We start from the raw sequence: 72,089 nt of genomic DNA on the forward strand, positions 1-72,089 counted from the left end.
TCTTTATTTTCGAATATGGATTACCTATTTTGGAGAATCAGGCCATCAATGGAAGATCATCAATTTGCTTGGATGCTTTGGTATATATGGAAAGCAAGAAATAATAAAGTATTTAGTAATATGGATATGGATCCTAGGGATACTCTTTAACTGGCAACAACAGAGGCTTTACTTTGGAAGGAAGCACAGAAAGAGGTGGATCAGAGCAAGAATGCAGTTATACATACAGCGGATAAGGTTACTCCGGCTCGTTCGGGACGTTGGTGTTTCACGGATGGATCATGGAAAACGGATGATACCTTTTCAGGACAAGGATGGTATAGTACTTTGGAAGGATTCGAAGGACTTTTGGGAGCAAGAAACACAAGGGCTAGTCAGTCACCTTTACACACAGAAGTGGAGGCTCTCATTTGGGCAATGGAATGCATGCGGAATTTGCGGCAATATAATGTTACATTTGCAACGGATTGTTCTAAACTGGTAAAGATGGTTTCGGAACCTGAAGAATGGCCGGCTTTTGAAAGTTATTTAGAAGACATCAGGAGTCTTAAAAGGAGTTTCCATAGCTCGGAGATTATTCATATATCAAGGACGCAAAACATTATGGCGGATCGCTTAGCACGTGGTGTGAGGCAACAATCGTCGTTTACGGTCCATATGGATACAGAGCAACCAGTTTGGTTTACAGAGTCTACTTGAGTCTGTAATGCTGTCGACAAAAAAAAAATGGTGTGGTGAATTTAAAGATTCATCCTAAGGGGTGAACCTAAGTTTTGTTCATTTTTTTATCATTGCAAAAGTTTCATTTTCACTGCAATAGATAATCGAAATAATGAGAATGACATATTTCCTTTCTCTTTTTTCTTTACATCAAATGACCATTGTATTGCTTAAACTTGCGGTGATTTGGACAATCAGACCAAAATAGAATAACCAACAAAAATAAAATTTCCTATGCAAAAATTTTACAGTTCTAACTAGAGAATTTTTTTGTCATCAAACTACCTTTATTGAAACTAGAAAACTACCCCCAAGAGGCTAACTACATGAGTAAGCCAAACAGGAGTGTCGATGCAAATGCAATCGACGAGGTCTTTTCGAGCACGAGCTGCTTTTGCAAGACAGTCTGCATGTTGGTTCATACCACAAGGTATATGAGCAATAGAAAAGCAATCAAAACATAAAGACTCAATGATAACTTCTTCTACCAAAGATGCCAAAGCTGGCCAATCCTCAGACTTGTGGATATCATTAACGAGCTGCGCACAATCTGTCTCGAAACTTCTCAACAGAGGTATAAGAAATAACAACTCTACGAAGGTGATTTGAGGATATCAAGATATCCTACATTCCTCGAGGATATGTAGAGAATTTGAAATTGCATTTAGTCCTCGAGGAATGTAGGATATCTTGATATCCTCAAATCACCTTTGTAGAGTTTTTATTTCTAATATCTCTGTTGAGAAGTTTGGCTATGCATGAGGTTCTTTAATCATGGTGATCAGGTCCATGTAGTTTGTTCTGAAATTCTGGCAAAATGAATGATGTAGCATACTCTCCATCACCCAGATCGGTGCTTCTAATTATGAATGCAAAGCTGACTCATGTTGTCGCCGTTAAATGGATTTGTTGAGAGATGTCCTTTCAAACCCATCCGCATCCATTGAATTGAGAGTTGTTAGCTCGTGATCCATCCACCAAACATTTGTTCTCCAAGCATATGACTTGTGCATTAGTGTTATTTATTGTATGTGATTTTATAGGAACATTCACATTTGCTGAGAAACAAGCTTACCAGTTTTCTTCTTCTTATCAATTCTAGGGGATCCTTATCTATCTCTATGAATAGTGTGTCATTCCGATATTTCCAAAGATACAAAATTATCTAAGGATACTGGTCCATATCCAGCTCAGGGTTTTCAATATCATTCATTCTCCGAAATAGATAATCTAGAATGTCATATACACTCGGTACCGGGAATATGTCTAGGCTTGACGGTATTGTTGATAAGACCATTCGTTTTGAGCCAGTGGGAACTCAAAAATAGCATGAACTACTGACTCATAAAGGTCTCCACAGAAGATGTCGGACAATCCTAGTCCTCACATGGTAAAAACCTAAACCTCTTTTGCAGTTTTAGGATAATAATTATCACTTCGCATATGAAGACGTGTCAGGTTCCTTTTTACGGCTACGTGATCGGTTATCAACTTCCAAATAAGGTGACACATCTCTTCAGAAGCATCTATATTCCAAGCAAAGTCTTAAATTTTGGTGATACTTGACTCTGAATATTACTTATCTTCTTCATGCTTTAGGATATTCCTTGTTGCCCAATATCTAGACTTAACGGTATATTGACCACTTTTTGTGAAACTCTAACAAAACCAACTATATTCTTTCCATATTGTAACCAAATTTTTCTGCCTCATCTTGACAATATGGACAAGCTAAACATCCTTGTGTCATCCAACCAGGCATCATGCCATAAGTTGGAAAGTCGATATTTGTCCAAATTAATGTGGTTGTCATTGTAAAGTTTTTTTCCCCGGAGATATCATATGCTTTAACCCTGTTACTCCATAAAGTTGGTGGCATATATACATATATATCTTTTCTTTGGATGTCTTTGCCCAGGAACTAGTACCGATAAAAAAAAAATCTTTTGTGCAAATCTCGAGAGGTCAATTATACGGAGTTACGATAACAGACCACACAGAGTGTGCTTCACTATTTACTTCAATTGGATTGAATCTATTTTTTGCTAAGCCCATATAAATATTTTTACTTTCTTCAGCGTAGAAATGCCTTGTTAAAATGCTACCACGCTGCTCCATCGGATGGGTGATGCATTTCACATCTTCTGCGTGCTATCACATATGCGATGCAGTCGCCTCTAGTTGGTATAGACGCTTCAAACAATCTATAATTGGCATGTAAAACATCATTTTTAGGGGGATCTTTTCCCTTCCCACGGGTTTGATGATATCAGTATCTTCTTTCCAAAATAGTATGCAATTATCCTTCCAAATATTAATTTTACAACAGGAAGATCAAGCGCACCTGTCAACTTCTTCATCTCATATTAAGAAGTTGGAGATTTATTAGGTTGGGGGAAAATGTCTCGTAAAGTTTGAGATATATTATCCACACACGACTCAGCAAATTATGATCGGTTTTTAACTTTCATCAAATGCAAATCCAAGTATACTTGAGAAATACCTTCAATACATCATCGTATAGTGGTTGATTGGCTGATTCAAAGCTCGAAACACGCTATCTTGATATTGTTGCTCTTCTTGTTACTTCCATCACATTCTTCATCATGTGTGGTGCTCCATTTTTTTTTTTCCTATATGCATATTTATGCTCTCCTGATATGCTTTTTCTTCCGCAGAGTTTGGTGTTGTTACTGTAACTGGAGCAGAGGGATGGTGTGCTCAGCAAGGAAAAGCTAGCTTGGATTCTAGAGCAGATGCAGAGAAGGACGAAGAGTCTGATTCAGTTGACACTAATATGCCAGCACCAAGAGAAGGAACCAGTAGGGCTGGATGTTCAACGTCAAAAAGAAAGCGTAAGGAATTTGATCAAGAGCCTTATGTTGTAAGGAATGCAAATCTGGCTGAAAAAAAATAAGATAGCTGAGAAGATGGTAGAGATAATGGCAGAGGATCGTGTGGTGTTGCAGCAGGATCGAAAATTCCGTATAGACTTAGTGTTGGAGATACTTAATAAGCTGTCTGGAGTGATAATGTGGTCATCGTTTCACATTGATGCACTTAACCATATCAAAGCTGTTGAAGGAAATATAATGGCTTTTATGTTTTTTTCTAGTGATGATGATAAGATTAGCTATCTTGAGAATATGATTGGAGTTAAGATGTATGAAGGATTGTAGTGTCTGTTTTAGTATCACTCTTTTTAGTAAGATTGTTTTAATATGACTCAGATTGTAGTGTTTCTTTTAAGCCTATGACTTTTGTTTCATTTCTTTTGTTATGACTCAGATTGTAGTATTTAAATGTGATAGGAAGTTGCTGTCTGCTGATGAAATAATTGTTGCTAATGGTCACATGTTGGCATGATTTCAGTTGCTTTAATCAGTTTTGAACTTCAGTTGCTTTAATCAATTCTTTTTAAAATTGTAATCAGTTTTTTTTAATCAGTTATATATGATTTTGATGCTTTGCAGATGGTTAGGTGGTACTTGGATGCTGATGATGATGATGATGATGATGATGATGATGATGATGATGATGATGATTATGAGGAAGAGCAGGAAGTTGATATGCTTAAACCAGAAAGATTGCTTCATAGAACAGATCGAGGTGCTGGATGGCATCATGTTCAGCAGCTTATGCACAGGTCAGATCAACAGTGTTATGATATTCTTCGCATGCATCAGAGGACATTCCAAGATTTGTGTAGGATGTTAGCAACAAGATATGGGTTAAAATAGACGAACAATGTCTATATTGAAGAAGGGGTTGCAATGTTCCTTGAAGTGGTGGGTCAAGATAAGACAGTACGGGTTACAGCACAAACATATCAGAGTTCGTTGGATACGGTCAAAAAAAAAACTTGGTGAGGTTTTGAGTGCTCTCTTGAAATTTTCTGCAGATGCACTAAAACCAGAAGATGGTGAGTTCACAAGAGTATGTCCTGCTTTGAGAAATGATGATCGATACTGGCCATTTTTTAAAGATTGTATTGGAGCATTGGATGGAACTCATATCTCAGTTCGCCCTCCTAAGGGAAATGCAGAAGTAGGTCTGGGCGTTCGGGTACCCGTTGGCGTTCGGGTCGGATTTTTCGGATTTTTGGGTTTTCGGGTTTACGTTCCTAGGTCCCACAGTAAAATTTCATTAGTACGGGTCGGGTTCGGATAATAACACTTCGGGTTCGGTTAAAAATTATATTGCATCCTAAAACCCATAAAGTAACCATATATCATTCGGGTTCAGGTTATATCGGTTCGGTTCGGATATAACCAAAATAAAAAAAAACAAAAACTTAAAGAAAAACAACTAAATTAATAAAAATTAATCTATCACACATAAAATTGCTAAAATAACAATAAAATATTAAATCAAGTATAAAAACAAACATTATTTGTAAACAATATACATTATATTATAGAGAGTGGACTTGTTATTCCAATGAACAGATTATAAATTACTTATTTATAACTAATTGTGTACTTAAAATATTTTTAATATTGTTAATATTTATTATTACATATCATATTACTACGAATATTAAATTTAATAACTAAAATACTTATATATATATTTCAAAATATTTATATTAACTATTAGTTTCGGGTTTTTCGGGTTACCCGTTCGGGTTCGGTTAATAACACTTCGGGTTCGGATATTTTTTATACCACCCTACAAGACCCGTTCGGGTATTTTACATTTCGGGTCGGATAATGGGTCGGGTTTTTCGGTTCGGATTCGGTTCGGATTTCGGGTTCCGGATTTTATGCCCAGACCTATGCAGAAGCATACAGGGGTCGAAAACAGGTGCCAACCATGAATGTCCTTGCTATATGTAACTTTGATATGAAGTTCATATATGCTTATGTGGGGGTACCGGGTAGAGCCCATGACACAAAGGTATTGACTTATTGTGCGAGGAATGAGCCATTTTTTCCACATCCGCCAAATGGAAAGTATTATGAGGTTGATGATGGATATCCCAAAAGAACAGGGTATCTTGGTCCGTATCGTAAAGTTTGGTATCATCTTGATCAGTTCAACAGAGGAGGACCACCAACGAACACTCGAGAGGTGTTCAACCGGAGACATTCAAGCTTACGATTAGTGATTGAGCAGACATTTGGAGTGTGGAAAGCAAAATGGAGAATTCTTGACCGTGGGCATCCTAAATATGGTTTGATCAAATGAATGAAGCTAGTAACAGCAACAATGGCTCTACACAACTTCATACGCGATTCACATCGAGAAGATAATGATTTTGTACATTGGGAGAGAAGAAAAGAATATCATACTTATGGTGATAATGAAGTTGAAGATGATGAAGACGAAGAAGAAGATGGTGATGGTTATGATGGACATATTCCATATAATCTGACTGGTGATAGAGCCATGGAAGATTTACGTGATCATATTACTAGTGAGTTGAGTAGAGGATATCGATTACCTTATTAGTTTATTTGATTTGAGTTTCTATTGATGTTTATTATTGGTCTTAAAACATTTGACTTTTGTTTTTAAACATTTATTTATGTTTAGTTTGTTGTATAGTTTTATTTACAAGATATGAATAAGTTAAAAATAAAAATCTTAAAATCATATTTTTGTAAAAGCAATCGCACTTGTAAATATTTGATCGCCAGCGATATCAGAACGAACAATGTAGCGACAACCGCTGCAATCAACCTCGCCACTTACAAACGAACAACGGAGCGACAACCGCTGTGATCAGTCGCGCGACCTTCAAACTAACAACATACTGGGACATCAAGTCACTGACGCTGGTCGCCGACTCTGGTCGCTGACGCTAGCGACTTCGAAGCGAACAGGGCCAAAATGTAATAAATTCTTTACAACTTTCCATAAACTCTTCAGAAACACACTTTTGGATTGGATCAGTGTGTCGATCCATCCATTATCTAAATCTCAAATTATAAGACATCTTTCACTCGTTTTTTTGTAAGAACATATGTTATCTTAAGTTTTAAAGAAAGTGAAACCATTAATTAGTATTTATGTATAGCCAAATCATAGCATGTATCTTTGGTTTTGCCAAGAAACTGGTCGCGAATATTATCGTAACTAAAATTCGAATATATTCCCTGAAACTTGTCCTTCTTACAGACGGATGGAAGAAAAAGTCATGTTTTTGGCCATTAAATGTTTTTGTGGCTTATCTATTTTTTATTTTTAAATCCTAACATTTTTACTCGACTGATTGGTAGGAAGTTTTTGGTGGAATGGTCATGTTTTTTTCACGATTTTAATCGTGACTAAGGGCATAATTGACCTCGGTCTCTTTGCCGGGGTTCTTAACTCATTTGACATTTTTTGTTTTTTTTACAATTTTCGGCTAAGAGATGGCTCTTATATCTCTTATTTAAAATACGGTTTTTAACTTTTCTTAGTAAAAATCTATGAAAAACTAAGAATCATCTCTTACCCGAAGTTAAGAACTCCACTTAAGAGAATAGGGTTAATGATGGTCTAACATATTCTAAAGATTTAATATTAATATCTTGAGCCACAAAATGTTCGTGTCAAGGCGTAGCTGAGATTTGTCATGTTTATCCCCTTTATATTAAAAGAGAAGCATTTTGTGATTTGCCTTAAATGTTATGTCTGACGTGGCTTCACCATAAGTTTTTATTTTGATAAACGCATACGTGTCACGAAGAGAACGTTTCTTACTCAAATTTTGTATTTAATGCAAAGAAAAACATTCCTTGAAATGCTTCTTCATCATAAATTTCTGAGCTCGGTTATTTTTTAACGTAATAAAAGGATTACACCATCACATAAGCTTTACAGTCTCATCACGAAAAGTTGAGAGCCTATGATCCAAGAGTCGGTGAAACGTGCAGGTAGTTAGCGAAATTTCTGGTAGAAGCGCAATGGTTCGAGGAAGCTGAGAACGTTTGTGGCTTCAGCTCTCTCTAAACATACATAGAACGGTTGATCAGCTTCCCTCGCGGAGGCTGCGGATAGAAGGCTCATAGGACTTATATGCGAGACCAAAGGAGATCACGAGAACACCTTGGAGCATTTGGTGTAAGCCAACGTTCAATTGAGATTCAAGAAACTACGCTATCTCCGAATTAATGTGTTGTGCTGAATGCTGTGAGAGACGAGATGAATCTGGTACCCTCACAAGTACACAGTGACTAGGCAAGGGAGCCATGTTTTGGATGAAGCGTTCGGTTTTGGGCCTGATGATGTTAGGAAGAGTGCCATTATCGTTTCTGAGTTTATTGGTTGCTCTCCATCTTTTAGTGGGGCGATACGTGTTAATTCATGGAACATCGATGCAGTCACTGATTCCATGAGCTTTGCCATCACAATGTCGAATATAGATAGAAACTTGCGCCACAAGAAGCATCACAATTACATTAGCTTTCACGACGTGACCTACTGGTCGGGTAGCTACGACCAAGATCTTCAGAGGGCGTGCAAAGATCATTACAACAAGAGGTTCTGGGGAGTTGTACTCGGTCTTGTGTTCAGGGTTGTTGCGTTAGATCCGAACTTCAGGAAACTCGGTGTTGAAACTATAGTCCCAGTTAATATTCAAAAAAAAAACTATAGTCCCTGCGTATAAGAAAACAAGCAGCAGGTTGATCCTTTTGGATTATGATGGAACAACGATGGACCAGGAGACTTTGGATAAGAAGCCAAGTGATGATCTCATCTTGCTTCTCAACCGTTTGTGCAACGAGATTGTAGAAGGTTGGACAGCAGTCAGGATATTCGTTGTTTCTTCGTTGCTCCCTGAGTTTAATAGAATGTTTTTTAAATTTATTACGTGATATTTAAATTAACCAAGAACTCAGAGATATATAATCAAAACTTGGATTGTAGTAACAGGATTTGAAAAGCGCTCCCATTAGAAGATACAAACCAGCCGAAAATGTGAGCTTGATTGAATAATTGTATACCAACTAAGACAGATCTATGTTTTTTTGTATTTAGATTTGTTTCACTGTATTAGATGTATCCAAAGCCGAATCCAGAAAATAATAGTAGTATTTTAATTTGAAGCATATAATACAAAACAAACATTTAACTAAGTTTAATGGCATAATCCTACTATATATTAAAAAAATGTTTTAAGTGTTAGATTATTTGTGATTTAATTAGTTGAGGAGTTTAATCTTATATAAAATACATAATCTTAAAATATCACCAACATTGTTTGTAAAAAAAATACAAATAATATTGGATGTCATTTTTCTTAAACTATTATTTAGATTTTATTTGATTTTGCAAGCATTTAGAAATTAAAAAATAAAACCATTGGTTCAACATAAGAACTCTCAAAAATTCATATAACATAAAACCAAAAAAATATGATAGTTTTTGGTTTATCACCGAAAAATGAAAAACCTCGATCATTTCAGCCGAACAAAACAAAATAAATATGGATTTGAATGGTATTTATATCTGGGGAGGTTAAAAAATAACGTAATACTGAACGAATATCCAGATTAAACAAACATAATTGTATTTTTATCTTAAAAAGTAGGACTCGGAAAAATACCTGGAACTGAAGAACCGACCCGAAACCAACCTGAAAATCAGGATCTCGAACTCGATCAGACCCGGGATAAATAACCGGATGGATCCTAAACTGATGTATCCGTAGAACCGATACTCAACCTGAACCAAACCGAGAATCGAATGAGTATCCGAAGATATCCAAAATGTAAATACGTATAATGTATAAAACCATAGATACTCATTATGTATGTTTAATCAAATATTGTATAAAACCATAGAGAGATATTCCATCTTTTCGAAAAAACTGATATCCGAAAGAACCGATCCGTACCCAACAGATACCCGAATAACCAGACCTATTAAAAAGATAACAAAATCTATTATCTCATCCCGTGCAAGACACGGGTTATTACCTAGTTTTTAGAGTTATTCTTGGGTTCACCCCTAGGTTGAACCAACCAATCATATTGTTTCATATTGTATGCAGATTTTTCTTAAAAGGAAACAAGATATTTAGCATTTACTTTTAAAAATAAAAAAATAAAATAAACAAAAAAGTAATATTAGTTTGAAAAGAAAAATATTAATATTATTAACACTGTCTACCCTTGGGTAAATCTAAAAATTTAGGATTTACTGTTTATAGTTTAGTGCTTAGGACTTGGGGTTAAGATTTATTCAAGAGTTTAGAGTTTACCCAAAGGTTTAGTGGTTATCTAAGAATTTAGGATTTAGTGTTTAGAGTTTAGACTTTAGTTTGTGATTTAGAGTTTAGTGCAGACGCCCGTTAATAATATTAATTTTCTTTTTTTCGAACTATCTTTTGTTTATTTTATATTTTTTATTTTTAAAAGTAAATACTAAATATCTTCTTTCCTTTTTAAGAAAAATATGCATAAAAAATGAAACAATATGATTGGTTGGTGAACCTTTAATTTGGGAACGAAATTAAAACTTCTCCTTTAAAGCTTTGATGGTGTTCATTGGTGGTGTTGATGATAAAGACGGTGAAGATGATCCGGACGAGGAGGTTGACTCATGTTAAGTCCACGTGATTTGTGCTTAACATAAGTTTTTAGGGTTTGTTTTTTTATTATTATTGTTATGTTAAAAAAAAAGCGTTAGTGGTTGGGTACATCCAATTTCATTAGACGTGAGATTTTGTTTTTCTATCAATGGTTTGTTTTTAATATGTGAGGAATAGTGTTGGTTAGTGCAAGAGAATTATGAGGGTGTTTTAGTAGTGTTATGGGTTTGTGGTTTTATATGTGTTAATTTTTTCTGAGATTTATTGTATAGCTTAGAATATCTCAAAGTATCTGTTTCCCATAGCTTTGAGATTTGTCGGTTATAGTTTAACCATTACGGGGGAGTTCTAGTAGAGCGCTCAAGTTTTTAGGTCAGTTTGTTTAGTCTAAGTTACGGACTATCCGAGATAAGGATAACATTTTTTTGGATTTGCAGTTGCGTCCACAGGATGTATTCCCATTTTCAAGGCCAAAGAAGAGCTGAAGTTTTCATCTCCCTTGTCTAAGTTGAAGTCTATTTTCGGAGAAACCTACTGATTTGTTTCCCTCGACATAGTGTCCACGACATAGGTGGTCTGCTTTGCGATTCCAGATCGTTCATTGTGCATCCCACGTTTTTTGTGCGGAGGAATATTAGAGATATGTTGGACCAAAAGATGTGTATCTTACGAGCCAAGATTATGAAGCTCGTGAAACCTATGTAGACCCTCAAAACTAAAAGGAAAGACTTGAAAAACAAGTTAATCTCAAGATATTCTTAGTATATTAACATTAATTATTTAGGAAAGTTAATATTATCTAGTGTCAACATTACGTTGATGTTAGCATTATATATATGCATCTTATATTCTCATATAAACACAACACAATAATATTTATATTCTATTATATTCTTAAGAATACCGGGAAGAAAACGAGTACATTCACAATCATGCAGAAGTATGTATACGAACAAGGGTTAACACAGCTTTATCGTTCGGCAACGTGCCGAGTTCATCATATCTTTATGGTTTCATCATTTTTTTCTCTATAATCATCTTTGATTAATCAGTAATTTTTTATTAAAATAATACACGGTAGAATTCGTGCATTGATCTCCTACATACTGAATTCAAATGAAACATCTCCCGCAGTAACTACATTATCAACTTCAACAAAAAGGTGAAACATGTTTGCAATTTGATCTATATATAGTCGATGATCATGCTCTTGCGTCCTTGGTAGAAAAATTACAGTAAATTTTGAAATCGCAAAAAAAATTTTTTTTCTGAATTCGTGAAAAGATTTGCTTTTTTGTCTCTGTTTCCTCTTGTTATTTGGAGATTAAAATTAATTTCAGTTCATTGCATCGAAGTAATTTATGTGTACTGATTATTTTTTATCTATATATATAATAACTGTGTAATCAATACTCTTACAACAGAATACCCTTCTTTTAGGTGCCCTTCTGTTTCAACAGTATTTACCATTCTATGCCACTGACTTTATTTAAACACTAGGTGCTTTCCCGTGCTCATGCACGGAAATAAACATTTATAAGGTAAATATATAATAATTTATTGCTATTTAATTTTGATTTTAAATTAATTTATAATTTTTATGCATAATATATATTAATAATATTATATTATTTTAGTAAGATATATGATTTTAGATGATTTACCTATCATTTGGGTATATTGGATTACATCTATTTATCTGAATTCAACTATAATATTTTTTATTCTAAATCTATTAAAATTTTAATTAATTTTCTTATTTTCATTTAGGTTGGTTGTTTTCTTAGATATATATTTATATATTAGGAAGACTATGTATAAATTAAGATATATTATACTTAGAATGAAATAAAAAATAAACTAAAATGTTTGATTCAAAGTTATGTAAATTGGTATAATGATATTATTCTGAAGTCTCATGCATATATATAATTTTACAAAAGAACTAAATTGTAGCAGTTAGTTAATATTTTATTTTCATTTGTTAATGTGTTTTGAGTCTTCCTATAATTTATATTTATAAAATAAATTATTAGTACAAAAATTTATTTTCGTATTGTAGTTAAATCTATGATTTTAGATCTAAGTTGGATTAGTCGAGTCACTCATATTATGAGTATATTGAGTTACATATATTCTTTTATATTCAAAATGGAAGTATGATTATTTTTATTATAATTAATCCAAGTCAATTAATTTTATTTATCATTATGTATTTTCATAATATATATCAAATTAAATGTTATTTTAAAAATAAATATTAGAAAATAAATTGATGGTCTATAGAAAATTACATACATAAGTAACTGATACTTTTTTGGAAGCTCATGAAGACATATCAATATTTACAATAATTAAAATATTTTTATAATTTCTAAATAATTAAATGAATATTTATTAAATTATATTTTTTTGCTGTAAATGAAAGATATTACAATCAACTAAATATAAGAAAAAATAACATTTCAATAATACTAATTATGAACTATTTTTAGTCAACTAAACTATTCTTAATTATTTTATGTAATCATCTAAAACAATAGATAGATATGTAAAAAATATTTCTATTACTTTGAAAATATATTGTTGTACTTATTAAAATTGAGTTTTATAAGAAATATCATTTCTTTTTATAATATCAAGATTATCTGTGAAAATATAATTATAAAAAAAGTATTTTATTAGTATATTTTATGTTATCAAGTTTTTTTTTTTTAGAAAAATGGAATATTACTATTTTGTGAACTTTCCTTTTTAATGAAATCTTATTATTTATACATATAATTTCGTTTTTAAATTCATTTTAACTTTATAAACGTTTTCTTTTTATTATATAGTTATTTGGAAAATTTTATAAAGGAAACTAAATAAAAATTCAATAATAATATTTAAATATAATATTTTTAATTCATTAAGGGTATGAATGTAAACAACCACCGTGAAAGTTAACGTGAACGCGACACATAGGAAACTGACTTCTCAAATAATATTATAGAGATATGGTTTTAACTATCAACTAGAGTTTGACCCGCACACCCATGCGGGTTATATTATAACTTGTAAAATCATTGTAAACTTATACACCATTAGTAATTATTGTGTTTTATAAACTGTGGTCAATGTTATTATATTTTTGTTTGATTATAATTGTGCTGGATGTATGTTTAACACAAATAAATGATTCTGGAGTAATACATTAAGCTATTAATTATTTTTGTTTTTGTGTCTCTTTGTTAATCTCATATCCTAATATTAGAAAATTTGAAATTATTTATTATATTACAAATGGACTACATATTTTTGGACAACAAAAATCTATGTTTAAAACGAAACTGACGTAAGTTCTTATGAAAAAGAAAAAAACAACAAATAAAGTCAAGAAAGAGTGGGAGATAAGCTACTGTATACCACGGAAGGAAGTAGCTTTAGTATAAGCCAAGAAGAGTGAACAGGTAAGTGTAATAGTAATTTTGATTTATATTTATACGAATGAGATATATCTCTAAAGAAAATCTCCGGGTCATTTTTTCTTGATTCTATCTTTTATTATGATATCATTTTATGTAAGTACGATTAATAATAAACAGAAACTAAACCCTTGAGCAAAATAATTAAGGTATTTTAACTCTTAGAAACTCAATAAACAAAATTATCAAGCTTTTAGATTTTTGTACGTTGAGTACAATAGTTTTTCTTTAATATTATATATACACACACATATAGATATAGTGAACTACACATAAGATGTGACTTGTGTATTACTATATACGTTAGATATATGTGTAGCTATAACAGTATTTTTTTAGTGTCCGCTTAAACTGCTCATGAATTTTTTCTTTCTACATAGGTGTTAATCTTATTAAAATATTAGAGGAAATCTGCAATGTACTAAATTAATTTTATTGTTTGATTACAGGTTCTATATGAGACACACAGCTAAGAAAAATGAGACTGAAATAGACCAAGGGAGAGAGAAAAAAAACTTTGATTGCATATCAGGTAGGCTAGGTATCTTCTTCACCTTTGTTGGTCGATACTGCCCACCAGTTTGATACAATGAGAAGTTTTTCGAGAAATCTCCATTCTCCTATAGAAGATAGACAAAGATTATATATATATATGCTTAGTAAAATTGGTATGCACGTTATTATCATTATCGAATCTCATTAGTTAGATATTGCTTGATTGTAGGATTGATTTAACTGATTATATTCTTTTTTTGTAGAACAATAAATAGCAATATTAAAAATTGTAATTTATATTGAATCTTAGATTTTAAGAGAATCAAGCTTGATTAGTTAGTTCCATTTGATCTATTTGCACTTAAACTCATTAACCATTGGTGATTATATTCTGCAAGATTAGATTTCAAATTAATTATTCTTGATTTTAGGGAAGATAATTAGGAAAGTTAGAATAGAAGTAAATCACGTTTATTATAACAAAATCCACATTTTGTTTAATAGAAACGTAAATTTAAGTTTTTGGTAAGTGAACTATGTGGCCAAATCGGTTATATAACAATTGTAATTTAGATTGATTATTAGTTCTAAATACAGTGGCATTAAAATGTAATTATTGAGGAAAACTAAGGGTCAAATTTTATTTGGTACTTCACTTTTAATATATTAAGATATATTCATCCTGATTTTTTTCTCTGGTATTAAATGATGGGACCCATCACCTTTTGAAAACAAACCGACTTTTTTATTGTTCTCTTCGACTCTTCTTTTCTTCGACTAGGGGTGGGCGTTCGGGTACCCGTTCGGGTTCGGATCGGGTATTTCGGATTTTCGGGTATTTCGGTATAGGAGTATAATACCCGTTCGGGTATTTCTGAACTTCGGATCGGGTTCGGGTATTTTTAGTTCGGGTTCGGTTATTTCAGATCGGGTTCGGATATTTAGATTTTAAAAGAAATAAAAATAAAAAAAAATTTTAAAATTTTTTTTTTATAATTAAAAATATAGATTTTACTTAACTGATTTTTTTTCTTTTTATAGATTGAATGATTAATAGATTTGGAGATAACATTTCCAAAATAAAAATATTAATTTGGCTATTGTTTTTAAACTTTGGATGTAACTTTGGTTAATACATGAAATAAAAATATTAACATGCATTTTAAATGAATATCAAATTATTTTCTCCATAATTATATATATATACTATATGATTTTAAAGTATGTCTAACATCAATATAAATATTTTAAATAAAATGAGAAATGTAAACTAGAAATATAAGGGTAAGTATACACATGTTCGGTTATTTTCGGATATCCATTCGGGTTCGGGTATTATCCGTTCGGGTTCGGATATCCAATCTCTCCTAACTTAATACCCGTTCGGGTATTTTACTACTTCGGTTCGGATTTCGGTTCGGGTTTTTCGGGTCGGATTCGGATGCCACTTCGGATATCGGATAAAGTGCCCACCCCTATCTTCGACTCTTCTTCGTCCAAGCCGTCTAAAAATATGATACATTTTCAGAGAAAATTATTCCCAAACATGTATCATTTTTTTTTGCACATTTCTAGACATCGAATATCAATCATATTATATTATTATATTATCTTTTCATATGTCAACAATTTCAAACTTTTATAACTTTTATCATCTTCTAATATGAAAATAATATATTTGGATTAACCTAAATATACTAATAAACAATAATCATTGACCAATATCTCACATATATCGTTCAATGTGTATGAAAAATACCTAAAAATATATTCTCATATTTCATATTTCCATGTCAAATCTTGACCATTGTTTAAAAATTGTTTTTTGTTCATTATTTAATATTTTAATGAATATCCTATAATCAGATTTAGAAAGTATCCAACATATAATCAATCTACCGATTTAATTGAATTTGAGAGGAAGAATTTTCGGGAAACTAACAAAATAAATGTTTTAACAATATATTTAGTTTAGGAAAATAAATAAGAATATCCTATAATTGAATCAGTATATACCAAACCTGAAAGATTTCGACTTGATCATCAAGATACTTTTGAATTCTCTTCTTATCTAACCTACCCAACCTAACTAGCTGACTACTTGCTCTATAAATAGTCATTGAACCATTTTTTGAGTCAACCATCTTCGTTCTCTGTCTGTTTTTCTTTTTTGTTTAGTTCTTAATTTTTTTTTTGTTTCTTTGTATTCTAATTATTTGTTCATCAACAAATAAGCTAATAATTAGTGTTTGTTTGTTTTTTTTGTGCAGGGACTAAACTAACGTGAATGATAGATGCCTAACCAAAACAAAATGAAGAGGAAAAGTATAAGAATGATATTTCGAAGAAAATGTTCTGGGTTGGGACTAAACTAAAGTGGATAAATATATTAAGTGGATAAATATATTAAGTTTAGTCCCAACCCAGAACATTTTCTTCCAAATATCATTATTATACTTTTCCTCTTCATCTTCTTTTGGTTAGGCATCTATCATTCACGTTAGTTTAGTCCCTGCACAAACAAAAAAAACAAACAAACACTAATTATTAGCTTATTTGTTGATGAACAAATAATTAGAATACAAGAAACAAATAAGAAAATTAAGAACTAAACAAAAAAAAACAGACAGAGAACGAAGATGGTTGACTCAAAAAAATGGTTCAATGACTATTTATAGAGTAACTAGTCGGCTAGTTAGGTTTGGTAGGTTAGATAAGAAGAGAATTCAAAAGTATCTTGATGATCAAGTTTAATCGAAATCTTTTAGGTTTGGTATATACTGATTCGATTATAGGATATTCTGATTTTTTTTTTTTTTGTCAACAAACACAGACTCATATAGACTCTGTGAACCAAACTCATATATGACTCATATAGACTCATATAGGATATTCTGATTTATTTTCCTAAACTAAATATATTGTTAAAACATTTATTTATTAGTTTTCCGAAATTCCTCTTCTCAAAATTCAATTAAATCGGTAGATTGATTATATGTTGGATACTCTCTAAATCTGATTATAGGATATTCATTAAAATATTAAATAATGAACAAAAATACAATTTTAAAATAATTGTCAAGATTTGACATGGAAATATGAATTATGAGAATATATTCTTAGGTATTTTTCATACACATTGATCGATATATGTGAGATATTGGTCAATGATTATTGCTTATTAGTATATTTAGGTTAATCCAAATATATTATTTTCATATTAGAAAAAGATAAAAGTTATATAACTTTGAAATTGTTGACATATGAAAACATAATCTAATAATATAATGTGACTGATGTTCGATGTCTAGAAATGTGCAAAAAAAAAAAATGATTCATGTTTGTTGGGAATAATTTTCTCAGAAAATGTATCATATTTTTAGACGGCTGGGACGAAGAAGAGTCGAAGAAAAGAAGAGTCGAAGAGAAAAATAAAAAAGCCGGTTTGTTTTTAAAAGGTGGTCGATCCCATCACTTAATACCAGAGAAAAAAAATCACAATGAATATATTTATAGTTAAAACCATATGTTTAAATAAAGTGTTTAAATAAAGTCAGTAGCATAGAATGGTAAATACTGCGGAAAAAGAAGGGCACCTAAAAAATGGCATTATGTTTTAAGAGTATTGATTTATTTTTATATTACAATAGTCACAAAACATATAAAATATTTAAATATCTAATATATAATCGAAAAAATATTCCTAATACATTCCTTCCAAATTTTAATTCATTAAAAACTGCAAAAGTTATTTCTAATTTATAAATTTTATATAATATTTTTTGGGGGTTTTAATATTTACTTAGAGTAACTAATTAAAATAGTGATCTTTACGGGTTATAAATCAAACATTCAAAATATTTATAAAATATGAGACACTATAAAAAAAATATTAACATCAATTTCATTTGAAAAACTAAAAATTGATCACTATTTGACAATTAAAATGAATTATCTTATTTTAGTTTAGATCATTAAAAAAATTTACAGAATAAATTAAACAGGTTAAACAATAGATTATCTATAACACAAATGGAAGTGATTCGAAAAGTATCCCTATCTAATTCTAACTCAACAATGTTATTCTTCTTCCAGAAATATATATATATATATATATATATTAAAAATTAACAGTATATATTAAAAATTATTTTTTCACATTAAAATTAAATTTATATACTAACAATAAATATATATATATTTAAGAAAATTCACATTTTTCAAAAAAATTGTTCGGTCTTCGGGGCAGGTTGGAGCGGGTTGGATTTAATATATGTTTTCGAATATAATAATTTATTAACCGTTCGAGTATATAGGTCAGGTCTAATCGAGCACGAGACTTTGATTTTTGGGTTTATTCCAAATATTTTTTTTGTACGAATATTATTTACTAATTATGTTAGGCAACTGCTAAGAAAATATAATATATATGTTGTAAATTTTAAGCATAAATTTTAAAAATAATTTATGAAATGCATATAGCACAAATGTATAGTTATGTAATTTGATATATTTAATATAATAGACAAAAATGATATTAAATTAAATTAATATTAAACATAAATATGATTATAAAAAAGACAAATATAACAATAAAATTTCTTTAAAAAAATAAAACAAAAAATATACCCGCATTTTGAAAAGACGGATCAGAATCTAGTGATTCTTTAAAACCGAGAAAACAAATAGTTGATTATTAAAATAAAACGAGATTAACTAAATGGTAATCTCACAAAATGGGACAATAGAAAATTATTTATTTGTACGGTGTAGACAATGAGAACATTTACTAAAATATTTAATCCGTAATTGATCAAGCTAATAACACAGACGTGCCAACAACTAACTGTATTTATTTATTTGTTTATCGTGATGAGTCATCTTCTATTCATGCAAACCATTGGAACACACGCTCGTGGTTAATGTACTCATTTCTTGGATTGTTGGCTTCCGAAGTAGGAAGAATTTTCTGCCAACCTCCACTCCATTTTCGCCTTATTGTAACGTTTTATCAATACATATCAATGCACGCAAACTAAACATCAACCCACCCACATAATCATGTATATTGCTTATAAAATAACACATGTACTAGATTTTGATCCGCGCTTTTAAAGCGCGAGTTTATTTTCCTTTATTTTTTTTTAAATTGACAAATATTTAATAAATGTCATATTTTCATATATTTGTTTTTTTTTATAAAAGACTTAAGCTTTTTATCTTTTTTTTATCGTGTTTCATTTTAAATGAGTATAGGCCTGATCACAATATCCGGACCCGAAGAAGCAACCCAAAAATCAGGGTCCCGAACCCGATCAGACCCGGGGTAAATATCCGAATGAATTCTAAATTGCTATATCCGAAGAACCGATCCGAACCCTATCCAAACCGAGAATCAAATGAGTACCCGAAGATACCTGAAATGTGAATATATATCTAAAAATATATGTTATAATTATATTTATAATTATTTTAATATTTTAAATTAATATCATAAGTTAACTATAGTAGTCTTTTTTAGTACTTTTGAGTATTTTTGGATAAAATATGATAGTTTGGATAAAAGTTTATCCAAAAAACTGTATAGAATTGATATTTTTGGTTACTTTTGGTTACTTTTGAGTAATTTGGATACAAAAAATTGAACTAAATCGGATACTTTGGTTACTCTGAGTATAAATAACCGAACCCGTTTTAGATATTTTGGTTATTTGGTTATTTTTCAGGTTTTTATGCATGAGAACCGAACCCACCCGGACCCGGAAAGATCCAACTCGAACCCAATCCGAAAAAAATAAAAATTGAATCTGATTTGTTAATCGGCCCAAATGGCCCAAAAGAGATGATGTGGGCAATAGGCTGGATTTTTAAAAAAATGACTCACTATAGATTTGTTATTAATATTACTTGATTACCCTTAATGAAATATGCAATGTTATTAAAGAAAGGGGTATTTTTAGTAAAAAAGCCAATAGGATCCTGCTTTAATAGTATAGATAATAGTTTAGGTTATCACTTATTTTGGTATGTACGTTCTTAGATTAATAAATTAATAATAATGAAGACTGAGTATCTATACACCTTGTCATTCCTGGAACGTGATCGCAGACTTCTTTTGTTTCTTATATTTTCCAATTTTCAAATCCGATCCCAACTTCTGAATATTTTCTCACCAGTTTTGTTTAATCTCCGGCTACAACAATGGCGCAGCAGCAACAACGCCCAATTTCAAACCGTCCCATTTCATTTATAAACCGCAACGGTCTCTTCCTCCTCCTTCTAGCTCTCTTGGTTCTCCTCGGCGTATACTTACCTTTGTCAGAGTCTCCGTTATTCATTTTTCAAAACAGAACCTCTTCTTCTTCTCCTCCTTCTCCTTCTTTTGTGGTCTCTGACTGGCGCGACTATTCCCTTGCTCAAGCAGCCAAGTTTGTGGCTAAGAACGGGACGGTGATCGTTTGCTCAGTTAGTTATCCTTTCTTGCCTTTTCTTAACAACTGGTTGATTAGCATTTCCAGGCAGAAGCATCAAGAAAAAGTTCTAGTGATCGCTGAAGATTACGCTCTTCTGTACAAAGTCAACGAGAAGTGGCCCGGTCATGCCGTTCTCATTCCTCCAGCGTTGGATCCTAAAGCCGCACACCATTATGGTTCGCAGGTACGCGGAGATGTTTCACCTTTTCGTATGCAATGTCTATCTCTAGCTTGAAACTCAGGATCATAAGTTTGAGAAATGATTTTGCATCCCCTTTTTTATTGAATTTTTAATGATATTTGCATACTTATTATCACAATGACACTACCCATATATGATACTTTTACTACCCATATATAGATGGAATTGTGACTGGTTAGATTGAAGAAAAAATGAATTGGGTTTGAATCATATTAATTACCTGAGTGGATCATAACCTTCAGAACCTAAAAATTGAAACCAAACAGAAACCGAATGAAAACATGAATGGGTACCCGATTTTATATAATATAGTTTATATAATTATAAAGATTAAGTATGTTTAGTTTTAAAATAATCAAGATATTTAGAACTATTAATTATAAACTGAAATACCAAAAAACCTGAATTTCCAGAATACTTTACTTTTTATTCAAAATATTAAAATTATCTCAATTATCTAAATTTTTATTTGAAAACTAAAAAAGCGATATTAAATCTCATAAAAATCAAAATTTCTGACTTTATAACTCGGAAATGTAAGAATCAAATCAGAAATCGAATGGGATCCGAGGTTACCTTGGATATTGATACAGTTTCTAATTTTGTTACTTGAACTGAACCAAAAATCGTAATAACCAAACCAGAAAAAAATTGTTTAAATATCTGAATGGATCCTAAACTTCAAAAACTTTTGAACTAAACTGGAACTGAACCAACAATCCAATGCTCAAGGCTAATTATTATATATATAGATCCAAGAAACAGTTGATCCACTTAAAGTGCCGGTCCTAAAATCTTTCTGGTCAGAAGAGATTATAAAATATTTTGGGCCTCTAAATCTTTTTCTTAAAAAATCCAATATATTTCTTAAAATATAAATATTTAGTAATACTAAAAAATAAATGTTGATATATTATTTTAAATAATTTTTATTACGTCCAGACTTATCCATCAAACTTTTATGATTAATTTAAAAAAAAAATTAATCTTGTAAACTGAGACAATCAACAATCCATTCGACACTTCTTATAACATATTTAATCATCTATATACATTTTCCTAAAAGAATATAAAACCTCAAAAAACTTTTTATTTCTTCCGCTAGAACCATTTTTTGTTGAAATGTAATATGTATTACTCAACAAAAGAAAAACAATTGTTTATTTACAATAATTCAGATGATCAACTGTATGAAAGAAATAAAAACAGAGCAAGCTGGGAAAAAACTTATACAAGAAACAATTTGAAAGGGTTAAAAAAAAATATTTGCACCAAACCAACTGAACTTTTTCTTATATTTAAGAAAAAACGATTGCTACATAGACGGACAATACTCCAATACATTACCATAAATCTGGACAAAAATGATGTATTAAAAAATATACGAACTATATGAATTACATGACAATATTCATAAACTGTTGTGTATCTAACACCGTTAACATATTTTCGATAGCTATTAAAGTGTATTGGACTTGTAAGCTGGCACAATATCTCATATTGCTTAACATGTTTTAATATTTTTAACATGTTATATCTCATGTCTTTGATGTATAGAATTTTGAATGTTTAGTTTACGTGTGATTATTTGTTTATGATCATTTGGAAATGTATTATTATCCGTTTCTCAAAGAAAATTTTATTGGCTGATGCCAAATTTCAAACTTGACATACTTTCCAATATCAAGATTATATATACAATATTAACAACATAATATATATTACGGATGTTATCTTGAAATTTATATAGTTCGTGTGGTTTTTCATACATTACTTTTGTACAGATGTATATTTGTGTGGTGGTGTATTATTCTTAATTTATATAGGTATCAATTATTTTTCCTAAATTTAAACGTAGTCCACTGGTCAACGTAACATATTTGATGGGTAGACTTGTGCACGGATCGGATATCCGGGTTTTTGAAAGTATTTGTGATTTGTTTCGAATATTACGGATATCTAATTTCCGATTTGCTTTGCTTCGGAAAAATACGGATATTCGGAAAAACGGATATCCGGAAAATAAATAGATATTTGCGGATACTTACGAATATCTCATTTGTTTTGATTAATACAAATAATCTTAAAAATTCGATACAAACTTGTTTGTAAAATATTTTTTTTTTGCATGATATAAAAGATAAAAATTAAAAGATATAGTAAATCTACATATTTTGTAAATTTTTAAACTTAAGTTGACAATTATAATAACACAAAACTTAAGAAAAAATTATAATTGTCATAAATTTTGTCTTTTCTTTTTATGTAATACTTTTATATAACTAAGAATGTGAATAGAATCTGTCAAATCATATGTTAGAATAATAATTATATAATTTTATACATTTAAAAATTAAATATAATCAAAACATACATGTATTTATATATTGACGGATCGGATCGGATATTCGCTTTCCAAAATTTTTAATATTTGTGATTTGCTTCGATTATAACGGATATTGAATTTTAGTATTTGTTTTGGTTCAGAAGCTTACGGATATTCAGAATTTTCGGATCGAATAACAACAAATAACGAATCGAATCAAATTTCACGGATAAAATGCCCAGCTGGGCTTATACCAAACCAGCTCATCCCCTCTGATAATCTACACATATAATTTGTACTAGGTTTTTTTTTTTTGAACTAACAAAAGGGTTAAACCCGGGTCAATGATGACACAAGCCTAACCCCGGGTGGAGGTACAGTCCACGGATAGACTCTCTCCTGGGCATTCAAATGAGTCGAAAGCAATAACTCATATCCGTGTGGCCGGTGGGGTTTGAACCCGGGTTCGCCTTATTGGGTTTCTTAATTCCCTCAAGCGCCACTAGGCCACCACCACCGGTTAATTTTTGTACTAGGTTAATCAGCGCCTTTAGCGGAATGAATATTATTTTTTACATATTATCAAATAATAAATATATATTAAATAATTAAAATTTCAATAACTGTTAAGTATATAATTAAATTGGTGTAAACACATAAATAAATTTTAATAATCCAATCAAACATGTTTTTTTATTTTTGATCATTTGTATTTTTTTTATAACAAAAATTTAAAATTACTGATAACAAAATAATTTTTGTGGGATGTTCAATAGTTTTAGTAATTTATAATTTTAAAAATATTCAATGCAAAGTTTAAAATATAAATATTAAGTTGTCAATATGTATGTACCAAGATTTATTGAAAATTCTCTTCATGAGGATTATGTAAACTCTTCATAATTTCAATAAAATGACGTTATAAAAAATAAAAAATATTAAGTTGTCAATATTTGTTCAAGAAGTTTCTCAAGAAAATCAAAGCAAATTTCGAAAGTAAAATAGTTATGTATTCTTATAAGGTATATCATTTATTTTACACAATACTAATATATATATATATATATATATATATATATTAATAGTTATTAAATAAGGATTCCTATTTATATAATTTTGTAATCATTTGTTAAAACAGAAATTTTAAACCATGGATCACAAAAACTTCAAAGTGAGATTACTAACAACTTTAGTTTTTTATAATCATTTTTAAAATTTGAATTATAACATATACCGAAAAATCTAAATTTTGTATTATATAGTTTATGTGGTTTTTTAATTTATTTTATAAGTTATAATTTTAAGAAATGATAAGAGTATAGACTAATTTTTATCAAATCTTTACTATTTAAAATAATTAATATTCATATATACTTAAGCCATATTAGGTAATTATATTATTTTTATATAAGGAAACAATGAAGAACATTAATAATTAATTTATAATTAGTTTAATAAAAAAATTATTATATATTTAGATGGAACAACATATTTTTTAAAGATTCTTATAATGATTATGGTGATGACACGTGGCTATAAAAAAATGTTGCATATGATTCTCTTTTAATATATAAAGGATGTGAATAATCCCACCTTTTAACCAGTTCATTATCTCTGATTAGGGTTTCTACAATCTTACTTCTCGGAGACCACAACATCTCTTGGACATTTTGGAGCTAGGTTACAATGTTATGTACAATGATGTTGATATGGTCTGGCTACAAGATCCATTTAAGTATTTACAGGGAGGCCACGACGTTTACTTCATGGATGACATGACAGCAGTACGTAATTCCAGATTTTGCATGTTAGAGTATTTATTTATCTTTACTATTGGTTGATTTTGGTGCTCCAGATTAAGCCTTTGAATCACTCTCACGGTTTACCACCGAGTTGGAACGGAGTGACTTATGTATGTAGCTGCATGATTTTCTTGCGTTGCACTAGTGGTGCAAAGCTTCTATTGAAGAAATGGGTTGAAGAAATTCGAGCTCAGCCCTGGTCTAACACCGAAGCAAAGAAACCACATGACCAACCTGCTTTTAATCGAGCACTTCGCAAAACAACTCATCAGGTATGGAATTGCTTCCTTTAAGATCTACATTTGCTTTTTATAAATTTGCAAAGATTCGTTTACCCAATTAATGATATTAAAGCTTTAAATCTCAAAAGAATGTGTTATGACTATTGGAAGTTAGAAGAAACAAAGTGTGGTAAGTGAACAAATTCACAATTCCATGAATTTAAAATAATATCACAATCTAGTTTGTTAAATCAAATCAAATTTTCTAAGTAAGATATATTGTTGATCTTAGATGTGATTCAGTTCAAGATTGCCGATGAAATCCATCATTCTGATGAAACACATTAGGATCAGTCATTAAAGTTAGACTATTTTTTGGTACTTCGAGATTCCTATTTTTATCAACTCATGAATGTTGACTCTGTTGGTTTCAATCTCAGAGTTAGTTTTTCAGTATTTGTCCACTTTCAGCTCTTTTGTGATTGTATATTCTCCAGGTAGATGTCTACTTGCTTCCACAATCAGCTTTCCCGTCAGGAGGATTGTACTTTAAGAACAAGAAATGGGTAAATGAGACAAAGGGGAAACATGTAATAGTTCACAATAACTACATTGTCGGTTACAACCAGAAGTTGAAACGCTTCCAAGATTTTGGTCTATGGCTAGTGGATGATTTTTCTCATGAGTCACCACTGGGAAAATTAGAGTAAAAAGCAATTGCACCAAATCTATCTTTTGGTTGTTATCCTGAGGCTAACATGCAATATCAATTTTTGTTACACAGGTTAGTCCACGAGCAGAATACTGAAGAGAAAAAACAGAAGAAGAGAGGGAGAAAACAAACAGAAAACGGGGGTCAAAACCAGAACATCCTCTAGAGGATGTTTTATATACAACAAATATATTGGATCTTAAAATACGAGTTATTCTTGGGTTCAAATAGAAATTAACAAAATAATTACTTAGTTATATTATGTTTTTATAAAATAACTAGATATTTGTCCGCGTAACAGCGCGGAAGGCTAATTCCTATCTATATATGTTGCAAAATAAAATAAAATGGTTTTTATTAGAAGGAAAAACAATTACATTTACATAAGTCAAGACTTAAGAGTTACATGTACTAAATTAATTAAAGTTAAGCGTTATTTTGGAATTATTTAATTGATACTACTAAATAATATGGTGTTTTACTCAGTTCCCAGATTCACTAGTGGCAAGGATATTAAGAGGCAGATATTATCGATTGAGTTCGCATTTGCGAATATGCTCAGTAGACTCCCCATCATATGTGTGGACACGTATCATCGCAGCTAGGAGACTACTGCTGTTGGGAATCAGGAACAAAGTTCACTCAGGGTATGAGATTAAAGTATGGCAGGATCCATGGATTCCATCAGTGCCAGCAAGACCGGCTCGAGCTAGTGTTCCAGTGGTACACCCGGGATTGACAGTTAGTAGCCTTATAAACCATCAGACCAAAGAGTGGGATCTACAAATGCTTGAACAGTATGTCCATCATGAGGACATACCAAGTATACTGAGTATGGCCATAAGCCCGACTCATCGACCATATACGTTTTGCTGGAACTATACCAAAAATGGGCAATATACAGTAAAATCTGGATACTGGGTAGCTACAAACGTTATGAAGGAACTAAACTCCAAGCCTTGCTTGGAAGGTGAGTGCTCCACAAAAGATTCGCCATCTCTTATGGCAACGAATCACAGAACAGGTAGCAGTAACAAGGAATCTAGTACGAAGAAATATGAGATGTGATAACTACTGTCCAGGATGTGGTGAGCCAGAAGAGACTGCTATTCTTGCAATATTTGAATGCCCACCAGCTCTTCAAACATGGGCGTTATCATCAACACCATCCAGCCCACAAATTTTTCCTTCAACGAGTATATACAGTAGTATGGATTATTTGTTTTGGAAGAAAAATAGCATATTGGAGCCAGAAAATGACAAGGATCCATATCCATGGATTATCTGGTACATATGGAAAGCACGTAATGATAAGTTATTTAGGGGAATAGACAGGGAGCCAGGAGAGCTAGTTAGGCACGCAGAGAGTGAATGCCAAGCTTGGCATAATGCTAGAGAGAATATGAATGTGCCTCAAGTTATTCAGGAGCCTCAAGTCTTAAGCTAAGGTGATATATGCATGATAGATGGTTCATGGACCTCTACGGATCAGTTTAGTGGACTTGGATGGGTATGGAAAGATGGCAGGGGGATGATCCAGCTAATGGGGACTAGGAACTTGAGGAGAAGGGAGTCAGCTCTGCACTCAGAACTCGAAGTTTTGAAATGGGCGATGGAAACAATGCTACAACACTCGGATTGTCAGAGATTTGACACAGACTGCAAAGACCTGATTGCAATGCTGACGGAGCCACAAGCATGGCCAAGTTTCTCTACTGAATTGGAGATGATTCAAACAATCAAGATGTGCTACTCAGACTTCAAAATCTGCTATGTACCGAGAAATGAAAATGTGATTGCTGATTCATTAGTTAGGACTGCTCGTACCTTTCATAGATCGATTTGCTACTTTGGTTGTTCTATTCCGGTCTGGTTACCCAGACCACCTCAAGTCTGAGTAATAGAATAGTCTTTTTATGCCAAAAAAAACAACAAAAATACACAAAATTAAAGAAACAAAAGACTAAAGTCAAATATCTTTAAAATCTGATCAGTTATACAATTTACACATTTTATTTGCGTTGGTATATAATCTAATTGATTAAATTCAAAGATCTTTAAAATCTTATTAGTTATACAATTCAATACACGGGCAGCTTTTGATAATAAAAGTGAAACTAAAACAAATTAGAAAAAACATTAAACTGTATTGAAAATATTTATACTTACGTTTGATATCCATAACCAGTTTTTTTTCTTTTTTTTTTTGACATCAGATATCAAAACCAGTAGAAAGATGAATGCTCAATCAACAAAGAAAAAAACACATTTTAAGTTTCTTTTTTTGAATTTGCATTTTAAGATTATTTTCAATCTTCTTTATATTCCCCTACGACCTCTACATCCAAAATTAACCTAGAACTTCAAAGATAAAACAATAAAATATGAATAAGATAGTCAATTTGTATATAATCTAAACTCATAAACAGATTTTTAAAATAGCTGAATATGTTATGTTATAAGAAAACATATCTGTAAAATAGCAAGACCATAACAAACAGATTTGTCAATGCTCAGTTTATAAATAGTAGATTCAGATATACTTACAGTTTTCGAAGTGCTGACAAAACTACAAGTTTCTTTTTTGTTAAGAATGAAGTTTTGAAACATTAAATACCATCTTCAACCTGAATCATGCACAAAAATTAAGAAAATTAGAGAGTTTTAAAATTGAAGAGTAGAGAATAATGAACGTGAATAAAGGTGAGACATAACTTGTGTGGATTTTCTTGCTGCACTCAAAATTAAGTTAAACACACAAAAAGAAAGATGAAGAAGAAACGATGAAGAAGAGAGATGGAGATTAGTATTTAGTTGCTTGAAAGGTAATATAAAAGTTGAAACTGTTTGAAAATCCTTGAAAAAAAAGAGAAACTGTTTGAAAAAGGTGATAGAGAAATTTAAGGAAAAGAAACATGTTTAACTTTAGGATAAAGATTTATTTTCTTTGAAGAACAGTCTGGCAATGATTTGAGAAAAAGACATTTTGTTGGCATTATTTTCTTAACAAATCCATGTGTCATTTTTAATTGGTTAAGCGACTTGCGCTTTAGTATATAGCTTTAGTATATATGGGATAAATAAATAAAAATCATAGTTAAAAATAAAACGAGTGTTAAAAAATTAATTTTGACACCGTCAGTAAAACACTAAATCCTAAACTCTAAATGTAAAACTCTAAACTCTTGGATAAACACTAAACCCTTAAAAAAATCTTAAACCCTCGGATAAATCATAAATCATAAACCATAAAATCTGAACCCTAAAACCTATACTCTAAATCTTTAATCCTATACCTTAAACCCTTGCATAAACCATAAACCCTAGGAATTAGGGTTTATCCAAGGGTTTAGAGTTTAGTTTTTAAGATTTAGGGTTTGGAGTTTAGGAATTATGGTATATGTTTAGTGTTTTGCTGAAGGTGTTAGAAATATTTTTTAAATAAAATTCTTTATTTTTGACAACTATTATTTTTCTTTACTTTTACCTTTTTTATTTTTAAAAAGTACTATAACTTGGTAATTAATTTTTTTCCTTTTCTAAAAAATACTAATATAGAATAACAAATTTATATTGATTGGTGAACCTATATGTTCATCCCAAAGGGTGAATCTACATGTTCATCAAAAGGGACACTACAAGAAAGCAGAAGATTAACGACGGCCGTTTTCCTCGTGAATTCGTCGTAAAAGACCGTTTACGAGGAATTAGCGAGGAAAACGGTTTCGTCGTTTATCGTTCGTCGTAACACAGGTTTCCTCGTCATTTCCTCGTAAAGTAGCGAGTCTTTATTTTCCTCGTAAAGAATTCGTCGTAAGTACCATGTAGGTGTTCCACGTAAGTCACTCGCTGCTTTTCCTCGTTAAGAACATGCAAAACTTTCCTCGTAAATATCACGTAAAGCCCTTGAAAACAATTTCTCGTAAATACCACGTAAATACGTTGAAAACATTTCCTCGTAAATACCACGTAAACAACACGAAAAGTTTTCCTTGCAATATACTCGTAAATGAAACCTCGTCATTTCCTCTTAAAATTTCCACGTAAAGAACTCGTAGCTTAGCTTCAAATTTACTTCGTTTTGTATTTTACATAATTTTTAAATTTAATTAAAAAAATATTTAAATATTTATTTTATGAATCAAAATTAAATTTTAAATAAAAATCAAATGCAAAAATATTTTATATACAAATAAGTTTTGGATTTATAATACAACAACCGAAAAAAACTAAGGGTCGTTCATCGCCTGGTAGAATTCCTCGCTCCTCCTAGTAACATCAGCCTCGTCATGTGTGCCGGATGACTCGCCTGGAACGAGATTTTGTCGTTTCATGTTCCTCAACATGGACTCCCATTCTGGAATTGTGGCCGCTATAACATCCATGAAGGCCTCGAGTCCACTCACACGAGCTGCAAAAGCATTTTTTTGTCACGGCCAACTCAGTACGCAGCTCAGTGACTTCTTCAGCCCGTCTCTCACTATAAGACAATGTCGCTCTCGGAACATCGTTGACGGAACCAATCCCCATCGTACGTCCCTTTTTCTTAGGGACAACTTTAAAAACAAAAATATATATTGTTAGTTAAATTTAAAAGTTAAATTTACTAAATAATAAAAAATTAAAATTTAAAAGATTTACCTCCTCGTAAATCCTATCCACATCAGCTGTGGATAAAGTAACGGGTAATCCGTCGGTGGACTGCTGGGTCAGCTTAGTCTGGTGCTCGTCAATCCGAGCAACTACGTCGTTGTAGATTTGCTCGGACTTGCCATCTAGAAATTGGCCTGCCTTGTTTTTGTGGGTCCGCTCGTAAAGTTCCGTAAGAGTCGGGAGACGTCCCAACTCTTTGGCCTATAAACATTTAAGAAAGTTGTTAGAATATATATATATATATAATATATATATATATATATATTAAAAAAATAATTAAAATAATTAAATATTTAATTACCATTTCCAAACGGACACCGGCGTGGGGTTTTTGGTCCGGAGAGTGTTGCATCGGCCCGTGGCCTGCTCATCTACCATGTTACGGGAGTTAGAGCAAGCCGCTGCGACTCTCATGGAGTCATGATCCTTCCAGTAACGGATGAGGCCATCCCAAACATCCGTGGTAAGCTCAGCGGGTTTGCCACGCACATACCCCTTCACGATCCAGTCACCCTTCCAGTTGGAGATCGTGTCCAACAAGCGAACTTTTGCCTTCGCGTAAAACGCCTTCCTCACCCTCTCACTGACCCCCAGAGACCAATGATACTTTTGCTGCAGGAAAAAAAATAAATTAATAATCTGTTATTAAAAAAATATATGTAAAAATAATTAATTAATAGTAATAACTTACAGCGTAAATCTTGAACCATGTCTTTCTGATATAGATCGGCGTCTTTTTCCAGTTTGGATGCGGCATGGAGAAGTAACATTTAATCGTCTCGGTTACGTCCGTTGCAAGGCAGTTGTCAACCCCAAACCTGAAAAAAAAAATTTAAAGTTTAAATTATTTATTAAAGTTATAAAATAATTTTTTAAAAATATAACATACCACATAGTTTCGTCGGGTATGTCGGGGTTTATGATTGGTAAACCACATCTGCCTGGCATACCGAGAATATCCTCAACAGTGTACTGCGAGGAGAGGATCACTAGGCGGCACCATCAGATCGGAATAAACATCGGCGGGGAACAGTCTCGGGACTGTACTGAGTCTCGGGAAAGTACTGAGTCTCGGGAACAGTCTCCTGACCCGAAGAACCGGCATCTGAAGAAGAACCGGGAGCTGAAGAAGAAGCTGGCGGGTCTAACTAACTACCAGGCTCACCGAACATCTTTCTGTAATGAGGAGTAATCCTGTTCTTGCGAACCTGCAAAAAAATAATTTTCAAAATTAAAATCAACAATAATTAAAAATCTATAATTAAATTCCTATATTAACCATCTAATCAATACTAACGAACATAAAATCCGTAAACCTATCTAAATACCCTAAACTAACCACCTAATCTATCTTAAACTAATTAGGGAGGAATTAGAGAGACTTACCATTGCTACGAAGTGGAGAGGAATTGGAGAGGAAATGGAGAGGAAGTTGGGACGAAATGAGAGTGTGCGCTTGCGCATATATATAAGAATTCGGAATCCTCACAATTTCCTCGTAAACTTACGAGGAATTACAGAGGCCCGTGTTTATATTCCTCGTAAAGTCCACGTTAACTTACGAGAAAATAGCGAGGCCCGTTTTTAGTTTTACGAGGAAATAGCAAGGCCCGGTTTTTCTATCTACGTGGTCTTTACGACGTTTTGTGATTACGTGGAATTAACGAGACCCTCGTTATTTATTTTTCATTTTCGTCGTTATTTCCTAGTAAATTTACGAGGTTTTAATGAGTTATTTGTCTAAACCCTAAACCCCATCTCCCTTATCTTCTACTTCATATATTCCAAACCCATCTTCCTTTTATAATCTCTTCTTTCCATTCCAAACCTCAAAATTTAAAACCACAATTCCTTATCTTCTAATATCAATCTCTTCTTTTTAATACAAACTTACACAAAATCAAATTATTAATTTAATTTTTTTATCTTGCAACAAAAATATCATCTTTTGAAGATTATATAAAATAACAAACCCCAAATGTGATTTGATGGAGATTATAAGTTAAGGAATTGTGGTTATAGATTTGGGGTTTAGAATAAAAAAATAGATTGAGGTTAAAGGGAAGATGGGTTTGGGGTTTGGAGTATATGAGGTTGAAGATAAGGAAGATGGGGTTTGGGATTTAGAATAAAAAAATAGATTGAGGTTAAAGGAAAGATGGGTTTGAGGTTTGGAGTATATGAGGTAGAAGATAAGGAAGACGGAGTTCGGGGTTTGGGGTTTAGGATTTTAGGGGTTTAGACAAAGAACTCGTTTAAACCGCGTAAATCTACGAGGAAATAACGAGGAAAATAAAAAAAGTAAGTTGGACTCCGCAATTCCACGTAAGCTAACGTGGTCTTTACGACGATTTCTGCTTACGTGGAATTAACGAGCCCCGAGTTATTTATTTTTAATATTCGTCGTTATTTCCTCGGTAATTTACAATGATTTATGGAGATATTTGTCTAAACCCCTAAAATCAGAAACCCCAAACCCCATCTTTCTTATCTTCTACTTCATATATTCCAAATCCCAAAGCCATCTTCCCTTTAACCTCAATCTATTTTTTTCATTCTAAACCCCAAATTCTTATAATCTCGATACACTAAATAGTTTTTCATGATTAAATCCATCAAATCACATGCATTAAGTCTGAAAATCAATCATATTAAAAACAAATACATCAATCGGATACATCTACATTTTCGTCATCATTAGAAACATCATCATCTTCATTAAACTCGTATTCAACAGCTTCGTCTGTGCCATCATCGGTAAGATCTTCGTACTCATGATTATGCGGATCAATGAGAAGAATGTCATCAATTTCTTGTTCAGGTTCCTCGACTTCATTTATCTGTTCTTCTTGCAATGGTAGTTCTTCTCCACTAATGATTCGTCCTCGAGGTGTAACTTTGATCACGGATAACCAAATTATTCCTGATTCTCTCATCTGAGGGTATGGAAGGTAGCTAACTTGATCTGCTTGTGAAGCTAAGATTAAAGGCTCGAATTTGTTGTACCTGCAAAAATAAATAAAACGTAGAAGTTAGTTTATTCTGCTCATGTATGCCAAATAAAGAATTTGTTGTACCTTCGTCCACCACTGACATCAACTACACCGAATTTGTTAAACCGAACACCTCTGTTGACGATGGGGTCGAACCATTCACATTTTAAGAAGATGCATTTCAGCTTCAATATCTCTGGTAATTCCACTTCAATAATCTCCGTCAAGATCCCGTAGAAATCGGTTTCCCCTTTCACACATATTCCATAGTTACTGGTCGCCCGCTTTCTACCATACTCATATGTGTGAAAAGTATAGCCTCGTATGAAATACATCTGTGAAGTGGTGACCTTTACATGTGGAGATTGAATTACTTCGTGTAACCACTTAGGATAATCTGCATCGTCATCATAATTAACCTGCAAAAATAAAATGAATGTTGAAATACGGATCATGTATGAATAAGAGTTTGAGTTAATACCTGATTCTTCAACCACTTAATAAAGTGTTTATCTTTCCTTTTGTCAACGTCACTTGTGGATATACCTATGAATGTTTCTTCGACTTGAGAAACAAATAGTCTGTAAAATCATATTTCATATTAATTAGTCTTTGGCAATTATATAATTAATACTTATATATATGTGTTAATTTAGAAGTGTCCATATATGTTACATTTCAAAATAACGCATCAATGGATCCTCACAATTGAGTAGAATATAGGTATGTGTACTGTGAGCGTCTTCTTCACTCGACCACCAAACCTTTTTTAATTTTCCATCCAGTCGCCAAATCTGGCTAAAGATGTCTGAAACACCAGCAACTGCATATGTTGACGCGACACCACCATCATTATATCTCCTTGTAGTTTTTTTCCGGGTACGTATTTTTGATGCAAAATAGTACGATGTGAAGTGAGAAGTTTCTTCCGTCAAACATCCAGCAATTATAGAACCTTCAACTTTTGCGAGGTTCTTTGCTTTTCCCTTCAAATATTTTATGGCTCGCTCATACTGATACATACGTCCGTAATGTACACGTCCACGAAGCAATGCCTCATATGGGAGGTGGACAGCTAGATGCTCCATGACGTCAAAAAATCCAGGAGGAAATATATTCTCCAAGTTGCACAATAAGATGGGAATGTTCTCTTGAAGCTGTTCCACGACTTCTTCTTTAAGAGTGCGCGTGCTCAGATCCCTGAAAAATGCTCCAATGCCTTGTATATTCTAAAAACAATTATACACAATATTAGTCATATATTATTTCAAACTAAATCATTATAAAATTACTGCTATAATATAGTACCTGCAAGTGCTTCATGTACGTTTGTTGGAAGTAGTTCCGCAAATGCAAAGGGAAGTAGTCGTTGCATAAAGACATGACAATCATGACTCTTCATCCCAGAAAATTTTTGACCCTTTTCAACGCATTTAGAGAGATTTGAAAAATACCCATCGGGGAACTTCACTTCTGATGCTACCCAGTTGAACAACACCGACTTTTTGTGAAGAAAATTTGAATATCGGAACGGGAACTTGTCCATTGCTTTTTATATGTAACTCACTTCTTGAGCAAATATATGGCAAGTCTATAACCTCGATTTTATGTTGTCTTTTTTCTTCCCCGGGACATTCAATATTGTATTCATGATGTTCTCAAATAAATTCTTCTCTATATGCATCACATCGAGGTTGTGGCGCAGAAGAAGATCCTTCCAATATGGCAACTCCCAAAATATACTCTTCTTGTTCCAGTTGTGATGAACACCGTAAGAATCATGCATATTACTGGGGACATGCCAATTACCACCACAAGGAACTGTTTTCAAAGCTCCAATTTAGTAATCGAGTTGCTTTTCAGTTTGTTCTCCAATTAAATATGGAGGAGGAGTGTCTCTCACAACCCTTTTGTGCCTAAACAATGTCTTGTTTCTTCGGTACGGTGATATCACTCAAATTACCCTAACAAGTGATCTTACTCTCTCAAATAAGAGGTTCGATTGTAGTACTTAGTGATCGAATCCACAAGGAGCTAAGGCACACACTAGATCTAATAGTTATGAGATTAAGCTAGGCTAATAATTTATAAAGCAGTAAATAAATATAGAAAAACAGTAAATAAAATAAAACAGTAAACAAGATGAACAATATAATTGTTCAGCTTGGTAAGGAGTTGTTTGATGGAAAGATGGTAGCTAGATCTAGGGCTTCTATTCAGGTGTTAGAGATTATAATGATATAGAGACTAAGGCATAATATTATAGAACTCAACACGCTTAACATCAATGATCTCTCACTGGTTAATAACTAGATCTTGGATCTCAACTGTCGTATGTTGACCACAAGAAAGTGTCGATCGATAATCCTATAGGGATATCGACTGATACACCTTTCTCTACGTCGATCGATTCTCCAGTCGGGATATCGATCGACGGCTTCTAGCTAAGCCTTGGCGCGAGTTGATAATGTTCACTAGGGTTTCTAAACCAGCTCTCGCTGTTATCTAGCAATCCTAACTCAGAGAAGACAAGTCAGATAAGAGACCAAGCTCTCGCTTGTGCCTAATGATTCTATGATCAAGTTCAGGTTAATTACTCAAGAACAAGTATTAAGAACAGTCTCAATGATGAATATCACAACTTAGCAATTCTATATTTGAGGCTAATCCCTTTAACCTATCTGAACCCTAAACATAACAGGTGGATCTATTCAAACATGATAGTTGTCACAGAAATCATAGATGAATAGATGAAATTGCAATAGATAAATAAACCAAAAGCAAAGGAGTTCCAAGAGGACTCTGAAGGAGTTCCTTTCTTGTCTCCTCCTAAGAACAATGAATAAAAGAAAGCGTAGAAAGCGTAGCCGTCAACAATGGCTTAGAAATAACATAAATAGGGTTTCTGGCCGTCAAGGATTTTTGGTAACTTTGTGGTGACTCCTGGGCTTCAGTCGGTCATGAAATACACTAGGCCCACATTCTGATGTCCCTGTCGATCGACATGCAGTGTGCCGCATCGATCGACATTTAATCCTCTTCTCGACAGCTTTCTCTCGCGAGGCAGACTGAACCACTCTTCAGTAAAACGGGCATAACGTCTGATACAGGATGCGGATTGACCTTGGACCGGTGGCATTGGAAAGTTAACTCAAAGCTTTATCTTGTCTCAAAAGATGGGCTAAATCCAACGGTGGGAAGGTCTCCATCGAGAACTAAACATCTGAAGCGTCTGTGCAGTTTGCACTGCGAAAGACTTTAAAAGGCACCAAAATCACCTTATATCTCCAAATCGTCTATGAATCTGTAAATACTCTAAATAGACTCCAATACATAATAAATAGTATCTATAACACTTATATACCATGGGTAAAATTAGGTAAAATCCATGGTATATCAACTCCCCCAGACTTATCCTTTTGCTTGTCCTCAAGCAAAACCAACGGACAGTCTCTCTGAAAGAGGTTTGAAAACAGCAGGGAATCAAAAGATTTTAAAATAACTCAGTTCATCATCTCTTTAGTAGTGCAAACCAAATCATTAAACATCCTAACCTCAGAAGCACATTATGCAATATCCTAGTATAACAACCAAATTCACCTAGTCAACAACCTAACAGATCATGTCTGACAATCCCCTCTACTAACCTCATTTCTTGCATAAAATAAATGTGTAGGCTTTACCTTGGGAGTATCGATCACATGACAAATCGATTCAACTCAAACAAGTTTCTGAACACACATGTAGTCTTCTCTGGTCTCTTTCTCCCCTCTTCTCTCTTCTCTGAATCTCTTATTAGTTTTAGTTTCAATTTCAATGAACTTCGATGCTGATTCAGACCATCTATTTCATTTCATTGACATTGTTTCATTTGTAACTCATACATTCTGACAAAGTGTAGCGAATAATGGGGTCACATGTAATTTACCTATCCCTCGTTTCCACAATGTGTGATCATCCTTGAGATTTAGAATAATGGGGTCGCAGGTAATTTACCTATCCCTCTGCCTCTCAAGAAATCATATCAATATTTTCTTTATAAACTTAGATCTTGAGATGCCGAAGAGAGAGAAGGAAGGAAACGAGAAGCACACCGACTTTTTACCTTCCAGACTTGTAGGAGGATTCCGATCCTATGTATACCAAGCCACAAGACAAGCAAATCATGTCAAATTAGGTTGGAGATCAGCTTTGGTTCCTTAAAACAATCTCAGCAAGTGCAAACATAGTTGACAGGTTGATCCACTTTAGTATCTCTAGTACTTTCTGCAGTTAGTAAATCTAAGACTAGTCTAAAGAGTAGTTAGATGACAAGTAATAAATCGAAACAGATCATCATCTCCTTCTTGACTCAATAATTTTTTTTTTTTTGAAAACATTTTAAATAAGACTCATAAAGTAGATAATCATTAGTAATCCCCCTAGACTTAAATTACACTGTCCCCAGTGTAAAACAGTCGGTGGTAGGGCGAAAATCATAAAGCATAAGTACATAATTTAACAAGTTAGAACGTTATACCTGACCGAAACCGTATCGATCGATGTAGGTAAGTGCATGTCGATCGTTGATGTTAGGAGTTTTTGAGGCTCATAAGTCAAATGATAGTAAAATGGAAGTAATATGTCGAACCAGCTCTGAGGGATTTCAAGCACTAAGAATGCAAGCACTTACTTAATCTAAATGCAACAATGATTTAAGATGATTTCAGTAACAATGACTAATTATGATGACAAGATAGAACTAAGGTGCAGTAAATGAATGACTTGCTTAAATATGATAAAAGAGAACTCATGGGCATAGGAATATGATTTCGGGTGATCAAGTATCAAACAAGGATGACAAATGATGAATCAAACAAATGACCTTAAGCCTAAACACGATCCTAAGCAAGCTCTATATCTAGATGAATGCTCATTTGCTAACACATCTCAAACATCAAATCTCTTTGGCTGAATGATATGAAAGCAATCAGTAAGAACAGATTTATTAGCTATCCTAACACTCTTAACAACAAATATCTTTGGCAAGATGCATTAAGAGCCTAGCAGAGTTGTCTCAGACATTTCAACAAACACCTTTTGGGTGGGAAATGTCTAGAGAACAACTTTCGAATGATCAGATCGAAAGAGGCTATAAGAACACTCTACTAGCAAGGCTTGAGATTGATCTACACTAAAAACATCCTTGATCTAACCTAATCACCCTAGTCTCCCTAACCCATGAATTCAAAAGAGAACTACTCACTAATCTTCATGTTAAACCTTAAACCCATACTGGATTTCAGATTAAACATGTAGATGAACACATGAAATCAATAAGAAATCAATAACAATAGAACAATGAATCCAAAAGATGAACTTTCCAAGAGTATTTTGTGGTTTTCTCTTCAACAAAAGATAATATGCCCAAAAGTCGCTACAATCAGTCTTAAACTTAGGTTTTTCAGAGTGCCAAAACGACATAAGTAATTGCAAATAGGTCCTTGAATTAAAAAGAAATCGAAAATAAGAAACACGCAGCGACCTCCGCAGGTCGCTCCAGCACGTCGCTCTGGCCTTGGGAGCGACCTCGGATGGTCGCTGCGAGGGGTCGCTCCGGAGCATTTTCTTCGTCTTCGAGCCGTGTAAAGCCGAGCGACTTGGAGTGGTCGCTCTAGCTTGGGTCGTCAAGGTCGCTCCGGCTGGAGCGAGGTCTCACAGCGACCTCTGCAGGTCGCTCCAGCCTCTTCTCGTCCAATCATCCTCCTTTTCACATCTTTTGAGCTCCAAATGCATCCCAATGTCTCCAAAAGCTCCATAAGATGCTCAAATACCTGATAAGGACTCATGTATGCAAAATGCAACCTAAACATGGCTAAAATCTAACCTACATGATGAAAATGCATGAAAAGGAATGGGTGAAACAATGCAATTATGCAAGACATCAACTCCCCCAAACTTGTTCTTTTACTTGTCCACAAGTGAACTTTCTAGAACTCATTGAGAAAGAGGATGTGATGGTGGGAGCTCATAGCCAAAAGAAACACACATAGGACTAGATTTTACTCAAAGTCCAAAAATAGCACACTCTCTTATTGCACTCTAGCTTCTCAAGGCCTATCCATACACCTATGCCTCTACACAACTTACAATGCTCATCCATCAACAAGCTCTTTAGACCAACTCTCACATTCATTTATACAACACAAAAGGTGAATACTTGCAAATGGGGACTTGATCTCAATCATTTGGCTTGGTAAGAGTGAAAATGGTCTAATGTGAAGCAAGAGGGGTTTCAAATGCATCTTTCATGGTCACTAACTCTCAAGAAAATGAGCAAGAACATTATGCAAAATTTAACTAAGAAAAGGAGCAATTCATGGCTACAATGACTTGTTCTTATCATTCTACCATTTTCCTAAATGATTACAAGTTCTACCCTTCTTCTTTTCATCATCCCAAAACCCAAAGATACCACTTTCATCACTCACCCAATGAACACTCTTCTTTTTCTTATCTTAACCAACTAGGGATATTTTTATTTTTTTTTACTAAACTCTTTTTCTTTTTCTTTCCCCCATTCTTTTCATGTTTCTTTTCTTTTGACTCTTAAGGGGATTCTATTTATACACTCTAGAGTTTTTCTCTTTCTTTTTTATCCCTAGTGGTTTTCTTTTCTTTACTCACTTTTTTGGTTCACTTCCTTCACTTTTCTCTCACACCCCAATCCCAAGATCAAAATCAAGCTTACAAACCCAACAACCATCCTAAGTGCTAGCTCAAATGAGGTCCTAATGCTAGCCAAAGATAAGAACAAACCATTGTCGCTCCTAATACTCTCAAGATTTTGCACATGACAAGCTTTCACAAAAAGGCCTCACTCAAGCAAATCAATGATGGCTTCAATGAATGGTAAGGGTTAAAGGGTATGGGAGTGCCATTTGGATTAACAAGAGGATAATGAATGAAATAAGATAACCCAAATGTGTATGAGATCCATGACTAAGTATGCAAGTGCCCATATGCAAGAGAGATTAAGTTCATTACATTCAAGTTCAGTTTGGAGTTGGTTTTCAAGAACAATATCAATATCAAGCAAGCAACACGTTTCAAGAAGAGCTTTCAAGGCTCGAAACATACAAGGCTTTTTCAAGAGGTGCATTATCAATTCAAACGCGAAGTGGTGTTCTTTCCAAGGCATTTTAAATCATTGCTCCCAATGCAAGTGAAATGCAACCTATATGCTCTAGACTCTCCTAAAAGGTGCAAGTGAATGCAGTCTAAATGATTTGCGCTTTTTTTTTTTTATCACAATGCCAATCATTGATGCTTTCATTGAGGGACCAGCATGAAAGCATCAATGATTGGCATTGTGATCTGAACCTCACTCATCTGCTTCTCAAACAGAGCTTTGTACTTCTCCAGCAACTGCTTCTTGAACCTACCAGGAAATGGAAGTTTGGGTTCATAAGGAGGAGGGACAAAAGCATTCTCCTTTGCTGGAGGAACAACTTCACCATCTTTTACAGTCTTCTTCTCCTCTCCAACCTTTCCTTTACCCTTAGCTTCCACAATCTTCTCCAAGACCTCATCATTAGTCTTCTCATCAACAATAACCACTTCATCATCTATGTTGATGGCCACCCCCTCACCTAGTTTCTCAGCATCCTTGGTGAGAGTTCTAGGAGGTAACTCCTTACCACTCCTAAGTGTGATAGCTTTTGCATCCTTGGGATTCTGCTCAGGTTTTCCAGGTAGAGAGCCTTGTTGGCGATTTTGCTGAGTGTTCATGGAAGCAAATTGGTTCTCCAAAGCTCTGAACTTGTTGTTGAGATCATTGTAGCTCCCATCAATCTTGTTGTGAAGGTTTTTCAGCTCATAACTAACATGCTTCTCACTTCTAGTCTGTGACTCCAAGATTTTTTTCAGAAGTGTATCAGTGCTGTTCTCTTGGGGTGTAGAGCTAGATGGAGCAGGCTGCTGTTGAGAAGAGTTCTGACCTTGGTTGGGAAAACCAGGAGGAGGGTTTTGCTTTTGCTGATAGCCACCTTGCTGGTTGTTCCTAGGCTGATATCCATTCTGCTGGTTGTTAGAATAAGGTCTCTGCTGATAGTTGTTGTACTGAAAGTTTGGCTCCTTCTTGTACCAAGTACCATTGTTGTTGATAAAACACAACTCTTCCTGACCTTCCAGACCTTCAACCTCATTGACAGCAGCTGGTATCTCGTGCTGTGGGTTGCCAACAAAGTTCATCTGAGCTTGAGAAGCTTTATCAGCAATGAGGATGTCAATCTTATCCTGCAAAGCCTTTATCTCTTTTCTTGTCGGCTTGTCTGCTGACCTATCGGCTCTGTCATGATCCCCACTGTAGACAGCATCACTTTTGACCATGTTTTAAACAAGTTTCCCTGCCTCTTCTTCTGTTCTGTCCAAGAAGTTCCCATTACTTGCAGTATCCAATCTTGCTCTGTACTCAGGTAAGGCACCTCTGTAGAATGTGCTAAGCAAGCTTCTCTTGTTGAAACCATGGTGTGGGCATTGAGCTAGGTAGCCATTGAACCTTTCCCATGCTTCACTGAATCCTTCCAAGTTCTTCTGCTTGAATCCGGATATCTCATTCCTGTAGTCAGCTGTCTTGGAAGTAGAGAAGAATTTCTCTAGGAAAGCTTTCTTGCAGTCATCCCAAGTGGTGATGGAGTTGCTTGGCAGAGACTTCTCCCACTGACGTGCCTTATCCCCCAAAGAGAAAGGGAAAAGCTTGAGCTTGAAAGCATCCTCTGATACACCATTGGTTTTGGAGAGACCACAATATCTATCAAAACTGTCCAAGTGGTCGAATGGATTCTCTGCAGCCAGACCATGAAACTTGTTGTTCTCAATCCGGTTCAGCAACCCTGACTTGATCTCAAAGTTGTTTGCTGCCACAGCTGGTGCTCTGATTCCTAACAGGTGGCCATGGTTAGTTGGGCGGTCATAGGCACCAATAGGTCGAGCTGGTGGGGCGTTGCCATCGCCATTCGCTTGTGGGTCAGCCATTTCAATGTTCGGATCCTGTATGTGAGCCTGTTGCTCCTCTTCTCTCCTTTTTCTAACACACTCCCTCTCTAAAGCTCGGATGTCTGCTGCTCTTGGAACTAGGTTTGTTGGACCCCTGCTCCTCAAGTTCATACACCTGCAGATCAAAAGGGAATTGAAGAAGGAGAGTCAGTAATCAGCAAAATAAAAAAAAATGATTTAGTCTCAAGCAAGCTACTAAATCTCAATGGTCAAATCTACTCAGAATTTGGCAACGTCGCCAATTTGATGTTAGGAGTTTTTGAGGCTCCTAAGTCAAATGATAGTAAAATGGAAGTAATATGTCAAACCAGCTCTGAGGGATTTCAAGCACTAAGAATGCAAGCACTTACTTAATCTAAATGCAACAATGATTTAAGATGATTTCAGTAACAATGACTAATTATGATGACAAGATAGAACTAAGGTACAGTAAATGAATGACTTGCTTAAATATGATAAAAGAGAACTCATGGGCATAGGAATATGATTTCGGGTGATCAAGTATCAAACAAGGATGACAAATGATGAATCAAACAAATGACCTTAAGCCTAAACACGATCCTAAGCAAGCTCTATATCTAGATGAATGCTCATTTGCTAACACATCTCAAACATCAAATCTTTTTGGCTGAATGATATGAAAGCAATCAGTAAGAACATATTTATTAGCTATCCTAACACTCTTAACAACAAATATCTTTGGCAAGATGCATTAAGAGCCTAGCAGAGTTGTCTCAGACATTTCAACAAACACCTTTTGGGTGGGAAATGTCTAGAGAACAACTTTCGAATGATCAGATCGAAAGAGGTTATAAGAACACTCTACTAGCAAGGCTTGAGATTGATCTACACTAAAAACATCCTTGATCTAACCTAATCACCCTAGTCTCCCTAACCCATGAATTCAAAAGAGAACTACTCACTAATCTTCATGTTAAACCTTAAACCCATACTGGATTTCAGATTAAACATGTAGATGAACACAGGAAATCAATAAGAAATCAATAACAATAGAACAATGAATCCAAAAGATGAACTTTCCAAGAGTATTTTGTGGTTTTCTCTTCAACAAAAGATAATATGCCCAAAAGTCGCTACAATCAGTCTTAAACTTAGGTTTTTCAGAGTGCCAAAACGACATAAGTAATTGCAAATAGGTCCTTGAATTAAAAAGAAATCGAAAATAAGAAACACGCAGCGACCTCCGCAGGTCGCTCCAGCACGTCGCTCTGGCCTTGGGAGCGACCTCGGATGGTCGCTGCGAGGGGTCGCTCCGGAGCATTTTCTTCGTCTTCGAGCCGTGTAAAGCCGAGCGACTTGGAGTGGTCGCTCTAGCTTGGGTCGTCAAGGTCGCTCCGGCTGGAGCGAGGTCTCACAGCGACCTCTGCAGGTCGCTCCAGCCTCTTCTCGTCCAATCATCCTCCTTTTCACATCTTTTGAGCTCCAAATGCATCCCAATGTCTCCAAAAGCTCCATAAGATGCTCCAATACCTGATAAGGACTCATGTATGCAAAATGCAACCTAAACATGGCTAAAATCTAACCTACATGATGAAAATGCATGAAAAGGAATGGGTGAAACAATGCAATTATGCAAGACATCAACTCCCCCAAACTTGTTCTTTTACTTGTCCACAAGTGAACTTTCTAGAACTCATTGAGAAAGAGGATGTGATGGTGGGAGCTCATAGCCAAAAGAAACACACATAGGACTAGATTTTACTCAAAGTCCAAAAATAGCACACTCTCTTATTGCACTCTAGCTTCTCAAGGCCTATCCATACTCCTATGCCTCTACACAACTTACAATGCTCATCCATCAACAAGCTCTTTAGACCAACTCTCACATTCATTTATACAACACAAAAGGTGAATACTTGCAAATGGGGACTTGATCTCAATCATTTGGCTTGGTAAGAGTGAAAATGGTCTAATGTGAAGCAAGAGGGGTTTCAAATGCATCTTTCATGGTCACTAACTCTCAAGAAAATGAGCAAGAACATTATGCAAAATTTAACTAAGAAAAGGAGCAATTCATGGCTACAATGACTTGTTCTTATCATTCTACCATTTTCCTAAATGATTACAAGTTCTACCCTTCTTCTTTTCATCATCCCAAAACCCAAAGATACCACTTTCATCACTCACCCAATGAACACTCTTCTTTTTCTTATCTTAACCAACTAGGGATATTTTTTTTTTTTTTTACTAAACTCTTTTTCTTTTTCTTTCCCCCATTCTTTTCATGTTTCTTTTCTTTTGACTCTTAAGGGGATTCTATTTATACACTCTAGAGTTTTTCTCTTTCTTTTTTATCCCTAGTGGTTTTCTTTTCTTTACTCACTTTTTTGGTTCACTTCCTTCACTTTTCTCTCACACCCCAATCCCAAGATCAAAATCAAGCTTACAAACCCAACAACCATCCTAAGTGCTAGCTCAAATGAGGTCCTAATGCTAGCCAAAGATAAGAACAAACCATTGTCGCTCCTAATACTCTCAAGATTTTGCACATGACAAGCTTTCACAAAAAGGCCTCACTCAAGCAAATCAATGATGGCTTCAATGAATGGTAAGGGTTAAAGGGTATGGGAGTGCCATTTGGATTAACAAGAGGATAATGAATGAAATAAGATAACCCAAATGTGTATGAGATCCATGACTAAGTATGCAAGTGCCCATATGCAAGAGAGATTAAGTTCATTACATTCAAGTTCAGTTTGGAGTTGGTTTTCAAGAACAATATCAATATCAAGCAAGCAACACGTTTCAAGAAGAGCTTTCAAGGCTCGAAACATACAAGGCTTTTTCAAGAGGTGCATTATCAATTCAAACGCGAAGTGGTGTTCTTTCCAAGGCATTTTAAATCATTGCTCCCAATGCAAGTGAAATGCAACCTATATGCTCTAGACTCTCCTAAAAGGTGCAAGTGAATGCAGTCTAAATGATTTGCGCTTTTTTTTTTTATCACAATGCCAATCATTGATGCTTTCATTGAGGGACCAGCATGAAAGCATCAATGATTGGCATTGTGATCTGAACCTCACTCATCTGCTTCTCAAACAGAGCTTTGTACTTCTCCAGCAACTGCTTCTTGAACCTACCAGGGAATGGAAGTTTGGGTTCATAAGGAGGAGGGACAAAAGCATTCTCCTTTGCTGGAGGAACAACTTCACCATCTTTTACAGTCTTCTTCTCCTCTCCAACCTTTCCTTTACCCTTAGCTTCCACAATCTTCTCCAAGACCTCATCATTAGTCTTCTCATCAACAATAACCACTTCATCATCTATGTTGATGGCCACCCCCTCACCTAGTTTCTCAGCATCCTTGGTGAGAGTTCTAGGAGGTAACTCCTTACCACTCCTAAGTGTGATAGCTTTTGCATCCTTGGGATTCTGCTCAGGTTTTCCAGGTAGAGAGCCTTGTTGGCGATTTTGCTGAGTGTTCATGGAAGGAAATTGGTTCTCCAAAGCTCTGAACTTGTTGTTGAGATCATTGTAGCTCCCATCAATCTTGTTGTGAAGGTTTTTCAGCTCATAACTAACATGCTTCTCACTTCTAGTCTGTGACTCCAAGAGTATTTTGTGGTTTTCTCTTCAACAAAAGATAATATGCCCAAAAGTCGCTACAATCTGTCTTAAACTTAGGTTTTTCAGAGTGCCAAAACGACATAAGTAATTGCAAATAGGTCTTTGAATTAAAAAGAAATTGAAAATAAGAAACACGCAGCGACCTCCGCAGGTCGCTCCAGCACGTCGCTCTGGCCTTGGGAGCGACCTCGGATGGTCGCTGCGAGGGGTCGCTCCGGAGCATTTTCTTCGTCTTCGAGCCGTGTAAAGCCGAGCGACTTGGAGTGGTCGCTCTAGCTTGGGTCGTCAAGGTCGCTCCGGCTGGAGCGAGGTCTCACAGCGACCTCTGCAGGTCGCTCCAGCCTCTTCTCGTCCAATCATCCTCCTTTTCACATCTTTTGAGCTCCAAATGCATCCCAATGTCTCCAAAAGCTCCATAAGATGCTCCAATACCTGATAAGGACTCATGTATGCAAAATGCAACCTAAACATGGCTAGAATCTAACCTACATGATGAAAATGCATGAAAAGGAATGGGTGAAACAATGCAATTATGCAAGACATCAATCGTGGCTGATGTAATGATGTCGATCGATATCGACTTGGTCACGTCGGTTGTTAGAGATGGCAAACTTCCACTCGGATCCTTTTTTATACTAACTAAAACACAATATTAGTAGAAACTCCCCCAGACTTAAACAACACTATCTCCAATGTTATACAGTCCAAGATCGGTGGGAGAATAAATCATAAGGAAAAAATTTAACAAGGAAAAATGGTAACCTGAATTTGATGTGAATATCAATCAACACAGCTAAGTGTAGGGATGTCAACTGGACACTCTGTCCATGGACATCCATGTCCAAATTAATATGGACTAATATGGACATATGCCCAAATCCGTCCAAAATATTTTGTTGTCCAACTGGACAACGCCCAAATACGCGCAAGGAGCAATGGACAAGACCAGATGGACATGGGCCATCCAAATCATTAAAATGTCTAGGGTTTTTAATTGGGAAAAAATCATTTTTTTCATTTGGCCGTCACTCTTATCTCTCGATCTCATATCTCTCGATCTCAAGCTCTCCATGATTCAATCTCTCTCGATCTCGAGCTCAAACATGGAGTTTTAATCTAAGTATCTGTTGTTAGAGGTGTCAATTGGGATGTCCAAGTCCATTTGGGCTGTCCAAATGGACACACCAGTCCAAATGGACATTATTTTTTTTAATCTCAGATTGTACCAGACCAAATTGTCCAGACCAAATTGGCCCATTTCAAATAGGCATTCCGCAAAGCCCAAATACAACCTCTACTTTAACATCCAAAAAATTCATTTTTAACAAAAAAACATAATTTCATTGTTTTTTAATTCAAAAGCATAGATACGATTTTGGCGAGAAAACTTGATTTTACGGTTTTGATGGGAAAACTCGATTTTACGATTTTGGCGGAAAAACTCGATTTTACGGTTTTGACGGGAAAACTAAAAATTCGATTTTATGATTTTGGTGAGAAATCTCAATTTTACGGTTTTGGAAAAAAAACTTGATTTCACTGTTTTGGTGGAAAAACTCGATTTTACGATTTTGGCGGGAAATCTCAATTTAACGGTTTTGGCGGAAAACCTCGATTTACAGTTTTGACGGAAAAACTCAATTTACAGTTTTGACGGGAAAACTCGATTTTACGGTTTTGACGGGAAAACTCGATTTTACGGTTTTGGCGGGAAAACTCGACTTTACGGTTTTGGCGGGAAAACTCGACTTTACGGTTTTGGCGGGAAAAACTCGATTTGCAGTTTTGACGGAAAAATTAGATTTACAGTTTTGACGGGAAAACTCGAAAACTCGATTTTAAGATTTTGGCGGGAAATCTTCATTTTACAGTTTTGACGGGAAAACTCAACTTACGGTTCTGTCAAGAAATCTCGATTACGGTTTTGGAGGGAAAACTTGATTTTTTCCTCAAAATAAAATCCTATGATTTTTGTATCATTTGGCCGCCCATGTCCATTTGGGTTAAGACCATTGGATTTGGGTCTAATTGGTTAAACCCAATTGGACATCTTTATTTGTTGGTCTAATTTGGTTTAGTCCAAATGGGTTTGGACATGGGTGACCAATGACATGATGTCCAAATTGACATCCCTATCTGTTGTTATATATAAAATTTAGAATCTGTATACTTTTTACATCAAGTGGACAAACTGGACTCCATGGACAGTCCAACTGGACATGGTCCTATTTGGACATGGACTATTTGGACATGGTCCTATTTGGACATAGACTATTTGGACATGGTCCTATTTGGACATCAAGACCAAAAACGCCCAAAAAAAAGTCCATCTGGACATGTCCACTTCCGTCCGGACATTCCAATTGACATCCCTAGTTAAGTGGTGATCAATACCCTTGATGTTCTGTCGATCGACACAGTTAAGTGGTGATCAATCGATGCTATTGAGGATTTGTCGACCGATGCTGGCCGGCCATGGTCGATTCTTGTGCAAACTCATCTTCCTTGACTATATCCCTTGTACTTTTACTTAACATAAAACACTAAAAGTTAGTAGTAGATAAATATAAAACCAATAATTTTTTTTTTCCGAATAAACAATGATTCTGCTACAGTAGTGTTGCTACAGTGATTCTGCTACAGTAACTCTGCTACAGTGTCGATCGATTTGCTTGCTACAGTGTCGCTCGATTTCCTAGCTATAGTGTCGCTCGATGATCTTGCTAGAATGTCGCTCGGCATTGTTGTTACAGTGCGTGCACACTGTTCATCTTTTTTTTTGAACCTGCAATAATTAAAAACAAAATCAGTAGTATATGTAAATAAAACAAAATTTAAAACAAACCTAACAGTGGGTTACCTCCCACTCAGCGCTTATTTTTAGTCATTAGCTTGACTTTTGGAGATCTGATTTAGTTCGGATGAGAATGAGAACATGCTCCAAAACAAGTCTCAATGTCCACTCTTTGAAGCTTTATCATTCTTGTGTGAAAGCCTCCTCCATAAACTCTTCTCCTTTGTCTATCATCTCAGTAATAAGGAGTGCTCGAAGCTTTGCAAACGGCTGTGAGAAGTTTCTGCCTGGCACTCTCGATTTCCTAACAATATCTGGGAAGTGAAGAATCAATGGTAACTAAGAACCTCTCTTTGTTCGTTTCCTCTTCTTCCAATTCCTCCTCTTCCTTCCCCCAGACTTATCTGATCGCGTGGTGGTATCTCCATCAAAAATATTTCCACACACATCAAACTCCTTCTGCTCTGATACACGTTCGATGTCACTCGATACTGCTTCTCTGGGGCCTTTGTCGACTTCATCCCTGAATGGCAGCCCTCTCTGAGAAGCTTCTTCGTGCTGATGATCATCCAATACCTCACTGAAATGACCCATATGCGCACCTTTATCTGGTGGTATAGGAGATTCAGATTCAACCACAGTACATGGAACCACAATCTTCACAGGGTCATGTATTCTCTTTATTCTTTTGCAAATTCCAGCAGCTTCTTCTGCGCAAAAGGGTCTTAGGTGTTTAGGGACAGCAAGGTATGAGGTCTCAGACTTATGCATTCTCTCCTCAATCGGTTTCAGCTTAACTGTGCATCCTGGTAGCTCGTCCAACAATGAGTATCGATCGATGCAGTTTGATGTGTGTCGATCGATGATGTAGGGTGGGTGTAGATCGATGATGTAGGGTGGGTGTAGATCGATGATGAATGGCGTGTGTCGATCGATGGTGAATGGCGGGTATCGAGCGATCTCATCATGTTGGTGTTGAACGATGCTAACCTTTAGTGAAGTTTCTGGATCCTTAAGCTTCATCTCTGAGTCATGTGCTTCATCCTCTAGCTCCAAGAAATCTTCTGTAGAAACTTCTCTACTCGAATCCAAATCTCCAAGTTGTTTTCTATCCGCTGGCTCCAATAAATCATCCATGGTAATCTTTATGTACATATCTAAGGCAGGATAACAACTTGGTACATCAATGCTCTTCTGTGTCGAGTCTGCAATGTCCCGAGGACTACTCGTTTTTTTCAGGGATTTCTAGTGGTATCGGTCGATGACAAAAGTGTGTATCGGTCGATTCTGGGGTCCTGGTGTCGATCGATGTGGAGGTCATTGGGTTGATCGATGTGGAGGTCATGGGGTTGATCGATGTTGAGCTTGTGTCACTAATATCGGCTTCTTCTACGCTGGTCAGCTCTTCAGGGCCAGTCTGTTCGTCATCCTCTACCATATATTCCAGCATAGATCTCATCTCAATCTCTAGATTTGCTGCAGCATCATAGAGAAATTTGTTGAGGAAGGCGTTCACAATGTCATCCCAGTTGGTTAGAGATACTGGCTGAAGTTGACTGAACCAGCTAAATGCATCTCCAGAAACAGAATATGGGAAGATCTTACATAGCATATGGTATTCACACACTTCATTCTGCTCGCTCCTTGATACTAGATCCTCAAGCTCTTCTATGTGGTTTCTGGAATCTTGGTGAGGAAGACCTCGGAAAGGGTTCACACTTACCCAATCATACCATTGCTTGTCGGATTAAAGTCTTTTGTCTCAGCAACATCAATCACATTAGGGATTACAGCACCCTCTGCATTAATCAATTGTCCTGAGGTGTTGCAAGGATGACACTCTTCGTCTCGCCAGATACCTTTCTTATCGATCTTAAGTATTAGCGCTTTGACCTCCTTTGTTTCCCTGCGGGTGGTGTCGGTCGAGTCTTGATGAACAAAAATTTTCGGCGTCGGATGAACAGTACCCGGATGAATAGTGTCGCAGTGAACAGTGTTTTGATGAACAGTGTCGCGGTGAACAGCACCGCGATGAACATTATCGTGATGAACAGTGTCACGATGAACAGTACCGTGATAAACAGTATCGTGATGAAAAGTGTCACGATGAACAGTACCGCGATGAACAGTATCGGCTGACGCGGGATGAACAGTATCGATCGATTTCGGACGAACAGTGTCGATCAATACATGATGAACAGTGTTTGGATGAACAGTGTTTTTGTGAACAATGCTGAGATGAACAGTGTCGATCGATACTGGATGAACAGTGTCGATCACGTCCGATGAACAGTGTCGATCGACGCGGGATGAACAGTGTCGATCGACGTTGGATGAACAGTGTCGATCGATGCGGGGTAAACAATACCTCGATGAACAATACCGGGATGAACAGTACTTCGGTGAACAGTACCAGAGTGAAAAGTACCTCGATAAACATTACCCGCATGAACAGTACCGAGATGAACAGTACACAGATGAACAGTATCCGCGTGAACAGTACTTCAGTGAACAGTACCCGTGTGAATAGTGTCTTTCGACACAGGATGAATCGTGTCGTTCGATGTTTGATCCACGCTGTCAATCGCTTCGGCTTGGGGGGTGTTGATCGATACTTGATGGTCAGCGTCGATCGATAATTGGATTTCTACAATGTTGATCGCTGCTTGGAGGGTGTCGACTGCCCTCTTAGATTTATGGATCACACGTTCCAAATCCAGTGGCTCTGCTAATAAGAGCCATATTACCTTGTTGCTTCTGGTATTCATATCAATGTACCTAAAACACAAGAAAAAAAATTTATGAGTTTTTTGAATAATAGTAAAACCTAGACTAAATCTAACTAGACAAGATCTAATGGCGATCAAAGCTCCCCGGCAACGGCACCAAATTTGATATCACTCAAATTACCCTAACAAGTGATCTTACTCTCTCAAATAAGAAGTTCGATTGTAGTACTTAGTGATCGAATCCACAAGGAGCTAAGGCACACACTAGATCTAATAGTTATGAGATTAAACTAGGCTAATAATTTATAAAGCAGTAAATAAATATAGTAAAGTAGTAAATAAAATAAAACAGTAAACAAGATGAACAATATAATTGTTCAGTTTGGCAAGGAGTTGTTTGATGGAAGGATGGTAGCTAGATCTAGGGCTTCTACTCATGTGTTAGAGATTATAATGATATAGAGACTAAAGCATGATATTATAGAACTCAACACGCTTAACATCAGTGATCTCTCACTGGTTAACTAACTAGATCTTGGATCTCAACTGTCGTATGTTGACCACAAGAAAGTGTCGATGGATAATCCTATAGGGATATCGACCGATACACCTTTCGCTACATCGATCGATTCTCCAGTCGGGATATCGATCGACGGCTTCTAGCTAAGGTTATACAGATAAATATTTGGAATATTTCCAAATATATTAATATTTATTTAATTAAGTTTTTAGATAATTATCTTAATGTTTTAGGGTTTTATGGCTTTCTTATATATAGTCTTTTAAACTCTATGGTTGTATTCAGTTTATGATGATGATTTAATAAAATGAGTTTTCCAGAAGAGGTTTTGATAAACCACTGAGAAGAATATTCTCAAACCCTAAAGAGTTTTGTATAAACCATTGTGAAGAGTATTCACAACCCCTAAGAGCTTTTAATTAAGCACTGTGAAGAGTATTCACAAATCCTAGATTCGTGTATTCTTGGAATAAACGGATCTAGTTCTATCCTTAGAAGCTTCCGCTACATCAGTTGGTATCAGAGCCAAACGGTTCTATTATCTTGATCGCAGATGTATCTACAACAACAACAACTAGTTGAGATAGTTGAGATCTTGGAAAAGTTTAAACAAGATATCAACAAGTTTCAACAAGATCTCAATAAGAAGTTACAACAAGATTTCTGTACGGCATTAAATAAGTTCGATGAGGCATTAAAGAAAAGAGAAGCAGCACGAGCTCAAGATGTGCAGTTGGATGATGATGAAGACGAGGAGAGATTTATCGAAGAAGATATTTGTGTTGTCGACTCTGTCTATAAAGATGAAGTTTGTGTAAAACTCGGACGGGATGAGATCTGTGTAAAGTCTCTGCAGAACGATTTTCGTCCAAAAATAAGGCGAAATTGTATTGATGAAGATTTTGGGCAGAATCTTAATTATCTGTTATGTGCAAATTTTGTGCAAAAACGGATTTTGGAGGATTCAAGTTACAATCAGTTCGTGCAAAAATCGTGCGATACAAGTTATTGAAGATTCGAGGAAGAGTTACTCTTGGAAAACATTTTGTATTTGGAGACTACGATCAAGATTCGAGGACGAATCTTCTCCAACCCGGAGAGAATGATACAGATAAATATTTGGAATATTTCCAAATTATTAATATTTATTTAATTAAGTTTTTAGATAATTATCTTAATATTTTAGGGTTTTATGGCTTTCTTATATATAGTCTTTTAGACTCTATGGTTGTATTCAGTTTATGATGATGATTTAATAAAAGGAGTTTTCCAGAAGAGGTTTTGATAAACCACTGAGAAGAGTATTCTCAAACCCTAAAGAGGTTTTTATAAACCACTGTGAAGAGTATTCACAACCCCTAAGACCTTTTAATTAAGCACTGTGAAGAGTATTCACAAACCCTAGATTCGTGTATTCTTGGAATAAACGGATCTAGTTATATCCCTAGAAGCTTCCGTTACATCATAAGGCTTGGCGCGAGTTGATAATATTCACTAGGGTTTCTAAACCAGCTCTCGCTGTTATCTAGCAATCCTAGCTCAGAGAAGACAAGTTAGATAAGAGACCAAGCTCTTGCTAGTCGCCCAATCTGGCTAAAGATGTCTGAAACACCAACAACTGCATATGTTGACGCGACATCACCATCATCATATCTCCTTGGAGCTTTTTCCGGATACATATTTTTGACGCAAAATAGTACGATGTGAAGTGAGAAGTTTCTTCCGTCAAACATCCAGCAATTATAGAACCTTCAACTTTTCCGAGGTTCTTTGCTTTTCCCTTCAAATATTTCGTGGATCGCTCATACTGATACATACGTTCGTAATGTACACGTCCACGAAGCAATGCCTCATATGGGAGGTGGACTGCTAGATGCTCCATGACGTCAAAAATCCAGGAGGAAATATATTCTCCAAGTTGCACAATAAGATGAGAATGTTCTCTTGAAGCTGTTCCACGACTTTTTCTTTTAGAGTGTGCGTGCTCAGATCCCTGAAAAATGCTCCAATGCCTTGTATATTCTAAAAACAATTATACACATTATTAGTCATATATTATTGCAAACTAAATCATTATAAAATTACTGCTATAATATAGTACCTGCAAGTGCTTCATGTACGTTTGTTGGAAGTAGTTCCGCAAATGCAAAGGGAAGTAGTCGTTGCATAAAGACATGACAATCATGACTCTTCATCCCGGAAATTTTTTGACCCTTTTCAACGCATCTAGAGAGATTTGAAATATACCCATCGGGGAACTCCACTTCTGATGCTACCCAGTTGAACAACACCGACTTTTTTCTGAAGACAATCTGAATATCGGAATGGGAACTTGTCCATTGCTTTTTATATGTAACTCACTTCTTGAGCAAATATCCGGCAAGTCTAACCTCGATTTTATGTTGTCTTTTGTCTTCCCCGGGACATTTAATATTGTATTCATGTGTTCTCAAAGAAATTCTTCTCTATATGCATCACATCGAGGTTGTGGCGCAGAAGAAGATCCTTCCAATATGGCAACTCCCAAAATATACTCTTCTTGTTCCAGTTGTGATGAACACCGTAAGAATCATGCATATTACTGGGGACATGCCAATTACCACCACGAGGAATTGTTTCCAAAGCTCCATAGTAATCGAGTTGCTTTTCAGTTTGTTCTCCAATTAAATATGGAGAAGGAGTGTCTCTCACAATCCTTTTGTGCCTAAACAATGTCTTGTTTCTTCGGTACGGTGATATCACTCAAATTATCCTAACAACTGATCTTATTCTCTCAAATAAGAGGTTCAATTGTAGTACTTAGTGATCGAATCCACAAGGAGCTAAGGCACACACTAGATCTAATAGTTATGAGATTAAGCTAGGCTAATAATTTATAAAGCAGTAAATAAATATAGGAAAGCAGTAAATAAAATAAAACAGTAAACAAGATGAACAATATAATTGTTCAGCTTGGCAAGGAGTTGTTTGATGGAAAAATGGTAGCTAGATCTAGGGCTTCTATTCAGGTGTTAGAGATTATAATGATATAGAGACTAAGGCATGATATTATATAACTCAACAGGCTTAACATCAGTGATCTCTCATTGGTTAACTAACTAGATCTTGGATCTCAACTGTCGTATGTTGACCACAAGAAAGTGTCGATCGATAATCCTATAGGGATATCGACCGATACACCTTTCGCTACGTCGATCGATTCTCCAGTCGGGATATCGATCGACGGCTTCTAGCTAAGCCTTGGGGCGAGTTGATAATGTTCACTAGGGTTTCTAAACCAGCTCTCACTGTTATCTAGCAATCCTAGCTCAGAGAAGACAAGTCAGATAAGAGACCAAGCTTTTGCTTGTGCCTAATGATTCTATGATCAAGTTCAGGTTAATTACTCAAGAACAAGTATTAAGAACAGTCTCAATGATGAATATCACAACTTAGCAATTCTATATTTGGGGCTAATCCCTTTACCTATCTGAACCCTAAACCTAACAGGTGAATCTATTCAAACATGATAGTTGTCACATAAATCATAGATGAATAGATGAAATTGCAATAGATAAATAAACCAAAAGCAAAGGAGTTCCAAGAAGACTCTGAAGGAGTTCCTCTCTTCTCTCCTCCTAAGAACAATGAATAAAAGAAAGCGTAGAAAGCGTAGCCGTCAACAATGGCTTAGAAATAACATAAATAGGGTTTCTGGTCGTCAATGGTAAATCCAACGGTGGGAAGGTCTCCATCGAGAGCTAAACATCTGAAGCGCCTGTGCAGTTCTGCACTGCGAAAGACTCCAAAAGGCACCAAAATCACCTTATATCTCCAAATCGTCCATGAACCTGTAAATACTCTAAATATACTCATATACATAATAATTAGTATCTATAACACTTATATACTATGGGTAAAAATAGGTAAAATCCATGGTATATTATACGGATGGCCAATGGGAAGAAATTGACGATGACAATCGAACCAACTTGTCTTCTTACCATTCTTCAGTTGAAACGCATATGTCGCTCTCATGTGTAGTCTATCCCGCCAACATCCCATAGGCAGGGAAGTCACTTATGGTCCACAAAATCATCGCTCGCATCGTGAAATTCGTCTTCGTTGAGCAGTCATACGTCATCTCCCCTGTTGACCACAAATCCTTCAACTCTTTTATCAGTGGTTGTAGGAAAACATCCAATGACCTTTTTGGATGGTTCGGACCAGGTAATATGGTCAAGAATAGCAACTCCCGTTGCATGCACATCTCCGGTGGCAGGTTATATGGCGTAAGAAAGACTGGCCACAATGAATATTGTCTCTCTGACATTCCGAATAGAATAAATCCATATGTGCATAATCCGAGATACACATTCCGGATATTGCTAGCGAATTCTGGATGTACTTTGTTAAAATATTTCCAGGCTCTTGCATCCGATGGATGAGTCATCTCACCATCCGTCTGAGTATGCTCGGCATGCCATCTCATCTTTCCAGCAGTCTGCTCTAATTGTTACAATCTTTTCAATATGTCTGTAATTGGTAGGTACCACATCCTTTGGTACGGTACCCTATTACGTCCCCGTTCTTGCGGCTTGAATTGTGGCTTCTTGCAGAATCAACATTCTTCTAACTTCTCATCATCTCCACAGTAGATCATGCAATTGTTGATGCAAACATCTATAATCTCCGAAGGCAACCCAAGACTATAAACCAGTTTCTGAATCTCATAATAAGAATCAGAAGACACATTGTCTTCCGGCAAATACTCTTTAAACAAGTTTGCCCATTCATTCATGCAACTTTCAGGTAGATTGTGATCATTTTTAATATTCATCATTCTAGCAGCCAACAACAATTTAGAGAGACCTTCTCTACAACCACTGTAAAGTGGCTGATTCGCCACATTTAACATTTCATAGAAATTTTTTGCATCTATGTTAGGTTCTTCATCTTCATCATGAGCTAAAAATGCATCAGTTACCATATCATGAACCCTATCATAATCTACCATCTGCTCCTCCTGATGGTAACTATGTTCATTATGCAAATGATGATTAACCGGTTCTTCCTGAAAAGTACTATTACTACTACTAGCTTCATTCTTATCATAATTTTAACATTCTCCATTTTGAAACCAGATATAGTAATTTGGCGTGAAACCTCTATTTATTAAATGCTTCCAAACATTTTCACGATTTGCCAATTTAGAATTGTTGCATTTCGGATATGGACAGAACATCTTACCGCTTTCTTGGGCGAGCGGTGTGGAATCTGCTTGATGCATAAATGTCTCCAGCCCCGCAAGGTATTCTTTCGTTACTCTCCCGTTAGCATCTCTATGCATATACATCCACCTCCGCAACTCGAGAACATTCCCGGAGCCTGACATTTTTTCGTTCACGTTTTTATTTTTTTTCTTGTTGGTGTGTTTCAAATGATGTTCAAACTTCCATATTTATAGAAAAATTTCGAATCTGGTAGTTGAAGTTTTGCTAGGAATTTACGATGAAATTTAGGTAGGTAGCCGAAAAAACATGCTTCATAATTTCGTCGTTAAAGCCACGTAAATAATTTCCTCGTAAAGTAGACGCGACACTTACGTTGAGTTTACGAGGAAATTAACTTTCCTCGTTAAAACCACCTAATCTTACGTTTCTTTTACGAGGAAAATCTTTCCTCGTTAATTTACGACGAAATAACATTTATTTTATATTTCCTCGTAAGTTCCACGTAACTGAGATGTAATATTACGAGGTTCCGTTTTCTTCGTTAATTTTCCTCGCCAAATTGCTGTTTTCTTGTAGAGGGATAAACCCAAGAAAAAATCTAAAAATATTGTACAGAGATGTATTCAGATACAGTTTTTTTTCTAAAACAATAAATCAACACCACAATGTCACAATTATCTATAGATAATGACACTATAACATTTTCAAGCTTTTGGAGGTTAACACATAAGTCAATGAAAAATAACACTGAAAACCAATCAAAACAGTCTGTTTTATACAATTCAGCATTAGGTGAAGACACATAGACAAAAAGTTCTTTAACAAAATGTCACTTCTAAATTTCAAAGCAAAAACCAATAAATTCAACCTTTCCAACTTTATCTTCCATGTTAGAGATATGTACCAGTACGAACGTAAACATATTTTGATTTTCTGCTTTAGTGTGTTCATTATTTGAAGTATCTATTCACAAATCTCTAGAAATTTGATATGATGAATCTGGTTTGATTACTTATTTACTTGGTGGAATAAGCACACTTTAAGTCCTATTGTGAAGAACCTCGACTGTATCTTGGTAAATGAAGAATGGATGGTCTAGTTTCCATTGGCACTAGGTTTCTTCGGCCCTCCTGATTTTTCTGATCATGCTTCAATGAAGATATCTCTCTCGTCTGGGTAGCCAAAGATGAAGAAGCGGTTCTCACTCGAACTTCTTTTTTCCTTTAAAAGTTTCATAAAAAGGCAAACATTTTTCTGTTGACCTCGAGATGAAAAAGTTGAGTGCCATGACGCGCCGGTCAATATTTGCACTTCTTGTTTTGTTTTTGGCGAAGCCATTTCATTAGAGTGTCAATTGGTTTTGGATATACCTTGATTCATCGGTATGTGACTATGCAACCGAGGAATTTGCATGCTTTCATTGTGAATCGAAACTCATCGTGTTTAATTTCATGTTTTGATGGTTCAGTCTTTCAAAAAATTCTCACACGTGTACGACATGGTATTTTTCCTCGAAAGAATTTACGAGCATATAATCAATATAAATTCAATGGTTTTCCTGAGATTTTCGGAGAACTTTCAGTTCATGAGTCATTGATAGGTTGCGCCAGCACTCTTGATACCAAATGGATTACGTTGTAGCAATACATGCTACAGTCCATAATGAATGCATTTTTCTTTTCACGATCTTTGGGTTTCATCATGATTTGATTATACCCCGAGAATGTGTCCATAAAAGATAGGAGCTTGTTTCCTGCCATCTCTTCGACCAGTCGATCGATAATGAAAATCTGTCTTTTGGACATGCTTTGTTGAGATTGGTAAAGTCAATGTAGGCTCGCCGTTTTCCATTTATATATTTAACCATGGTGAGATTGGAAAGCCAAATTCTGATGCTTGGCCTCTGTTATTGATCCCAACTTCAGGAGCATTTCGACTTGGTCGTTGACCGTGTTTGCTCGTTCAGGCTCCAACTTTCGTCTTTTTTACAGGTTCAAAATTTAGATATTTGTTGAGTCTGTGACATGTTACGTTGATGTCAATACTGGGCATATCTTCCACACCCAAGCTAAAGTGTGAATGTTATCTTTTAAAAAAGTTGGGAGCTCTGTTTATTGTCCGTGGAGGTTAGCGCCAATTTCGACGCAGCGCTCTGGGAGTTTCTTCTCAAGACAAACTGATATCACATGCTCACATTTTTCTTCCAAAGGCTTGACTTTCCGTAATTTCCTAAAGATTTTTGTTTCATCTCCATGGAGTTTCTGACCGATTCGATTTTGCTTCTTTTTTTTTCTTTTCCGGCTGAATTTGGGTTTTGGCTGCAGGCCTTCTTCGTTTTAGCTATGTGGGAAAAAAAATCCCGATTCTTTCTGATTATCCCAGATTTCTTTTTTCGTTTCTAGAGGGCTTTAGAAATTTTAAGAAGAGGTGGTAAGTCGATGAAATGGCTATCAGGGAGTTTATCGATAGAGTTACCATGATTATGTTGTATGACACAGGATAGTCAACGACCAATAATCTTACAACTTTTTTTTATATCCTTGGCTTTAACTGAAGGTTATAGTGGTTATCCGGAGAATCCCAAAAATGAGCTTGGATTTTCTAGAAACCTAGATTTCCATTCTCTCGAGGGTGCTTTTGAAGACAATATCAGCCGAGCTTCATGTGTAGACTAACACTCTTGGGACGTCGAGATTTTGAATCGTTAACTCGATGACGAGGAGATCGTCATGGGGTTGGGCTTGATTGCCATCTCCCTATCCTCGAATGAGATGACGTCGATATCTCTTTGCTTCAACATCTTTCTAGATTAAGCATTTGGTGATTTTGAGTAAGATAATCCCCCCCCCCTCCTCCTTCTAGTGCCAAATTGTGGGAATTAAAAATTTCAATGTCAAAATTTGTGATGGAAGAAAATGTAGCTTTCTTTGAAGGTGCGAATTATCTGCTTAACCACAAAAACATGAGAAAGACAGACAAAAAATTTAAGGTTTCACAGAGACGTTTTATTGACTATGAAGAGAACAATTATATATGAAATTACACCAGAGAGACTGTAAGGAAATCTGTTAATTGTGAGAAACAATAGAACAAACCGAAAAACATTTATGTCTAATATTTCTAGTCTAAGAACCTAAGTCCTATGGGAGTTTCTCAGCACTTTCATCTCTAGATCCCTTTCTTGAATATTCAAGGTCTTGTATATATAGTCTCTCAAAGTCGGACGTGTTACCTTTTTATATGAATTTCTATCTTCTGTTTTTCCGATTACCCTTTATCCTCCCAGATTGGAGTATATACTTTTTCGAAATCTCCACACGTCATGTTTTCTTCCTTATTCTTCTCCATCTACACCATCATCGAAATTTGGATATTTTGAACTTCAAGTTGTAAGTGGGATGTTTCGGGCTGTTTCATGACTTGCGACGAATCTTGGAATAATCATTATTTTAATCTAAGTTTTGGTTTTTGATGCCTTTGGTCAATGAAATGATAAAATCATTCTTTTGTCTAAAACATTATGTTGTTCAAGTTAACCCTTTCTGACACATTATTTAGCTAAAGTTTACGAGAAAACCAAGTGTTTCTTGTTTTCATCGTAAAAATCAATGTCAATTCCGAATGCAATGAAATGTAAGAGCATTTCGGAAGAAATTTTAACAAGAACATAACAAAATAAAGAATGGAGGATGAGGAGTGGGCGATGTAGATTAGGCGATGAGGAACATTAGATAAGGAAAGGGAGAGAGGTCATTTGCGATGTGATGCAGGCAATGAGGGGAGAGAGAGAGAGAGGTCACATGCGATGAGGCCATGACGATAATTTGTGTGGGCTATTAAACATGGAGATGAGGAATGAGAGAGAATTGAAGGGCGATGAGTACATGGGGGAGAGATATATCAAAGGAGGGCCATGTCGATGAGGAGAGAGAGAGAGAGATGACGTCGATATCTCTTTGCTCTAACATCTTTTTGGTGATTTTGAGTAAGAGAATTGCCCCCGTCCCCACCCTTCAACCTTCTAGTGAAAATTGTGGGAACCAAAATTCGCACTGTCGAAATTTGTGATGGAAGAAAGTGTAGCTTTCTTTGAAGATACGGATTCTCTTGAAGATATGGATTATCTTCTTAACCACACAAACTTGAGAAAGACAAAGACAAAAAAAATGTAAACTATCACAAAGACGTTTTATTTAATATGAAGAGAACAATTATATATGAAACTAGACCAGGGAGACTGTAACGAAATTTGTTAATAGTGAGAAACAATAGAACAAAGCAAAAAACATCTAAGTCTAAACTTGCTACTCTACCAACCTAAATCCTACGGGCATTTCTCAGCACTTTTGTCTCTGGATCCCATTCTTGAATATCCAAGGATTTGTATATATAGTTTCTCAAAGTCGGACGTGTTACCTTTGGTCAATGAAATGATCAAAAATCAATTTTTGTCAAAAACATTATGTTGTTCAAGTTAACCATTTCTTACTCGTCGTTCGGCTATACTTTATGAGAAAACCAAGTGTTTCTTGTTTTTCTCGTAAAAAATCAACGTCAACTCTGATTGCAATGAAATGTAAGAGAATTTCGGAAGACATTAGAACGAGAACATGACAATATACAGAATGGACGATGAGGAGTGGGTGATGTAAATTAGGCGATGAGTGAGGAATGTTAGCTAAGGAAATAGAGAGGTCTTTTGGGATGTGTTACAGGTGAGAGGCCATGTCGATAAGGTGTGTGGGCGATGAACCATGGAGATGAGGAATGACAGAGATCTAAAGTGTGGGCCATGATGGGGAGAGAGAGAGAGAGAGAGAGAGAGAGAGAGAGAGAGAGAGAGAGAGAGAGAGAGAGAGAGAGAGAGAGAGAGAGATTTTAAGGGCGACGAGGCCATGTCGATGAGTAGAGAGAGCTCAAAACCGACCTGATATTCAAATATTTTATACTATTATCCATCGGTTAATTTTAACTATACCGAAACCGAGCCGAACCAGTCAAAATCGGGTGGGACTCGGTTCAGCTATTCAGTTATGGGTAAACGTTTCATGCCTGTTGGCTTAGGTTAAAATATTGATTTATGTTAAGGTGATATATATCATCATAAAGTCATGATAATGTTCAAAAACCTTGAATTTGCCTAATGGTTTATGATCTGTCTAAATGGGTGACAATGTCTTGGTTTGAGTTTCGGAAGGAACAAATGTTCTAATTTTTCTTTTATGAAAACGACATTGTTTCAGCTAATGGTGCCACGTCTGATGTGCAGTTAGCCAATTTAACTGTTGACTAACTTATTTCAACACCAGAATAGATTTAAGCACGTTTTTTTAGAAAATGGATAGTTTATTTGGATCATAATCAAGTTGATATTGTATTTAGCAAGGTTCACTTGTTTGGATCGTATTTAGCACGGTTCACTTGTTCATATCGTATTTAGCACACCTAATTTTTTTTGTGGTTGTAATATCCATTTTTCCCTTGACTTGTTTCTTTGGGCCTTAACTCAATTATCACATACGGCCCAACTTTTATGTTTCTTCTTCTTCAAGTGGAACCAGCCCAATAAAAATGTGAGGCCCAGAAAACCACTTAGTCAATTGCTAACATTCCTCACATCTTATTTCATCCGCTATAAGGGGGTGTATTCAATCTGAAGTTTGGAGGTGATTTGACTTTTAATGAGATTTTAGATGATTCAATGAATGAGACTTAATTTTTATATTTTTTAAAGAAACTCAATCCAAACACTCTAAAATCAATCAAAACTTTAAAACTCTGCAACTTAACATATTTTCAATAGCATTGAATTTTAAATGAGTAATTCAAATTTATATTTGAATAATAGTGGATTTGTCATTTGAATAAAAATCACCTAAAATTCTCAGTTGAATACACCACAGTAAAAATACATAGAAAAAATACTTAATGGCGTCAAACAAACCTATCTCCTAAAAGCACGAGAAGAAAATTTCTACAGACCAATCCTAACTGTCTCGACATGGAACCATAATCTATTATGGCTTCCAAGGCACCAAAAAGCTCTATAACAACCACTTATAATCTACACGAGATTTTAATCCGCACTTTCGAACCGGGGATTTTTTTTAACTATAGTTAAACAAATTTTATTATAAATAAGTATTTTGAAATTTTTATATATTTATATTACAAAGTCATATTATATTCCAGAAGCGAGTATGTTTAAAACTATATAATTTATGAATTATTTTATTTAAAATTTTGGTATGTACATTCTTATATAACTGTTTTTAGGCTTGGCATATTACCCGGATCCAAGAAACCAAACCAATACTGACTTAAAAATATGGTTTGGTTCGAGTCTGGGTCCTATTCGAGACCCGACCGGATGGCTAAAATATCTAAAATCTTTGAGTATGTTAGGTATATTTAGGTATAGTTTCAAGTTTTGAATAAAATTTCAAATTTTAATAATATATTTTGGGTATTCGGGTAAAAGTTTGAGTGTGTTTTTTGGTTCCTCAATCAGATTTCAAATAAAATTTTGGAGGGATTGGTATTTGAATACATTTTGGGTATTTGTTTAGGTTTTTGTGTATTTTTGAGCTTTCGGATAATTTTAAAACTTTTTGTCTTAGATATCCAGATCCATTATGTAGTTGAAAGTTTTCAAATATTTAGTTGGACCTAAATGTTTAGGACCTAAAAGATCCGGATCCGAAAGGAATTAATACGTACCCGACCCCAAGACCCTTATGCACATGTCTACTCTTTTTAATTATATTTTATGTGTATTTTATAAGAGTTATATTTGTGGAGTTGATGAGATCTAAGATTTATTAGAAAGATTTTTAGTTAATTTAGTATAGATCTATATGATTTTTAATTGTTTTTAAAATTTTCTTAAATAATTTTATTATAAATACTCTTTATAAAAATCAATTTAAAATATTTCTAGGAGAAGTATATCACAAGAGAAGAGGAGTAACAATATCTATACTATTTAAAGTATTTAAAATGTTATATGGTTAAATTAATTAATAATATAACAAAAAAAATTATGCATGATGGAACAATATATATGTGGGATATGGCGTGGAGATCTTACATAATATTGGTAATTAATTAATTAACAGGGACAAAGTTATAATTAATTTGACTGATTACAAAATTAGTTGGTTAAATAACGAATTTTTAGGAATAAATACTAGGAAATGTTATATTTTATTAATATTGATTAAGGTAAATATTAAACTTCTAGTGAATAGGTCCAAACAACCTTTTGAAGTAGATTTATTAAAACTCCTTCTCTTTTAATAGAGTAGATGGTAATAGAGTAGAATAAAATATTGATTTATGTTAAGGTGATATATATCATCATAAAGTCATGATAATGTTCAAAAACCTTGAATTTGCCTAATGGTTTATGATCTGTCTAAATGGGTGACAATGTCTTGGTTTGAGTTTCGGAAGGAACAAATGTTCTAATTTTTCTTTTATGAAAACGACATTGTTTCAGCTAATGGTGCCACGTCTGATGTGCAGTTAGCCAATTTAACTGTTGACTAACTTATTTCAACACCAGAATAGATTTAAGCACGTTTTTTAGAAAATGGATAGTTTATTTTGGATCATAATCAAGTTGATATTGTATTTAGCAAGGTTCACTTGTTTGGATCGTATTTAGCACGGTTCACTTGTTCATATCGTATTTAGCACACCTAATTTTTTTTGTGGTTGTAATATCCATTTTTCCCTTGACTTGTTTCTTTGGGCCTTAACTCAATTATCACATACGGCCCAACTTTTATGTTTCTTCTTTCAAGTGGAACCAGCCCAATAAAAATGTGAGGCCCAGAAAACCACTTAGTCAATTGCTAACATTCCTCACATCTTATTTCATCCGCTATAAGGGGGTGTATTCAATCTGAAGTTTGGAGGTGATTTGACTTTTAATGAGATTTTAGATGATTCAATGAATGAGACTTAATTTTTATATTTTTTAAAGAAACTCAATCCAAACACTCTAAAATCAATCAAAACTTTAAAACTCTGCAACTTAACATATTTTCAATAGCATTGAATTTTAAATGAGTAATTCAAATTTATATTGAATAATAGTGGATTTGTCATTTGAATAAAAATCACCTAAAATCTCAGTTGAATACACCACAGTAAAAATACATAGAAAAAATACTTAATGGCGTCAAACAAACCTATCTCCTAAAAGCACGAGAAGAAAATTTCTACAGACCAATCCTAACTGTCTCGACATGGAACCATAATCTATTATGGCTTCCAAGGCACAAAAAGCTCTATAACAACCACTTATAATCTACACGAGATTTTAATCCGCACTTTCGAACGGGGATTTTTTTTAACTATAGTTAAACAAATTTTATTATAATATAGTATTTTGAAATTTTTATATATTTATATTACAAAGTCATATTATATTCCAGAAGCGAGTATGTTTTAAAACTATATAATTTTATGAATTATTTTTTTTAAAATTTTGGTATGTACATTCTTATATAACTGTTTTTAGGCTTGGCAATATTACCCGGATCCAAGAAACCAAACCAATACTGACTTAAAAATATGGTTTGGTTCGAGTCTGGGTCCTATTCGAGACCCGACGGATGGCTAAAATATCTAAATCTTTGAGTATGTTAGGTATATTTAGGTATAGTTTCAAGTTTTGAATAAAATTTCAAATTTTAATAAATATATTTTGGGTATTCGGGTAAAAGTTTGAGTGTGTTTTTTGGTTCCTCAATCAGATTTCAAATAAATTTTGGAGGGATTGGTATTTGAATACATTTTGGGTATTTGTTTAGGTTTTTGTGTATTTTTGAGCTTTCGGATAATTTTAAAAACTTTTTGTCTTAGATATCCAGATCCATTATGTAGTTGAAAGTTTTCAAATATTTAGTTGGACCTAAATGTTTAGGACCTAAAAGATCCGGATCCGAAAGGAATTAATACGTACCCGACCCAAGACCCTTATGCACATGTCTACTCTTTTTAATTATATTTTATGTGTATTTTATAAGAGTTATATTTGTGGAGTTGATGAGATCTAAGATTTATTAGAAAGATTTTTAGTTAATTTAGTATAGATCTATATGATTTTTAATTGTTTTTAAAAATTTTCTTAAATAATTTTATTATAATACTCTTTATAAAAATCATTTAAAATATTTCTAGGAGAAGTATATCACAAGAGAAGAGGAGTAACAATATCTATACTATTTAAAGTATTTAAAATGTTATATGGTTAAATTAATTAATAATATAACAAAAAAAATTATGCATGATGGAACAATATAATATTGGGATATGGCGTGGAGATCTTACATAATATTGGTAATTAATTAATTAACAGGGACAAAGTTATAATTAATTTGACTGATTACAAAATTAGTTGGTTAAATAACGAATTTTTAGGAATAAATACTAGGAAATGTTATATTTTTTATAATTGATTAAGGTAAATATTAAACTTCTAGTGAATAGGTCCAAACAACCTTTTGAAGTAGATTCATAAAACTCCTTCTCTTTTAATAGAGTAGATGGTTAAATTAATTAATGATATAACCAAAAAAAAATTATGCATGATGGAACAATATATGTGTGGGATATGGCGTGGAGATCTTACATAATATTGGTAATTAATTAATTAACGGGGACAAAGTTATAATTAATTTGACTGATTACAAATTAGTTGGTTAAATACCAAAATATTAGGAATAAATATTAGGAAATGTTATATTTATTAATATGATTAAGGTAAATATTAAACTTCTAGTGAATAGGTCCAAACAATCTTTTGAAGTAGAATTAGTAAAACTCTTTCCCTTTTAATAGAGTAAATGGCTCTAAGGATGAGAAATTACTCAATTTCCATTATTAAAAAATCTCATTTTAGCCATTGGATCAAATCATCCTCAACCTTTTTGGTAGAAATAAAGAACTAACTTTTCGTTAAGCCACAAAACACTCAACTTTTATTAACAAGCCATTTCAATGATAAAATTTCGTTAACCATATCATTTTAGGCATATTAATAGTTGACCAACGGTATGCCTTTAAAGTTGATGTCTTTTTGGCACAAAAATAAATTAATAATTTTTTTCAAAATCTTAAATTTTAAATATTGAAATATATATTTAATAACTATAACACTAATAATAAAATAAGAAATAATTCAAACCAAAAATAATTTTTTCATTTTATCAAAGTAAAAGTTTAAATATTTTCATTTATATTTTAAAATAATTAGTTAACTTATGAGTAATTAATAATTTGGTTTTAAAAAACAATTATTAAGAACTTTTATAATTATCTACGATCAATTTTTCTTAACTGTTTATATAATCTTATTGGGATTGTGTTTTATAATATTGATGTCAAGGCTTTTTTAGTGAACTGCTAGTTCAACTTTTATTCTCAAACGAAAATAATTATCCAAAACAAATTTGTATAATTTCTATAAATTTGTTACAAGATTACTTCTTCTGCATTTTAATTATAAGTAAATTCCACCAAAACCTGTTAAGATCCAAAATAAAGCTATATAATTAGAATATCATTTATTTTTTATTTTTGTGAGGATAAAAAATATTAATATTTTACAGACAATAATAAATTATGAAATCATAATCCAATTAGGACATATCTGAATAGTTACAAAATTGATATTAAATTAATAATTAATTACAAAAGTTCTTTATAATTATTTAATAAAAATAAGTATAACTAATGATATCATTAACTATAAGGAGTTTTCATGCGCCATGCGCAGATATAAAACTTTCAAAAATATTTTTATATAAAATAAATTTTCAATTTTCAGTATTTAAATTGAAATTTTATTAATTAAAAAGTAAAAACATAATGTAATTTTTCTAGTTTGATTTATTCAATTTATTTACTTTTTAATTTAATTTTTATTTTAAATGTAATAATAATAATTATTAAAAACTATAGAGTTTATTTATTCATATTATATTTTATTCATATTATACCTTATTCAGTTAAATTTTATTTAAATTAGTTCTAATAAATAAATACATTAATATAAATAACATATATAAGTTGATAAATATATAATTATAACTACACTTATTCTGATAATAAAATTATGATTCATAAATTGAAGAAAAAAATTATATTCGTAATTATTATTTATATATATATAATTATGTTATTTTAATAGATATAGAAAATTATTAGTATTAACATATTTCTAAAATCTTACCAAAATGGATATTGTAGAAGAATAATATTTTTGATATAAAATTTATTAGTTATTACTATATTACGAAACTTTGCCAAACATATGTATCCATATATAGAAGATAGCCATTACCATATTTAAGAAATCTTGCCAAAACATAAATGAGTGAGTTACCATTAGAGACACTTTTTCTCTTTTTTTTTGACAGTTTAAAGCACATTCTGCTGGATGAACACTTTTTCTTTTGTTTATGTTGATTTTGGACTAAATTGTCCTTGTTGGACGAAGTAAGAAAATAAATGAATTGATATTAGTGGGGACCATTTATGCTGTCTAATTAATGGGGACCAAATTGATTTACGTTTCTGATAGGTATATAGAAAGGAAAGTTATCTTTTTTAAGCCATTAGATATGAAAAGTGCCACTAGATCGTACGGTTAAAGTTATTTGATTTTCTTAGTATTACTTTATTAATCCCTTTCATTTCTTTATGTGATTATTTGAACATATTAAAGTATATAAATAAATAAGTTTGATATCATAAATTATATTTTTTTGTTCTCTACATTTTAAAATCCATTTTAGGATATCTTTTTGCAATCTAAATATGAAAAAAATATTAACAAAAATAATTGTAGACTAAGTGTTTGTGGATAAAAAAAATATGGACATAAATATTGGGGGTGATTGGTTGGGTTGTACGAAGTGGCTTTAGCTTTAATTTTTGTCTACAACCCTAAATATCACCAATCATGTTTTATATTAATTTTTACGGCTACAACCAAAAAGGTAAAGTTACAGCAAAAAAAAATAAAAAATAGCTTTAAAAGCCTTATTGTATAAAGTTCCATTTTTTTAGCTGTAGCAAATTTTAAAACTACATCTCTTAAAGCTAAATCAAAATAATCTACAGACTAAAGTCTAAAATAATTTTTTTACAGTTACAGCTCAACCAATCACCCACATTGTGTCTATAGAAAAAATATGGATATGGACATAGTAAATGTATACAAAAAGTGGACATGATTTAGTGTTGATTTGAGAAATGTGGTTTCATATCAACTTAATTACTAAGAGTTCATAATAGATCATCCATCCACTTTCATATTAAACACATACATGATTGTGTGGACAATTTAAGCAAAAACATTTGTGGATGGATGATTATGGACTCGTAACATTGTAAAAATTATGAAGAAAAAGTTCAAACACATAATTATGCAACAGTTGGATTTATAGTTTTCAAATAATTAGATGGATCTCAGTATAAGTATGGCATCAACCACATAAAAACATGTCTTTCACGTTGGCTTAAGAAACAGTAACAGAAACTGAAGAATAGAATGCAGGCAAATAAACTAATTATTGTTAACACAGATCATTTAATTTATGTTTTAGTGAATAGATCATTTAATATGATTTCTCAATAAACTAAGTAATTATACACACTTTATTTTAAGACTCACAAAAGTGACTACAACCAAACAATGAGCAAAACAATTAATGTAGCTCGGACCTACTCGTCGTCGCATCCTCTCCGCACTGGAGCTCGGACCTGCTCGCCGTCCTGCCGTCCTCTCCACAACAGAGTTCAGACCTGCTCGCCGTCGCGTCTTCCTCTCCACACCAGAGTCAGATCTGCTCGTCATCTCTCCCGTCCACAAAATCTTAAATTAAAGATTCGATTCAATTGGAAGATTATAATTGACTTCGATTTTGTCATGGTTAGTTAAAGAAAGTAGAAGGGTAGATGAAACTTATCTAAAAGTGGAGAGCAATGAGTTAAAACGTGGAGAGGAAATTACAGAATCAAAACTAGTGATGATAATTCTGGGTTTATGATTTTTTGACAAATGATGAAGAAAAAAGAAAGTGTCACCAAAATTAGGGTTAGAAAATTTGGGAAATTAAATCTGAGTTAGAAATCAGTATTAGAGAAAGGACGTAGGAAAAAGTGATTTTCCAGAAATAAAAAATAATTTTTGAATTACTTATTTTTATCGCCTAGTTAGAGTTATGGAATTAAAGTAATTGGTCAATTTCTATATAGAGTCAGAAGAAAGAGATTATAGTTGAGTCTTATCTGAGGGTATGAAAGACAATGCACATGGATAAAGTGTCTCTCCAGCATGAAGTGTCTATATGTGCAATTCATAAGTCATAATGTGTCCTAGAGTGCTGAATTCACGGCTTCGCATCCACATCCACCCACCCTCACCTACGAAAATATCGACCGACGAGACGAGCCACTCATCGATCGACACAGTGATGAGACATGCATCGATCTACCCTTCTCTCCACCTATCGATCGACACACACCTCTCACATACCGAGTGCAGTTACCAGCAATTGACCAAATCAATGCACTCCGACCAACACCGAAACCACCAGCTGATCCTGCAGAGACTACTAGTAACCCTTCAGAAACTAAACCAGTATCAGAGGGAACTGAAGGAAGAAGGTTAAGGAGTAGGAAGGAGAAAACTCCTAAGAACCTTAAGAGGGAAGCTAATGAAAAGAAGATAGATGGTTTCACTAAGAGAGTTATCAGATTCCCACTGGAAAAACCTTTTGAGGAAGTTTACTTCACAAGCAGATTGTGGATGTTCTTTAGAGAGACAAGGGAGACTGAAAATGACATTAGGAGAATGTTTGACACAGTCAGAGAAGACATGAGGCGGAGGATCACATTGAAGAAGAAGAGTGATCCTGGGAAGTTTGCAATACCTTGTATAGTAAAGGGAATTGAGTTTCCTCATGCACTATGTGACACTGGTTCTTCGGTCAGCATCTTACCAAAGGTTATGGCAGACCAGCTGGGTCTGAAAGTAGAGCCTTCACCAGAGATCTTCACATTTGTGGATTACACTCAGAAAAATTCTGGAGGCTTGATCAGAGACCTGGAAGTGCAGATTGGTAATGCCATTGTCCCTGTGGATTTTCATGTCCTGGATTTCAAGTTAAATTGGAACTCTTCCCTTCTACTTGGAAGAGCATTTCTGGCTACAGTAGGAGCTGTATGTGACTTAAGCACCAACATGATGTGCTTGACTATGATAGATCCAGATATCCACTACGACCCTGTCAGACTTGGCAAAACACAAGCCAAAACCGTGGAAAAAGAAAATGATCTTGGTATCATTGCAGTTTGTCATTGTGAAGAAGAGTATGAAACAAAATACTCGGGATCGATCGACGACCTCACTACATCATCGATCGACATCAGCGAGTCAGAAGAGATCGACACCAACTTTGGCCAATCGATCAACAGAGACACACCAGATGATGAACCCGATTTACCAGATCATTGCTACCCGAATTTCGCTATCCAACCCAACAGCAAACAAGATGATTACTCAGTAAGGAGTTGGGCAAACAGCGGATTTCATGAAAGTTT

At 34.3% G+C, this 72,089-nt stretch overlaps 1 protein-coding gene and 1 non-coding gene across 3 annotated transcripts; both read left to right on the forward strand.

The window, feature by feature from the left end:
• Positions 1-20,209: 20,209 nt before the first annotated feature.
• LOC108862215 (UDP-D-xylose:L-fucose alpha-1,3-D-xylosyltransferase 3) lies at positions 20,210-27,750 on the forward strand. Of its 2 annotated transcripts, none has more exons than XM_018636286.2 (5): positions 20,210-20,862; positions 24,829-24,990; positions 25,062-25,280; positions 25,727-25,795; positions 26,014-27,750. In XM_018636286.2, exons 1-5 carry the CDS (start codon positions 20,407-20,409, stop codon positions 26,035-26,037), a joined length of 930 nt encoding a protein of 309 aa, XP_018491788.1. In that variant the 5' UTR covers positions 20,210-20,406; the 3' UTR covers positions 26,038-27,750. The 2 variants fall into 2 exon arrangements, with proteins under 2 accessions (XP_018491788.1, XP_018491779.2); XM_018636277.2 differs by having other exon boundaries at positions 20,385-20,862; positions 25,727-25,935; positions 26,014-27,745.
• Positions 27,751-42,087: 14,337 nt separating this feature from the next.
• LOC130512087 (small nucleolar RNA R71) lies at positions 42,088-42,195 on the forward strand. Its single transcript, XR_008945648.1, has one exon. It is a non-coding gene; the product is annotated as a small nucleolar RNA R71 (small nucleolar RNA).
• Positions 42,196-72,089: the final 29,894 nt, after the last annotated feature.

Source organism: Raphanus sativus, chromosome 4, assembly GCF_000801105.2.
Source record: "Raphanus sativus cultivar WK10039 chromosome 4, ASM80110v3, whole genome shotgun sequence".
NCBI lineage: Eukaryota > Viridiplantae > Streptophyta > Magnoliopsida > Brassicales > Brassicaceae > Raphanus > Raphanus sativus.

What these genes read in the sequence shown, in the direction of transcription:
- LOC108862215 (XM_018636277.2), top strand. Translation starts at nt 20,407, where the DNA reads ATGGCGCAGCAGCAACAACGCCCAATTTCAAACCGTCCCATTTCATTT. An exon ending in CACACCATTATGGTTCGCAG is followed by an intron (nt 20,863 to 24,828) that starts GTACGCGGAGAT and finishes ATCTCTGATTAG; the next exon opens with GGTTTCTACAATCTTACTTC. An exon ending in TCACCACTGGGAAAATTAGA is followed by an intron (nt 25,936 to 26,013) that starts GTAAAAAGCAAT and finishes TTTGTTACACAG; the next exon opens with GTTAGTCCACGAGCAGAATA.